Here is a 59981-nt window from a genome sequence, read left to right on the forward strand (position 1 = left end):
TAGTCCTAGGTCTCAAAGATTTTCTTGTATATTCTTTTCTATGAGTTCCCCAGTTTTACATTTAGCTTATGATCCACTTTGAGTGTGCTTTTGCATAAGGTGTGAAGTTTGGGTTGTGTTCTTTTTAAATTTTACTTATTTATTTATTTTGGCTAATGGATGTTTGATTACTCTGACACCACTTATTGAAAAGGCTATGCCTTCTCTGTTGAAATGCTTTTGTTCCTTGGTCAAAAATTAACTGAGTATATTTGCTTTCTGTTTCTGGTTCTCTATTCTGTACTTGATCTATGCGTCTATCTCTTCTTCAACACCATACCAATCTCGTTTACAATGATCAATTTTTACCAGCTATGTTTTCAGCTGTATCTTCTTATTTTTTTTCCTCAAAAATTTCTAAAATTACCTAATAAACAGATGCTATGAAGGTAACAAATTTTCTCTGATTTTTCTCATTCTTATTCTAGTATCAGATTGAGTCAACTGTGATAAAAATCTTTTCATCTCAATCGTGTTTATTTGGGTTTGTGGTTTATTCAGATGGTCAGGAGAGTGTTATATGTAAATGCTATGGCATGTAATATACTCAAAGTCTGGAATTTTTCTCAAGAGGTTATTAAATTCATAGATTCATGAGATCAGACACATACGTACTTAGAATAGTCTGTGACACATGGTATGTGCTCAGTTTATGTCAGTGTAATTGTTCTGGTTATTTTATAATAACTTATATTTATAGTTTGTAGAAGAGAGGGAGCTGGAGTGGGGAAGAGAAAGAGTTGTCATTTCTTGACTTTTAAACTTTGCCGTAATCTTCCTGGTATGAGTTAACAAAGTACAAAGCAAACGTTAGTACTTCCAGTGTATACAGGAAGAAAGTGAGCTTCAGAGAGGATGGATAACTGGCTAGGATCATACAGATGGGGGCAGTTTCTTAATCTCTCTTTTGGAGAGGTTACTTGGGCAAATACGTTCTCTGTTGGTGCTAATTCTGCCATGGCCAAACTCTTCATGGTAAGGTGAGTTGAAAAGAAAAAATATTTATCAAGTACCTGGGTTTCATAATTCGGATATCCTGAATGATGTCCTGTCTTAGCACCTTGGGAAAGCACCCTTGACATTGAGTGGTGCTTTACCAGTTAAGGTTCTACTTGGTCAGTTTGACAGAAAATTATGTTGCTGTCATATACAAACATCTTCTTCTTTTATATTTAAGGAATCCAAGGACACTTATTCACTCTGGAGTATCTATTCTGTTTACCCCTACTTCCTCCTGAAGTTGGACAACCCAGACAACTCAAGAAAATAACCAGTTCATCATAGCTATTGCTAAGCCTTAGTCCTTCTGGAGGGGAGGCTAACAGGTTGTCCCTTTCACCAGTATGGAGAGCAGTTGTTGCTGAAGCATATGGGCAGCTTAATCAAGGGGAATAGATTTTCTGCCTGTCTTCTCTATTGCTGGGATGCTGATGCGTAGTGACCTGTGACTGACATCCTATGGGACTTCAGAGTAGGACTCCCTTTCTTCCAGCTCCAGAATAGGGATGTCTATCCCTTAACAATTAGGCCCCTGACAGACTACTGTTATTCCCTGCTCTTGTCCTCCTACCTCCAACATGGTCTAGAAGGGCTTCTTCTTAGTAGGGCTCTAAGCCTTACTCAGAGAAGGTGCACCAATTGTGGCTATGAGAAAAAAGTCCGAGATCACTCAAAGAAAAGTGAACCATCTTTCAGAAGCTGCTGAAGTTAGAATGGGGTTGACAAAGGAGGGACTATGAAAGAGAGAGACAAGCACTCATAAAGCCTATACTCCAGGGGCACCTGGGTGGCTCAGTGGGTTAAAGCCTCTGCCTTCAGCTCAGGTCATGATCCCAGGGTCCTGGGATTGAGCCCCGCATTGGGCTCTCTGCTTCGCGGAGAGCCTGCTTCCTCCTCTCTCTCTGCCTGCCTCTCTGTGATCTCCGTCTGACAAATAAATAAATAAAATCTAAAATAAATAAATAAATAAATAAAAGCCTATACTCCAGTATCTAACTATGAAAATCTGGAGATGTGTCAGGAGTCCTCACAAGCACTCCAGACTTCCAACTACCAAAGCCTGAAAACTTAGCAGGTGGGCTGGGAGAAACCCCCATGGGCATTCTGGACCTTTATGGAGAGAAAAACAGTTTCCCTCCAAAGGCCAGAGGATGGGCAGTAAGACTGAAGGAGATCTCTAAGCACAGAAGGAAGCTAGACTGAAGAACAAAGAAAGCTCCAAGCAACCCAATAACTGGCAGAGATAACCCTATAGTGCTAACAACTGAACATGGTTATGAAGCCCAGATTGTTCTTTAGGATCTTGTTAGCTTTCAGGTCCCAGGCTCTGCTGAAAATAAAGTCCTGGTCTCACTCTTATAAATTTGAAGCCAGTGATGAGCTGAATCACACGAAAACCATAACACAGCCAGACACAGTTCAGCTACAGATCAAATTAATTTCCAATAGCCTGACAGAGAAGAGGAGATGCATCTGGAAATGGTCCTCAGTGGCCATGACCAGAGGCCAGAAATGAATTTATTTTTTGAATTATAGTTTTATCTCTGGGGGGGGGGTACCTATGTAAAAAAGAAAATCAGTTTGGGTTCATATATTGTAGCATATCACCATATAAAAATCATGCCAAAATGGATCATAGATCTAAAGGTGAAACCTAAAACTGTCTAGAAGAAAACAAAAGAAAATCTTGGACCTTAGATATAAGGTCAAAAGCACAATCCATAAAAAAATTGATAAATTGGACTTCATCAAAATTTAAAAATGTTGTTTTTCAAAGGACCATATTAGGAAGCTAAAAGACAAGCCACAGATCTCAGATGTGGAGATAATATTTACAAAGCAAATATCTGATAAAGGACTTGTATATAGAGTATATAAAGAATGCTCAAAACTCAGCAATAAGAAAACAACCCATTTTTTAAATGGTGCAAAAGAATTCAGCAGACACTACCAAAGAACATGTACTAAAGATGGCAAAGGATCACAAGAAAAAATATTCTCTCTCACTAGTCATTAGGGAAATGCAAATTAAAAGCAAACTGAGATACCACCACATACCTATTAGAATGGCTAAAATTGAGAAGATGGACCATAACATGTATTGACAAGCATGCTAGCAGTGGGAATTTAAAGTGTTAAAACTGTTTTGGAAAACAGTTTGGCAGTTTCTTTAAAAGTTAAACAAAGGGCCATGTGGGTGGCTCAGTAGGTTAAGTGTTGGACTCTTGATTTCAGCTCAGGTCATAATCTCAGAATGCTGGGATCAAGCTGTGCATCAGGCCCCATGCTCAGTAGGAAGTCTGTTTGAAGATTCTTTTATTTTTTTTTCCTTAAAGATTTATTTATTTATTTGACAGAGATCACAAGTAGGCAATGGGGCAGGTGAGGGGTGGGGGAAGGCAGAGAGCCCAATGCAGGGCTAAATCCCAGGACCCTGGGATCATGACCTGAGCCGAAGACAGAGGCTTAACCCACTGAGCCACCCAGATACCCTGTTTGAAGATTCTTTTCCCGCCCTCTCCCTCTGCCCCTTTCCCTGCTTTCTCTCTCAACTAAAAATAAATACATCTTTAAAAAATTAAGAGGTTGGGATGCCTGGGAGGCTCAATTGGTTGAGCGGCTGCCTTTGGCTCAGGTCATGATCCCAGTATCCTGGGATCGAGTCCCACATCAGGCTCCTTGCTCAGCAGGGAGTCTGCTTCTCCCTCTGCCTCTGCTTACCACTCTGCCTGCCACTCTGTCTGCCTGTGTTCACTCTCTCTCTCTCTCTCTCTCTGACAAATAAATAAATAAAATCTTAAAAAAAAAAAAAGAACTACATACAACTACCATTAATCCCAGCTTTTTTTTTTTTTTTTTAAAGATTTTATTTATTTGACAGACAGAGATCACAAGTAGGCAGAGAGGCAGGCAGAGACAGTGAGAGGGGGAAGCGGACTCTCTGCTGAACAGAGAGCCCAATGTGGTGCTCAATCCCAGAACCCTGGGATCATGACCTGAGCCCCCCAGGTGCTCCTATTTCTGGCTTTCTAATCCTAGGTATTTACCAAGAGAAAGAAAACAGATATTCATACAAGGACTAGACAAGAGTGTTCATAACAGCTTTTTTTTTTTGTAATAACCCCAATTTGGAAATAACCCAAATGTCCATTAACAGATGAATGGAATAGCACATTGCGATATAGCCATATGATGGAACAGTGCTCAGCAATGAAAATAATGCACTATTGATACATGCAATGATAAAGATGGATGTTGAAATAGCTATGTTGACCTAAAGAACTTAGACAACAAAAAGCACGTATTGTGGGTATTCTATTTACCTGAAACTCCAGAAAATGCAAATGTATAGTGACAACAAATTAATTGTTGCTTGGAAAAAGGAAGGTGAGGATGAGGGGAAAGAAATTACAAAGGGGCACAGAAAATGTTTGGAGATGATGGATATGTTCACTGCCTTTGTGGTGATTATTTCATAGGTGTATACATATGCCAAAATTTCAATTTGGACATTAAAAATGTGAAGTTTACTTTATGTGTGTTATACCTCAAAAAAATATGTTTAAAAAAATGAGGGGCTACCCTGGGTGGCTCAGTCTGTTGAGCATCTGGCTCTTGATTTTGGCTCAGGTCATGATCTCAGAGTCGTGGAATCAAGCCCCCTATGGGGCTCCACACTCAGTAGGGAGTCTGCTTCTCTCCTTCTCCCTCTCCCTCTCCCTCTTCCACTCTCCCCATTCACACTCATTCTCTCTCAAATAAATAAGTAAATCTGAAAACAAAACAAGACAAAAAAATGAGATCTACTTCCTACCCACCAGATAGACTAACATAACATGAGAAGTTCTGGTAATATCAAGAGTGTGAGAAATGAAACGTTAATCACTGCTGATAGGTAGCCTGGGGATGCACAGCTATTTTGGAATACTGACAGAACTTACTAAAGCTAAACAAACAGCTGTGCTGGGCACAACAATTTCCTTTCTTGGATGCTCTCAAGAGAACAGAGTGCATATGCCTACCAAAAATATGTACAAGGATGTGCATAGCAACTTTATTCACATTTACACAAAACTGAAAAAATAACCCACCAATAATAGAATGGACAAGTTGTGGTATATTATCCCCCCACCCCTCTGAACTTTATGAAAAAGAAAAACAAAAACAAAAACAAAAACAATGATGGTAAATCCTGAGAATATTGCCAATTTTCTAGAATTCTTCCCTTGAAAATGGGACATTTGATTTCCAAATGCATGCTAAAGCTAAAGCATACAAGGTTCCCAGTCATATTAAGTAGGTGAGAAACTAAAATCTTTCAATGTTCATCTTCCAACTTTCCCCTGTCTGTGGTCTGTCTTTGGATCAGCCATAATTGCCTGCACAGCTACCATGGATGGCTTCATGAATTTTTTGTCAGTAGCTCATCTCTATGCAGCAACTGCAGTATTCAGGCAGCTTCATGAAGAACTGCATCTCCTATGTCAAAACTAAGAAAATGTTTGTCTCAAGCAACAGGCAAGCCTTCCTTTGTTTGATTTGCTTTAGCACCTTCATCCTGGGTCAGGTGCTCCTGGATCAAAACGCGGTTTGCCTTAAGCATTATCAGGTAATTATAATGACAGCTGAATCTGGAGAAGGTTAGCCAAAGCCATTACACCAGCCTTGAAACTGGGATTATTTACATTCAAATGGTCAATGGCTCTGCAGTCTTAGCTGCATTGTCAGCATTTTTTGGTATTATCAGTTACCAACTTGTATTTTTCAGCATTATCTCCATATTCAAGTCTAACAGCTAAACCAAGAAGCCTGTCAGTTGCTTCTTGTTGATCTTGAATCTTGGTTCTTGTCCAAGATGGTGAAGGAATAGGAGACCTTAGTTGTTTCTGGTCCCAGGAATTCAGCTAGAAAGCTATCAAATCATTCTCAACACCTGCAAACTCAACTGGAGAGCAAAGGAAAGAATAGCTGCACCTCTACAAATAGAAAAGTGACCACTTTCTGCAAGAATGACAAAACAGATAAACTCATTAAAAAAGAGAACAAGATGCAGTACTGACTGCCAGGGACCTAATCAGTATGGACTTAAGTAGGATGTCAGAATTAGAATTCAGAATAACGATTATAAAGATACTAGCTGGGCTTGAAAAAGGCATAGAAGACACTAGGGAATACCTTTCTGGAAAAATAAAAGAATAAAATCAAATCAAGTCAAAATCAAAAAGAATATTAATGAGATGCAATAAAAAATGGAGGCTCTAACTGCTAGGATAAATGAGGCAGAAAAGAGAATTAGTGATATAGAAGACCAAACAATGGCAAATAGGGAAGCTGAGAAAAAGAGAGATAAACAACTATTGGACAAAGAGGGGAGAATTTGAAAGATAAGTGATACCATAAAACTAAACGATATTAGAATTGGGTTCTCAGAAGAGGAGGAAAGAGAGAGGGGGGCAAAAGGTATATTGGAGCAAATTATAGAGGAGAACATCCCTAATCTGGGGAAGGAAACAGGCATCAAAATTGAGGAGGCACAGAGAACTCCTCCTTGAAATCAATAAAAATATGTCAACACCCCAACATATAATAGTGAAACTTGCAAATCTCAGAGACAATGATCTTGAATCTTGAGTTAACATCAGTTAACATCAGTTACTCTCAGTTAACTGATGTCTCATTTAACATCTCTGAGATACTCTTCAAAGAACTTGAGCTAGTCATTGCTGTGGATATTTCTTAAATTACCTCTGTCCTCAATCTTGTAGTGTCTGATTCTCTGGTCTTCAAGCCAAACAATAAAGTTCCTAAATTCTCATTCATTTTTGCAGTTGAAGCCAGCAGGGTTGTGGTATTCAAGGGCTGTGAGCTTGTGTCGTAACATGGTCCCCATATCTCACTCTGGTGCCCAGGGCTTCCACCAGGAGAAAAGAGGTGAAGAGGAGCTTGTGATGTGGCAAGAGGGCCAAATTGTGGTATGTTTATACAAAGTAATATTACACAGAGAAAATGAACTACCACAACAAAGAGACTCACATGAATGAATCTCAAAGACATACTGTGAGGTGGAATGAGGTGAGCCACACATGATGAAAACATACTCTCTGATTCAATTTTTATGAAGCTCAGAAAAGGACAAACTAAGAGATCTAAATAGTGGCTAGCTTTGGAGAAATATTGATTAGAAAGAGACATAAATGAACCTTCTGGGTTTCTGGGTCTATCCTATAAGTTGATCTCTGTGTTGGCTACACAGAAATATGTAAAAATGCCTTCAGCTGTACACTTAAAATGTGTGAACTTTGCTAAATGTAAATTATATATCAATAGAGGTATAATAAAAACATTTTAATTGGAATTCCTATTTATTATTTTAAATGAAAGAGAAATCAGACTATAATATGAATGTTTTACTTTCCTAAGTTAGGAACTTATAGCTCCAGCCCAAGACCCTCTTTACTGAACTGAAAGATCCCAGGATCCAGCTGCCTACAAGGCATGTCTACTTGGGATCTCAAACACAACATATTCAGAATTAGACTCATCATCTCCCACCCACCCCATCCTCCTCCAGATTTATCCACTATCCTGCATTCCCCATATTCTGTTCACCAAAAACCAAAAATGTCAAGCTAGCTTTTCCACTCTACCTTGTAACTTCCATCCAAGCAATCAAAAAATTCTGCTGATTTTGAACCTTTGAGATGTCTCATCTGCCATCTCCTCTTTGTACCTCCTACCTTCTTCTATCTTAGACACTTATTTCTCTTAAAGATTGTTAACAGTGGTCTCTCAAAGAATGATCTGGTGTCCATGGTCCCCCTAAGAGTATTAATTGATAAAAACTGAATTTTTTTCTTCATTTTTATGGACTAACAATGCACACTCACAACCTGAATGCTAAAGTAGATGTATATACCATTCCACCAAACTTGTTTTTTTTTAAAAAAAATGACATTTCATCCTAATGACTCCATTCTTTTTCCTCAGGAAAGTGGTAACAGTATGGTAAGTTAAGTTATGGGATCATTTCTTTCTCTTGCGAAGTGGACCATGATCAAAAGTTTTTGAAGATCATTGTCTTTGTTATCATCTTGCCTTTATACCTGCCTTTCTTTTTTTCAAACAGGCACACACCATCACTATAGTCTGTACTACCATAAAGATGATTTTTATGCAAAAAATATAATTGTGTCATTTTTCTTGCTCAGAATATTTCAGAGTATCTACATCAACTTCAACAATGATCATTAACATATTTTAGGTACTTTTCCCCTTAAGAACAAATAAATAATAAATAAAGCTTTTGACTGCCTTCTGAGAAGAACATACATATAGACAACATAATTTCATAAAATTTCAGAGGTTTTGTAATAGTCCTGAAACCTAGCCATAGATTTTCTAGAGATTAGTCACCTAGCCTATACAATTTAGGATTTTCAAGGATTTATACAAATCCTTGAAAAGCATAAAAGATCTTTTACTTACCTACTCAAACTCATCATCTCCACTCCTCACTTTATTTTTTTTTTAAAGATGTTATTTATTTATTTGACAGAGAGAGATCACAAGTAGGCAGAGAGGCAGGTGGGGGGGAGGGTGGCGGGCAGCAGGATCCCCGCTGAGCAGAGAGCCTGATGTGGGTCTCGATCCTGGGACCCTGAGACCACAACCCGAGCCGAAGGCAGAGGCTTAACCCACTGAGCCACCCAGACACCCCTCCACTCCTCACTTTATGAGACTGACGCGCTACCTACTGCGCTAACGAGGCACCTCCACTCCTCACTTTAAAAGGAATTTCCAGAACATACCATGCTCTCTCTTACATCTTCTTATTAAAAAAAAAAAAAAATTAGAATAGTTGTAGATTTAGGTAAAAACTACAAGATAGTACAGATAGTTTTAGTATACTCCATGCCCACTTTCCCCTATTACGAACATCTTACATCAGTATCGTTCATTTTTTATAATTAATGAACTAAGAGTGATAAGTTATATTAACTAAAGTTCATACTTTATTCAGATTTCCTTAGTTTTTACCAAATGTCTTTTTTTCTGTTCCAGGATCCCATGTGGGGTGCTACATTACATATAGTTATGTCTCTTTTGGTTCCTTTTGGCTATAATAATTTCTCAAACTTTCCTTGTTTTTATAAGGCAATTCTTTTTTTTTTTTTTAAAGATTTTTTAATTTATTTATTTGACAGATCACAAGTAGGCAGAGAAGCAGGCAAAGAGAGAGAGAGGAGGAAGCAGGCTCTCCGCAGAGCAGAGAGCCCAATGTGGGGCTCGATCCCAGGACCCTGGGATCATGACCTGAGCCGAAGGCAGAGGCTTTAACCCACTGAGCCACCCAGGTGCCCCAAACTTTCCTTGTTTTTGATGACCTAGACAGTTTTGATGAGTACTGATCATGTATTTGATAGAATGACCCTTAATTGGCAATGACTTATCTGATGTTTTTCTCATAATTGGGCTAGGTTTATGTATTTTGGGGAGGAAGACAGCAGATGGAATGTACCATTTTCACATCGTATCTAAGATGCATGCTATCAATGGAATTTACCATTGTTGATATTAATCTCCATCCACTGGCTGAAGTAGCATTTGTCAGATTTCTCCACTGGGAAATTAATCCTCTGTCACCTCCCCCACCTCCCACTTCTTCTATGCTGCATTCTTTGGAAGGAAGTCACTATGCACAACCCACACTTAAGGAGGGCACTTCCTGGAGGGCACAAAGTCTTTTGGATGGGCAATTTCTCTATTCTTCCTTTCTTTTATTTTTAGCTGTGTTACCTCTATCTGAAATGCTGAAATAACAAAAACAATCCCCAAACTTTAATGGCTTAACATATGATTTATTTTTTTGTCTGTGTCATAATGCCTATCACGGTTCAGCAAATGGCTCTGCTCCACAAAGTCATTCAGGCACCCAGGCTGACCGAGTTTCTGCAATCAGATAACTACACCTTCTGACACATAAAATGTCACTGGTTGTCAAGGCAGATAAGAAGTACTGGAGAGTTTTGCACTAGGAATTAAATGCTTCAGCTTAGAAGTGATAAATGTCATCTCCTCCCATAGCTCACTGATAGAATTAGTTACATAGTTTTGCTTAACTACAAGAGTAGGGAAATATGATCCTCTTCTGGAAGGAGAGAGAACCTGACATGAGTGAGCACTGAAAGTTTCTAGCATGGGGTGCCTGGGTGGATCAGTCAATTAGACGTCTGCCTTGGCTCAGGTCATGATCTCAGAGTCCTGGAATCAAACCCCTCATTGGAGTGGAGCGTGCTTTTCCCTGTCTACTGCTCCCCCTTCTTATGCTCTCTCACTCTATCAAATAAATAAAATCTTAAAACAAACAAAGTTTTTACAAGTCTCCTAATCCAGCTGCCCACCAAACCTAATCCTACTCTTCCTCTAAATCTTATTTAGCTGAAATGCTATAAAGCCATTACTGTCTCTTCCTCACAGACTTCAGGTCCCCTCCACACTCTATTAGTACTTTGTACAGACCAACATTAGAGCAACTATTATAGGGACACCTCAGTGGCTCAGTCAATTAAGTGTCTGCCTTGGGCTCAGTTCATGATCCCAAGGTTGTGGGATGTAGTCCTACATCAGGCTCTTTGCTCAGTGGGGAGCCTCCTTCTTCCTTCACCTGCCACTCCCTCTGCTTGTGCTCTGTCTCTCTGACAAATAAATAAATAAAATCTTTTTTAAAAAGCAACTTTATATTGGATTGTAATTATTGATTTTCATGTCCTGAAGAAGAAAACAATCAGCCTGCTAGCCTCAGTATTGGTACAGTGCCTCTTACATAGAAGATAATGAATCAACCCTTATTAATTATTGAATTAATTGAAGGACAAATTATTAAATTTTATCCTCAAATGTTACATAGGAATTTCTTACATAATTCAATTACTAATATATAATTTTTTGGCAAGTGAAGTGGAGACTTTTTCCCTAACTTTAAGTGTGGAATCATACCTTCAAAAATGTTTTACCTACATTGACATGAGGAATCCTGTATCTCAAATACAGGTCTTATTTCTAATTTATTCCAGCTTTCAATTTTAAAAAAATCCCTCTTTTTAAAATTCCAGCCTTTCTAATTCTTCTCTAGAATGTTCAAGAGGAACATCCTTTCGTAATTTGTGGTTGGCTTTTATTTGTAAGTGTGTGTTACTTGCATGGTTTGTAATGCCAGAAACCTGTTTTAACATGTGGTCAAGAGAGGAGAGTAACACCTTAACTGTAGGTGGAATGCACTTTTTACACGGTGAATTTATCAATCATGTTGAATGTCTATATTGTACATACAAGTGAGCTTCTCACTGAAAAGGCAGAGGAGAAGCCTTGTCAGGTGAGTAAGCTCTTAAAGAGCTCATGATGGTGAGTATATAGACAATTTGACAGTAAACCACAACAAAGTCATAGATAACATGTGATTGACAAGTGTATGTTACAAACACCAAGTCTTATGAGCTCAAGGCTGACATGTTGTGGGTACAGAGTGGGTTGGAGAGGAGAGAATCTGGAGGTTAAGGAGACTACTAAGAAAGGCTTGTCAGTAGTCCCAGCATGACATTTAGGTCTATATTAGATCTCATACACTGCAGTACACAGTGTAACTTGCATTGATTTCATTTATTTTTTTTTTTTTAAGATTTTGTTCATTTATTTGCCAGAGAGGGAGAGGGAGAGATCGAGCACAAGCAGGGAGAGCGGCAGGCAGAGGGAGAAGCAGGCTCCACGCTAAGCAAAGACCCCACCATGTGGGACCTGATCCAGGATCCTGGGATCATGACCTGAGTCAAAGGCAGATGCTTAACCAACTGAGCCACCCAGGTGTCCCACACTGATTTCATTTCTTACATAAGAAAGATATTTTAAGTGCAGTTTTTCTATATTTAGATTTATTTTATTTCCATTGTATTTTCACAAAAGTTAGTAGTCATGTATATGGGTATATGTCAACTTTTTTATTTTAGAAGGTAGTATACTTATATGAGGAAACTTAAAATATCTTAAGTTCCTAGATGTTAAAACATTTACTTTTTGTTCTTTTTCTTTTTCTTTTTTAAAAAGAGAGGGAGCATGCAGGCATGCATAAACAGGCGGGTGGAGGAGCAAAGGGAGAAGGAGAGAGAATCTCAAACATGCTCCACACTCAACATGGAGCTGATGTGGGGGCTTGATCTCATGACCTGGAGATCATGACCCAAGCTGAAATCAAGAGCCAGATGCTTAATGGGCTGAGCCACCCAGGCACCCCTTACTCGTTTTTTAAAGCAGGTTCAGTTTACCATCCTATATTTTTATAACATTTCTAACATTTTTTGTAACATTTACTAAGTTACTCTTTAATTGCAAATTATTTTGAATCAGCAGTCAAGGAAACTATTTTCCAAAATCAATACATAAGACAATAATATAGCCCTCATTATCTTTTCACTCGTCAGGTCATTGTGAGACCCGTGTGTAAATGGCACAATATTTGTGAGCAGTTCCTACTTGACTGTTTCATGCAAGCAACCAGCTACCTGGCGGAGGCAGCTGACCTGGGGGTGGGAATGGAGGGAAGAAAAGATCGTATGGCTGCATCCAAGATATCTTGGAGTGATGCCAAAGGGAAGAAAGAATTGCATTATCTTCCATTACATGTACACACATAAATTATTATCAATTTGTTAAGCATATTACCTTATTTGCTTGCTAAAGGTAGCAATAAAATTTCAGTTTGTCAAGAGGTGAGGAAAGTACAACCCAAGTAGATGACCTCATTCTCCTATTTGCAACAATTTTTTCTCCTTCTCCAATGTTTTGTGATTTTACAGAGCTAATTTACAGGTTGAAATCATTGATTTCTAGTCCAGTGAAAGAAATTTTAATGGCATTGGCACAAATGAAAAATCACACAGAATCTTAACCCCAAAGATTAAGAAAATGAAATCGGAATGCTCTTCTGGAAAGCGGAAATCAAAATGGGAACATGTCTTTGCAAATAAGACTAGATTTTATCACACATTGGAAAGGTCAGTTCAGTATTTCACCATAATTTCTCAATGCTGAGTGCCCAATTATTGTGTAAATTGAGAAAAGATTTTTGTAACTTGACCAAAGTGGGAAGGAAAATAATTGTTTCTAATGTGAAACAAGGAAGTGAGATCCAGCCAAAGTTCTAACTGTATTTGCGCTGGCAGCTTAAAGATAGAAAGAAATAATAGTGTATTCAGAGAGTATTCACAAAGAATCAAAAGCCATCCAGAATTATTCTATTAGTTGTTCACACACCAAACATATTGATTTTTAAAATAGCTTCTAACCGTTCAATGGCATCTAAGAGGTGTTAGACCAACTTCTCAGAGATAACTCATACTTTAAAAATAAATGTATAAAATAGGTTTGCCAAGCTATAAATGGATTTGCAAAACTATTATCAGGAACCAAAGTTAGACAAGGGATAGACAAAGAATTTATGGCTTCGTCAAGGGATGAGAAGTGGGTCTCAATATTTAGTTCCTTCTCTTTCCCCCTCAATTTTTACAAGGTAGAGTGGTACACTGAAAAGGCCATGGAAATGAGTTGAGTCTAACTCCCCGCTCTGTCCTTCACCAGCACTATTTCTCTGGGCAAGGGACTTACTTCTCTGGGACACATACTTTTTTCAACTGTAAAGTGGAAATAATACCTACCTCTACAATCCCTGTAAAAATTACAGGTAGTGTTTATTTCCAGTGATTTTCAAACCTCTGGCCCCCAGTTGTCTCCACCCCCGACCATTGTCTGCCATCGGAATGAACTGGCCATTCTCTAGCAACAGTCCCTGAGTCTAATCTAGAGTGATTTTTATAAAAGATTTTGATCCTGTTATTCTCTAGTTTAATACTCAAAAACAGTCTCCCCTTGTCTTTCAGATTATGAGCTAAATCTCACTGTCTTTGGGATGAAGCACCTATCTGGCCCTGCTCACCCCTCGAGCCTCATTGCTCTTGGCCTTATTTCACCAGACATCCTGGCCCTTCTTTCGGGATCTGCACAGCAGATTGCAGAAATGGTGGCATGGAGGCAGAGCAGAGAGTGAGTGCACAGCAAATACCTAGGACGGCACATTGCCTCTGTAACTGCTGGTAGCATATATGGCAGACCTTCCAAGGCCAGCCCTGTTTATTAGATCTAGGGATGGTTCCATACTCAGTAACTCATGCCTCTGTCTGTGCGAGAGCCCAGGAACTAGAGACTCATGTAGCACAGTATTGGCACTACAGTAGAAATAATTCTCCAGTATATGTTAAACATTATTTCCTCTCAGTATGGATCAGTTACCTCCCTCAAAACACAGCAACAGCAAGGCCATAGAGTAAATTAAGTGCAAAAGTTAAATGATATCCAGAGTTTCGATGGTGTCAGGAGACCCAGGAAAGAAATTATCTTGCTTTTTGATCTTGCAAATTGCAGGAGCTTAAATCACAGGGATACTGAGAACTAAAGGAACAAAAAGTGATCACCAAGCCACAGGGGAATAAATACACTGGTCTAGATTAGGCAAACCCAAATTATTCACCATTTGCCAATGACCCAGGGATTCCGGGGCCAGCAAAATGCCACTTTTGGATTGGGGTCAAGCCCCGCTCCTGAAGCAGGAAATGTTCCCACAGGAAATCACGCTGCCCTGTGGGTAGGCTGCGGAACTTGCAAGGAACAGCTGCTAGGGCTACTGGGCCCATTGCCGAGGGTGCTGTGCAGCTAGATGATGCCCCACTAATTGAATGAGAAAATACTTCACCTTAACCTTTCAGCACTTGCCCCTGGAGCTCCTGATGTGTTCTTCCCCCTCTACCTCCCGCTGCTTCCCTTCCATCTCTCCCATCCCTGCATATTCTCCTTAGAGCCATGCTGCTCCAGCAGAGATGAGACTAGGTCCTCTGACCCCTGGGCCAGACTCTGCAGAGACAGCATCAGCTGAGTAAGGAGGCGAGTACAGCTACTCTGCTCATGGTCCCCCAGGGTCCTTCCCAGCTTCACGGATATGGCGGTGTTTCACTGGCAAGTGTTACCTAACACCCTCTGACCAAACCCAGGCTAATGTCTTCCTCCATTAATATAAACAGGTTTTTTTAAAGTATTAATTAATTTATTTAAGTAATCTCTATCCCTAATGTGGGACTCAAATTCACAACCCTAAGATCAAGAGCTGCACGCTCTTCCAAGTGAGCCAACCTGGTGCCCCAATACAGTTTTGATTTACCAATGTCTGTTGCTTTCTGAGGCTAAATCATTTTTTAAAAACATTTTATTTATTTTTATTAAAAAAAAATTTTTTTTTAAATTTTCCTCCCACCCAACAGGGAGCCTATTGTGGGGCGTGATCCCAGGACCTTGAGGTCATGACCTGAGCCAAAGGCAGATGCTTAGCAGACTGAGCCACCCAGGCACACCTGTGTGTTTATTTATTATTTTGCTAATGGCAAAAGTAACAATTGCTGGAAGAAGAAGAAAACTTAGAATACGCCAAAAAAAAAAACCCAAAAAACAAAAAACAAAGTAAATAAAAATTCTGTAAGGTTTTCATAAATAACCACTGTAAACATTTTGTTGTATGTCTTTTAGTTCTTTTTCTCACACCATATACTTTTTAAATTTCACTTTTTCACCACAAAATATATGTGTTTATTTTTAGAGTAAAATGAAATGTTATAAATTTAATGAAAACCGAATGAAATTAATTGAACTAATTAATCAACTTAAATGAAAAATTGCCCTAATCTTTCTCATCTAATACCCAACACTAGGGTAATCTCTTTTTAACTTCTTTAGCTATTTATTTTTTCTAGTATTTACTGCCATATATCTCAAGAGCATGTTTATTCTACTATTTCTTGATTTTTAATCGTAAACGTTTCTCTTTATCTCCACCGCAGAAGATAAAGATTTAGGTCTCTCTCAACTCTCCCTTCCCTTGTTGTTGTTGTTTTTTAAGATTTTACTTATTTGAGAGAGAGAGAGAGAGAGAGAGAGAGGTAGAAGCAGACTCTTTGCTGAGCAGAGAGCTTGACATGGGGCACCATCCCATGACCCTGAGACCAAAGGCAGTCATTTAACCAACTGAGCCTCCCAGGCACCCCTCTCCCTTCCCTTGTTCTTCTTTACAAGCAAGCACCAACACTTGCAGATGACTATAATATCTACTAACTTGGTTTTGTTTCCATTCTTAAGTGTTTTGTTTTTCTTAGTATTAACAATTGCCTTGTTTTTCTGTTTGCTTGGTTTTTCATGTACTTATACATGTATTAAATCATTACCCAAAGTCTCGGACAAAGTTGCTAAACTCCTTTCAATAGGTTCAGACATTCCAAGCCATCTCTAAGTGTGGATCCCCCCCACCCCCCAAAGTCCACACTCCTAGAGCCATTCACGCTTTTGCTATAATCTGAAATGGCTTCTCTTTAACCAGTCGCAAGGCTGTTGTTGTTGGACTGGACAACACTTCTTTTGTCTTGTATCTTCCTTCATCTCTCTCCTATGAGATCCCTGTTTCCTAGATCCCACATCTTTTTTCTTATTTGCTCTTTCCTAACACATCTGAGAATGTTTGGGGGTCTTTTCCTCCTCTCACGCTGGATGGTTTGACTGCCTGTAGGACTATGGGTTGAAGATCACTGCCCTTAAGTATTAAAATTTATTTTCTCTTTATCCCTGTTGTTCTGAAATTTCATGAGGATGAATTTATACTGGTATAAATTTTATTCCACACCACTGTGTCAAGCACTTGGTTGCCTTTTGATGTGGATATCTGTGTCCCTCATCTTCGCACATTTATTGTGTATACATATATATATATATACACATACATATATATATATATAAAAAGATTTTATTTATTTATTTGACAGAGAGAGAGAGAAATCAAAATAGGCAGAGTAGCAGGCAGACAGAGAGGGGAAGCAGGCTCCCTGCTAAGCAAAGAGCCCAATACTGGGCTCAATCCCAGGAGCTTGAGGCCATGACCTCAGCCGAAGGCAGAGGCTTAACCCACTGAGCCACACAGACGTCCATATATATATACATGTATACATATATACATATATATGGACATATACATATATGTGTATATATATACACATATATGTGGACATATACATCTATGTATATATGTATACATGTATATATATAAATATATAAAATATATATTTATATTTTATATATATTTTATATTTTATATATAAGTGTATAAAATATGTATTTAATATATCTATTAAAATATATATATATTTAAAGATTTTATTTATTTGACAGAGAGAGAGCACACAAGTAGGGGAAGAGGAGGCAGAGGGAAAGGGAGAAGCAGGTTCCCCAAGGAGCAGGGACCCCAATGTGGGACTCAATCACAGGACCCTGGAATCATGACCTGAGCTGAAGGCAGCTACTTAACTGACTGAGCCACCCATGTGCTCTATTTTATATTTTTTTCTTCTGTAATTCCTTTAAAGAATTCCTATTAATTGGATGTTTGATTTCTTCATTCTCTAATTTTCTCATCTTTTCTCTCCTGTTTTTCACCTCAGTCTTTTTATTCTATTTCCAAGAATATTTCTCAAATATATCTCATAATTTTTCTATTAAATGTTTTATTAATATGGTCATATTTTTTAAAGTATTTATCTATTTATTTGAGAGAAAGAGTACACATGCATGGAAGGGGAAGGGAAGAAGGAAGGGGAGAGAATTCTCAAGAAGACTCTGCTGAGCGTTGAGCCCAAGGAGGGGCTCAATCTCACAACCCTGAGATCATGACCTGAGTCAAAATCAAGAGTAGGATACTTAACCTATTGAGTCACCTAGGTGCCCCATGTGGTCATATTTTTTAAATCTCAAGGGCTCCTCTTTTTAAATTATCTGATTATTTCATTACTATATATCCTCTCTTGTTACATAGATATGATATCCCCCCCTTTTTTTAAGATTTTATTTATTTATTTGTCAGAGAGAGAAAGAGAGAGCACAAACAGTGGAGCAGCAGGCAGAGGGAGAAGCAGACTCCCTACTGAGCAAAGAACCCAACATGGACTCGATTCTAAGACCCTAGGATCATGACCTGAGCCAAAGGCAGACACTTAACCGACTGAGCCACCCAGGCATCCCAGAGAACCATTTTTTATTGTACATTTTGTTCTTTGGTTGAATTTATAATTTTATAATCTCAAATAATTAGTACAGATGGTGTAAGCTAATTTAACTAGCCTTAATTTATGTAAGTATATATATACATATTTATTCACTTGTTTGTTTTAGTACTTTTATTTTCTTTAAGGCAATTAATAGAACTCTTCCACAAGTTAGTTTTTAGGACTACCTTCCAGAGGGAGAAAAATACCATATATTATGTGACATGCATACATTGCCACACATAAACATCCAGACAGATGCAGAGACCTTGTAGCTTTCATTTAAAAATTTTAGCCGCATATCAAGTACAATAATACAAAACTCACCTAACTTATAAAAAAATAGTTCGATCTAAACAGTGTTTCTGGCAAATGGAATAAGATATTATGTTCAACTGCTTAGATAGCTAAAGATTTTACCAATATTTGTGGAGAAAACTTTTAAGATTTTTGTTTTTCTCTAGTAGATAATTCTATGGAGGCTGTGGACTAAATTTTGGGCTAGGAGCCTATAGAAATATCAAGTAGCGGATTGTTTTTTAAAAACCTATTTTTCCAGTCTCAGGAGTTGCTTTAACAAATTTTCTCCGTGGATACTTACATTTCAAAGATATGATAACATGAATATTTCCAAGGGACTGAGAAAGGATATGGGGTTTATCTAAGAAGGAAATCAGGGGTATATTTGCCTACTATCAAACCGAGGGTCATTACTATGAAGTTTTTCTTCCTTTATTAGGGGTAGGACAGTCCGATGAATTTTTTTTTTTTTTTCTGCAGTGGAGGCCAGAAATATGGGAAGGCCTAGACCTCGTGGGATCTGCTTACAGAATAAGGAACAATAAATCAAGCCTTCTTGGGCAGAAGGCTTATGTGCTTTTGTCAAATCTAATTCTTGGCTATCAGTATTTTCATGTTTCATACCTGCTTGAGTGTTATTTGCAGTTTTTAACACTTGCTCTGAGTCTGATCTCTATCTCTTAATCTAGTTAAGGAGGTGTATGGGTTTTTCCCCCATCATACTAGCCAAGGTTTTCTTCTGTATCTATTTCTTTCTTTCCTTTTCTTTCTTTCTTTCCATTTTCTTTCTTTCTTTCCATTTTCTTTCTTTCTTTCTTTCCATTTTCTTTCTTTCTTTCTTTCTTTCTTTCTTTCTTTCTTTCTTTCTTTCTTTCTTTCTTTCTTCTTTTCTTTCTTCCTTTCTTTCCTGATCTTCCTATAGGTATTCATGAGACATTTGTTTAGGATGAGACTTCTCTTAAAAATCCTTTTAGAAATAGAAGTCTAAATCTTCAAAGGTATACCTACTTCAACTGTGACTCCAAACCAGTAAGACTTTTATGGCTTAACCGTGGACAGAGAGAGAGTGCAAATGAGGGTGCCCTCTTGAGATGCAAAGCCTCCCAAGATGGCTTAAGAAAGCAAAGATTTTCACTGTCACAGGTGGAAAAGAAAGTTCTGTCTCCTACAAAAGAGACACTATAATTCACAGATCCACTAATTTTTGTTACCAGAAACTGACACCGGAATAGGAATTTTCCCAGCCCAAAAGAGAAAAGGAAAACAGAGATAGCAACAGCCCCCTAGCCTGCTGGCCCACGACCCCTTGTAAGCCTGCCACAGTGGACTCCCCTCAACCCCACTGTGCACTCTTCCACTTGCAGAGTGGAAGAGACCAGAGAATATTCTCATTAGTTACAAAACCAGGTTTCAGTACCTGAAACAAAGACAAATGAAGAGTCTCATCTTACAATTTTCATCCTTATGACAAATAATACCGAAGTCAGACAAAGGAAAACATGACTATTTGGGGGAGGCAAAGAATCAATAACCTGTAGGTACCCAAAGCTAAATTCACGAGTGTCATGATTCGAGACCTGTTTTTAGAAATGTTATTCTCCTCCCGTGATGAATTTGGGAAGGAAGGGACAAGGAGAAAATTTTACACTCTTCTCTTGGCTGGAAACTATAGTCAGAGATATGGGAGGCTCACGTGGTAAGAACTCATACCTTCTGCTGGTCTGTTGTCAGTTACCCTACAAGTCAACTGCAGTCTTTGTGGAGAGAAGAGTTTTCCAGCCTTCTACTTGCCCATCCTCATCACTGGAAATGACAGGAGGAGGAAATTCTTTGTCCTTCTACTCTTTTAGGGTTTCAGCTGGGGCTCTGTAACAAGAGACAGATTAGCAAGAGTAAAATCAGTTTATTAACAGGGGTATCTCATATATATTTGAGAGATATGCAGGCATGAGTAACTCAAAGAGGTGGCTAAAATTTGGGCTTACATACCATCTTAACCAAAAGACAGTATATTTTTAGAAGAATGACAAGATAGAGGAAAAGAGTTTTAGGCTTCCACGGGCCACAAACCGTGGGAAGATAAATAGTGGCCACTGGAAGATAACAGCTAGTGAGTAAAATTTGTTATATGACGTCCTGCAGTGCTATATTGGGGCTGATAAGCCTGTAGGATTGTCAGTGATTAATGACTGTACAAAGCTAGGTTCTGTTTTCAGGTATATAGGGGAAGGGCAGAGAGCTTTCCTGGATCTGCTTCTTCTCATTTGCCTTCAGTTCAAAATAATCCTAACGCCAAAAGGGAAGATTTTCAGGTGGCATATTCTGTTACTCTTCTTAAGGTTTGATTATAAAATTCCCTTGCTTTATAATGACCCCTTATATTCTAAGATTACAATGTAAGACTAGGCACTGTTAAAAAGTTGTCAAAAAGCCATGAGGCTTATCTGAAACAGTAAAACATTGATTTATAAGCAAAATGGATAATAGCAACAAAAAACTTAGAGTGGAAATATGGCTGAGCAATATGGTATGCTATAGCTATACCCATTAAAATCATAGGCAACATGTTATGTGCTTTTGGGGAAAGAGTACAGAAAATAATTTTAAGTGAAAAAGATAAGGACAACGTAGTGAATGCAAAATCAAAAATTGGAGCTCTTTTTCTGTTGTGTGAAATGTTCATTCGGGATTTTTTTTTCTTTGTATTTGTTCAAATTCATAATAAAATAGGAGACAGTTCCTGGTTTGGAAACTGTCCAACTTCCCATTTCTTCCTGAGCCAGGTCTTTAAACAATGCCATTTCATCAGTTTCCTGTAGGTTAATTCTTAGAACATCAGAATAGCTCCTTTCAAATGTTAAAAAAAAAAAGAGAGAGAGCTTTAATGTCAGTGAACCAATAAAGAGTTCCTGTTTTTCACATCTCCCAAAGGGTGGAACCCCCAAACCACCAGGAGAAGAAGGAAGTTAAAAGATGTTAAATACCGAGGACTGCTCTCCCTGGTCAGCCCGGAGGTCTGGCTTCCCAGTCAACATGAAGGCTCTCCTTCTTCTCGGGATTCTCTTCCTCTCCGTCACCGTCCAGGGCAAGATCTTTGAAAGGTGTGAGCTGGCCAGGACTCTGAAAAGACTTGGGCTAGGTGGCTACAGAGGTGTCAGCCTGGCCAACTGTAAGTTAACTTTTTCCTACTTGCAAATGATTAGCCAGGTGTGGGACAGATAGAGGATGAATAGTAGTAAAGAGGCTTTGAGTATATGGGCTTCTTTTATTTCTTCTGAGGGTCTGTATACTTACAGTGGTGAAAAATATCAACTTGTTTCTTTAGAATCAGATATGCCAGATGAAGGGATGAAAGCAGGGGAGGGCAAAAGCCTCTGCCATTCCAAGTAAGTACAACAGGACCCCTTGTGCTCTTCTAGTGCCACAAAATTTGTCAGTTGCCTCAGACTCCGTGGCCCATGTAGGCTGACTGGAAGGTTTGTCTGAGCTCCTGGAATATCTATCAAGTCCTTGGTACTTGATGACGGGCCTTTCCTTTTTTTTTTTTTTTTTTTTAAGATTTTATTTATTTATTTGACAGACAGAGATCACAACGAGGCAGAGAGGCAGGCAGAGAGAGAGGAAGGGAAGCAGGATCCCTGCTGAGCAGAGAGCCCGATGCGGGCCTCGAACCCAGAACCCTGGGATCATGACCTGAGCCAAAGGCAGAGGCTTTAACCCACTGAGCAACCTGGGCGCCCCGATGACAGGCATATCCTGTGTGGAACTTGGTTCCTCGGGTAATGAGTCTAGAGCAATGAATATTTTTCTCTGCCGTGACATTGGATTTTTAGCAGCAACCCTACCTTGAACTCTCAGTGCAAGGGCAGTCGGAAACTATTTCCCCTCGATTACTGTTTATATAAGAATCCCTGAAATGCAGCTTGTTATGGTCTTTTATTATTCTTTTTTTTTTTTGATGATTTTATTTATTTATTTGGCAGAGAGCACAAGCAGGGGGAGCGGCAGGCAGAGGGAGAAGCAGGCTCCCTGCTGAGCAAGCTGAGCCCGATGTGGACTCCATCCCAGGACCCTGGGATCGTGACTTGAGCCAAAGGCAGATGATTAACCAACTGAGTCACTCAGGTGTCCCTATTATTCTTACTCAGTATAGTTTATTAACTATTTTTCACTCTCTTCCACATAATTCAAGATATGTCTGAGCAAAAGTTACTGTATATTTTAGTTCATATTTGTCAGTGTGATCACTTGTATTTTCCAGGTTGAATTCAAAAATTTCTTCTCAATAACTACTTTTGAATGAACGAGTGGATGGATGGATGAAATAGTCTTTCCTATTGATATCTCTTTTTTTTAGATTCTTGATTTGATAACCAAATTCACCTTTAGATATCTTAAGAAAATTTATTTCTCCCAGAAAATTCTTCTTTTTCCTAATACAAAGCAGGTTTCCATCAGCATATGTATGTATCTGCTATTAATTATATAAATCCACTCAACAACTCTGTTGCTTTTTCCATTCTAGGCTAAATCTTGCCTGAGGGATGGGAGCAGAGGAAGGGTAATAGCAATGGAAGAAACAGCTATTTTAATTTTTTAAAAAAGATTTTACTTATTTATTTGAGAAAGAGAGAGAGCAGGAGTGCAGTAAAGGGCAGAGGGAGAAGAAGACTCCCTGCTGAGCAGGGAGCCTGACGTGGGGCGCAAACCCAGGACCCCAGGATCATGACCTGAGCCGAAAGCAGACCCTTATCTGACGGAGTCATCCAGGTGCCCCTATTTTAATATTTTAAAAGTATGTTATCTAGTTCATCAGTATTACAAAATGATCTGCTAACAAAAGGATTCTCCCTAGAGGGTTAAAATATATTGGGGGGCACCTGGCTGGCTCAGTTAGTGGGGCATGCAACTCTTGATCTCAGGGTTGTTAAGTTCAAACCCCAGGTTGGGTGTAGAAATTACTTTAAAAAATAAAACCTTAGGGGCACCTGGGTGGCTCAGTGGGTTAAGCCGCTGCCTTCGGCTCAGGTCATGATCCCAGCCAGGGTCCTGGGATCGAGCCCCGCATCGGGCTCTCTGCTCAGTGGGGAGCCTGCTTCCTCCTCTCTCTCTGCCTGCTTCCCTGCCTACTTGTGATCTCTGTCTGTCAAATAAATAAATAAAATCTTTAAAATAAAAATAAAAACTTAAATATAGATATATTTTTTTTTACAAAGAAAACACACCTTTCTACTTACAAAATAAGTCATTAATGAAATAGAATAGCAAAATAGAACAGATTATGGTCTGTGAAATACATAATGTGGTGTTGATGTTTCTTACTAAAAATACATTTTTTTCAGGGATGTGTTTGGCCAAATGGGAAAGTAATTATAACACAAAGGCTACAAACTACAATCCCGGAAGCCGAAGCACCGATTATGGGATATTTCAGATCAATAGCCGCTACTGGTGTAATGATGGCAAAACGCCCGGAGCTGTGAACGCCTGTGGCATACCCTGCAGTGGTAAGAGACACTATGTCTGAGTCACGGCACAGGAATCATCTAGTCACACGTATGAGAACAGAGGTTCAGTGCAAATGAACAAGTCTTAAAAGATTCATCAGGGTCCAAGAAAAACTTTATTTTAGTGCCTAGAAACTCTTTAAAATTCCTTTCCTAATTCCTTAAGAAATTAAATAGCTGATGATGTCATAAAAGTTCGTGTTTTCTAATGTACACCAGCTTCTAAAATGATCTATTAATTTACCGTAAATGAACACATTGATGCTTTGTTGAAAACAATGCCGCTTCTCCCACTTTCTTTGGGGAGGTTTAGGGATAATTTGGATGTGTGGCTCTTTTCTAAAAATTGTTTTTACTTTTTATTTTGAGATGTCCTAAATATATAGAAATTTGGGGACTTTAGTATAAAAAACAGTCATATGCTCATCACATACTTGAACAGTTGTTAACACTTTGTCATTTTTACCTTTTTTATATGTATGGTGGTGGTGATTTTTTTGTTTTTGTCGAATGATTTTTTTTTTAAAGATTTTATTTATTTATTTGACAGAGACACAGTGAGTGTCTGTGTCTGGTGCCCCATTGCTATGAAATGTCTTGTGCATACATCTTTGGGTACATTTTAAAATCATTTCTTTCGGCTAGATTTCTGAAAGTAGGACTCTGATTTAAAAATTACTAGTCTGTGTTTGGTTTTTTTGTTTATTCTTTTGTTTTTACAGTGCCTGGTGAACAGAGAACCTTCTGTCACATTAGTTAACAATTCCAGAGCTTCCCATGACTTTGGTAAATGAGAAACAAAATGTTTTGTTCCATGCCAAATGGGATAGAATGAAGAAAAAATTTCCCCCAACATCTCCAGATAAATGGACTCTTGGAAAATAATTTTAATGTTCTTTCCTCCTCCTAAGAGAATAAAGCTGACTAAATCTTAACTTACAATGAAATTTCTATGGCAGTTGTTTTCATTCCTCACCACCTCTTTTTCAGATTTGCTGAAAGATGACATCACTCAAGCTGTAGCATGTGCCAAGAGAGTTGTCAGGGATCCAAATGGTATTCGTGCATGGTATGTTTAAGCATTAAGGTCCGGGGGTGGAGAAGGGGGTGGTGTAGAGAGGGAGGGTGACTGGGTGGCTCAGCTGGTTGAGCTTCTGAATCTTGATTTCGCTCAGGTCATGATCTCGGGGTCCTGGGGTGGAGCTCCGTGTTGGGCTCTGCACTGGGCATGAGCCTGCTTAAGATTCTCTCTCTCTCTCTGCCCTTCCTCTTCCCTCACTCCACTCTCTCTTTCAAAAGATTAAATAAATAAATAAGGACAGCTATTTTGCCCTAGTGGTAAGAGAGAAGTGAGAGAAGATTTTCAAAGACTGAAGTATGGTAATGAGAACTGAACGTTGCAACTTTAGACTTGACCCTAAGCAATGAATTAGGTAGAAAAAACTGTTTCATCTGATTTAGAATCTTAACTCTTTTCCTCTTCGATTTATTTTAGAGGATTTCTGGAGTTTTTAAGATTCTCAACATTCTACCAGTTCGTTGTCTTATCTTGAAATTACTTTCGGAGTTAAGTAAATGTGGAAAGCACTTTGCAGTTGCTATTATAGAATGCGTAGATCAACGTTCATGTTCAGCATCCTGTTCTCTAGTGAGGGCTTTGAGGGGAAGCAACATACTTGGTGTACATACCTCCCTTTAATAAATAACAATACTTGAATCTTTCTGTAGCCTGTTGTCCCTTTACCGGTAAAACACTCTGTTCTCCGAGAGGATTTGAAGTGTATCTATTACAAGGAAGGTATGTTCTAACCTTACCAGCGTTTATTTCACTTTTCTCCACAGGGTGGCATGGAAAGCACACTGCGAAAACCGAGATGTCTCTCAGTATGTTCGGAATTGTAGAGTGTAACTGTGGAGTTTTCCTTCTGCAGCTCATTCTGTCTCTTTTTCATATTAAGGGAGTAGTAGTAGTTGAGTAAAAGGTCACATTACCATCCTGTCAAACAATAACACTTCTACAGAAGCAGTAACAAAATATAGTCTTTCTTCTAAAAGGCTTCATGTTTAAGAAATGTGTTTATTATTATTTGATAGCCTGTAACATTTTTCAGTTTGCTAATAGAAATAATGCTGGTGAAAACTTACCTAAAGTCTTGCCTATCAAATACATCTCCAGTATATTCAGTTCTTAAAGAAATAAACCCAACTTAATCTTTAGTACTCCCCAATAGTTCATAAAAATGTAACAAAAGATTATCTTAAAAATAAACTGATCTTAGGCAAAACTCTAGCTAAATAGGCATCTGTTCAGTCATCTCCAAAAGCAGGAAAAAACAAAATGAAACAAAACAAAACAAAAAAACCACAACAAAGCAAACTGAAAAACTACAAAACAAACAAAAAACACACTCTCTGTTGGGCAATATAAAGTTTGAAAAGGAGCAGAATGCCAAATGGCTAAAAGTGAAGAGAGCCTGAATTAAGAATTTTGTTTTTCTAAAGAGTGACCTTGGATTAAATATTTTCTCAGAAGTGTTGCTTTCATACTGCTTTAAAAATAAGTTGACAGTTTATAAGTCAATCTATTTTGGCTCTTTAAAGAACTCTTCTATGCATCTTTCTGATCATGAAGGAATATAAAGAAGGATTAGAGGAGCTGTTGCTGTTCTCTGATTTTATTAACTTAGATTTGTGCATTATGACTAAATGCTGAGGCAAATGACTTTGCAAGTATTGAAATAATTGCTGATTAACCACTGGTGTGAAATTATGCATTTTATGTTATAAAAATAATACAAACATCATTAAAAGTTTTGCAACTCATAACTTGTCTGTCTTTGTTTAGACCCAACTAGTGTCTATGAAGAAAAAATATGTGTATTCAAAAAAGAATTATTTGGTACTCTTAATATACCTTATATCTTTACCTATACCCAAACAGCTGGATATTGCTGGGGGAAAATTCTACACGCATTCTGAGGGATCTCACTTTACTTTTTTAAAGATTTTATTTATTTATTTGAGTGAGTGAGAGAGAGCAAACATGAGCAGGGGCGGAGGGGTGGCCAAGGGAGAGGGAGAAGCAAACTCCCCGCTGTGTTAGGAGCCCCCCGTGGGGCTCGACGCTGGGCTCGACCCCAGGACTCTGGGATCATGACCTGAGCCAAAGGCAGATCTCACTTTGATAACCACAAATCTTACATGGGCCCTCTGTCTGCAAGGTCACCTGAGTCACTCCTCTGCACTCCTGTGTTGGTGTCCCCACTCTCCAAAGGGGAGAGTTTTACTTCTCTTCCTCTCTCTTCAAAGCCCTGGCACACACATCCAACTGCTTACCTTCCACCCTCTCTGTTCTCAGTAGATGACCTGGCCTCATACTACGCTGAGAAAATAGAAGCAAACTCATACGAAATTCTCCCCTCCTTCCCACTGTGACAGCGGTCACACTTCCCCTGGGCCCACCCTCTCTTCCTTTGCTTTGGCCAATGGCAGAGTCTCCACATGCAATCTTGGATTGCATCCCTTTCACAGCTCCTTTAGTGGAGTGTTTCCTGCACCCTGAGTTTCTCTTTGCTGGATATCCCCTGCCATTGTACAAAACGTGCTGGAAAACTTGCATCTTAAAAAACCTCCATTACCCCCACACAAGCGTCTAACTACATCACTCTGACTTCTGGGATGACAGATCCATGCCACACTGACTGCATATCCTCATCTCTCATTCTCTCTTCGAACCTTCTTAACCTGGCTGCTGTCCTCAGTCAGTTGAAACCTCTCCCTTCAGCGCTCCTCCTGTGGCTCCCTGGGGCCAATTCTAGTGATCTCTGTTCATCTCACATGATCTTAGAGCAGCACTTGGCTAAGTGAACCACTTCATCCTTCTAGAAAGCTTTTTCTCCCTCACCTTCTCCTCCTTCTGGTTCACATCTCGTCTCACAGATTCCGCCTTCTCAATCCTTGGCTGGCCTTCCTTCTGCTATTTAGATTCTAACTGAGGTAGTGCTCTAGCATTCAAGACTATAGCCGTTTGATAGACTACATGTCTTACTCATTTATTTACTTGTCATCTTTTTTTTTTAAAGATTTTATTTATTTATTTGACAGACAGAGATCACAACGAGGCAGAGAGGCAGGCAGAGAGAGAGGAAGGGAAGCAGGCTCCCTGCCTAGCAGAGAGCCCGATTCGGGGATTGATCCCAGAACCCTGAGATCATGACCTGAGCCGAAGGCAGAGGCTTTAACCCACTGAGCCACCCAGCCACCCCTATTTATTTGTCTTCTTGCTACAATATCACTTCTAAAATAAGAGATGTTTCTCACTTTTTAAGGACATTGAAATAACTCAATTTTCCTTAGGACTTATAAGTACAATACAAAGGCCTTAATTTTCCCAAGCAGTTTGAGGGTAAATTCATGCCCATGTGACCCTGAGTCCTTCAATGTGTGATTCCTACATAACCTCAAAACAGCACCCAAATCTGGAAGTGAACATCGATACATTATTACACCTAATCTTTAGATTCCATTCAGTTTCATCCACTGTTCCCTAAGTTCTTCACAATAGAAAGATCTAATTCAGAATTATGTGTTATAGGGGCACGTGGGTAGCTCAGTTGGTTAAGCGGCTGCCTTGGGCTGGGGTTGTGATCCTACTATGGGCCTAGGATAGAGTCCTGCATCGGGCTCCTTGCTCAGCAGGGATCCGGCTTCTCCCTCTGGCTGCCCCTCCCCTTGCTCTCTCCCCACTCTGTGTCAAATAAATGAAATCTTTTTAAAAATTATACGTTGCTTGCCATTTTTTTTTTCACTTTCTTCATTCTGGATCATTTCTTCAGTTTTTTTCCTTGACTTTGATGACTAACAATTTTGAAGACCGCAGAACAGTTACGATGCAAAATGTCTTAAAATTGTTTTGATGTTCTCTTGGTTAGGTTAAGTTGTGCATCTTTGGCAAAAATACACAGAGGTGATCTGTGCTGTTCCCATTGTATCCTCTCAGGTACCACGCACTTTTGAAATGTTCTATTACTTGATGGTGTTTACTTTGGTCATTTGATTATGTGACCCCCTCCGTGAAGTACGTGGGAAGGGGTAAGTTACTTTGAGATTGTTCCTTATCAGGTTTTCAGTTCATGCATTTATTTATTGTATCAATATGGGCCCATGGCTTCCTATTTTATTCAAATTATAGTGAACAATCATCTATTATTATCATTTATTTTGATGTTCATATTGTTCATAATTTGGCTTGTAGAGCCTCTCTGCAAGCTAGCTTCTGCGTCATTTCGCCATGTCCCCATCATTCTTGAGCACTTTCTTGTTTTGCAGTACAGGATGTTCTAAGACTCTTCCTGTTCTTTACCTGCTCCAGCCCTGGAATCAGCCATTTCTCCACAGAGCACTAATTCCTCATAGTGGATAACGGTATTTATTTGTTTATTTATTTATTTATTTTTAAAAATTTAAGAGAGGGTATGTGGAGGGGCAGAGGGAGAAGGAGAGGGAGAGAAATCTCCAACAGTTTCCCTGCTGAGCGTAGAGCCAGATGCAAGATTTGATCTCATAACCGAGATCATAACCTGAGCTGAATCAAGAGTCCAGTGCTCGACTAACTGAGCCACCCAGGCACCCCTGGACAATGGTATTTGAAAAACAAGATCTAGACACTAGAGTGTCTCTGTTTCCAGGCCACACCTGTGGATGGAACTAGAGGATATATGTATTTACACAATTGATCACTTTATCTATTTATATTGAATTCATATCAGTATCTCCAATTCCAGTCCCACACCACAAGGTTCATTCTAGTTTTCTCTTTCTCCACGCTTCTCTGATAGTGAGAAACCTGGCTTCCATTGTTCTTAATGGCTTTCAAATGTATCCTTAGGACATGTGTGTATTTGATCAATTTGTCTGTATGTAATCAATCTCCCAACACTGCCATGCCATGGAATAGACCCTCTCTACTCAGGCTGTGATATCCTTCTTGGCTACCCCTTCCTCCACATCTGTACACTCTCTTAATCATGTTACCTCTCTGACACACCATACTGGGTCACTGTCCTAATAGGAAGGAGGGCAGAGTTTTTTACTCTTGTTTATACCCATATTCCAAACACCTGGAACATAATACGTGCTCCATAAACAGTTGAACCCATGATCCTCTTTCTGAGGTTCCATGATGACCCTCTCAGGATTTTTCTTACTCTTCAGGCCTACACGATTCCAGTAAAACAGCTTTTGGGATCCCAAGGGTCAAGTCTCAAGACTGTGTGGATGTAATGGGTAGATCAGCCATGGGAGGGCAGTAGAGGTCCCCAACACAGGCGCAGCCTTTGGCTTTCAGATTCTGGAGCCATTCTAATATGATGAAACTCAGAAAAAATACGGGTTTGTTCAGATCAGGTCACCCAAAGGTGTATAAAGAATGGGCCAAGGTAGGGGAGAGAGACTTGAGAGTGACAGCTCAGATGCAGAGATGGGTTATATCCAGGAAGCACGAGATAGCTCGGATAACAACACAGGATAACCACTGGATAACAAAAGAGGCTGATTGAAGAAACAAACACAGATTAGCAAAAAAGTTGGCTGAAGAGGGAAAGCAATGCTTGTTGGAGATGTTGCTTAATGTTTGTGATAACTGTCATTTCTTATTTACACCTGTTATTTTCATACAATCAAGTTCTCGAACTAAATTTCTAATTTGGGAATGGAATAAAAATCAATATTAATGTTTGATTTTTTTTTAAGATTTTATTTATTTATTTATTTATTTGACAGAAAGAGAGATCACAAGTAGGCAGAGAGGCAGGCGGGGGTGGGGGGCGGGAAGTGGGCACCCCGCTGAGCAGAGAGCCAGATGTGAGGCTCCATCCCAGGACCCCGAGACCACGACCCCAGCCAAAGGCAGAGGCCAACCCATGGAGTCTTCCAGGCGCGCAAATGTTTGATCATTTTTAAGAGAAACTCATTTTGTATTTACTTAGTTTTACCACAGGGTATTATTTGAAATGCAGAATGATGCTCCAGATGATAACTTAGCTCTTTATGTGGCACTAATTATAACTAAGCCCTGAACACATTTCTTGTACTTCTATTTAGTGGACTCATTTATTCTTTTTTAAGACTTACCTATTTTAGAGAGAGAGAGCACAAGCAGGAGGGGCAGAGGGAAAGGGAGAGGGATTTCAAGCAGACGCCCTGCTGAATGCAGAGCCTGACTTAGGGCTCAACCAGTGGGGGTCGGGGGGTGGGGGGGTGTCAGTCTCACAACCCTGATATCAGGACACCAGCTGAAACCAAAGTCAGGCACCCAACTGATTGTGTCACCCAGGCGCCCATAGTGGACTCATTTAAAAAATATTTACTTAGAAGTTGTGAAAAGAGGGCACCTGGGCGGCTTAGTTGTTAAGCCACTGCCTTCAGCTCAAGTCATGATCCTGGAGTCTCCAGATCAAGTCCCACATCAAGCTCCCAGCTCCATGGGACATCTGCTTCTCCCTTTGACCTTCTCCCCTCTCATGCTCTCTCACTTTCTCTCTCTCTCAAATAAATAAATAAATAAATAGAATCTTTTAAAAAAGGTCGTGAAAGTTGTGAAAGGAAATTAATAAAAATTGTAATTAAGAGTGATTGTCATTCATAGTTTTCCAATTAAATGCATGTCTATTATGCAATTGTATTTTTTCAATCATTTTTAAATTTTTTTAGCTTTTCTTTTTAAAGATTTTATTTATTTATTTGACAGACAGACATCACAATTAGGTAGAGAGACAGGCAGAGAGAGAGGAAGGGAAGCAGGCTCCCTGCTGAGCAGAGAGCCCTATGAGGGGCTTGATCCCAGGACCCTGGGATCATGACCTGAGCCGAAGGCAGAGGCTTTAACCCACTGAGCCACCCAGGTGCTCCTCATTTTTAATTTTAATAAGGTTATAAATCCTCAATATTTAGAGTCAGCTCCACAAAATTTATGAAAGATGTACCTCCTCATTTCTTCCCCCTTACATGCAACTGCTTTCTGCTCTTTTAATGTTTGTTTTTTTTTTAATATTTACCATCATGCTTTTAAGTGTTAGGTTTATATTGCTTTTTCTTGGACTATTAGGATGCTGACTTTCCTGGACTATTAGGATGCTGACTTTCCACTATGGAAGTTAAGGATTAGGCTCTATTTCCTCCTCCTCAATCTCCATCATACATGGCACCCTTCCCCAATGCTCATCCTTCCAATGTAATTATACATTTTTGTTAGGCAAATACTCAGTATTTACATAGTCACAAATACAATTATTTTCTTATCTAGTGAAAGATTGTATTTTCCCTAGAGCTAATAAGTGCATGGCTCTTAAATTTGCTCAGTATTCTGTGTATCTCATTGGTTTACTTCCCAAACTCTAGATCTAATATTTAAACGTTAAGTATTAAGTATTTTTTTTTAAGATTTTATTTATTTATTTGAGAGAGAGAGCAGGAGAGAGGAGAAGGTCAGAGGGAGAAGCAGACTCCCCATGGAGCTGAGCCTGATGTGGGGCTCAATCCCAGGACTCCGGGATCATGACCTGAGCTGAAGGCAGTGGCTTAACCAACTAAGCCACCCAGGTGCCCAAATATTAAGTATTTAAATATTCTCTGAAGCTTCAGAGCAGCTGGAATTTTGTCAATTTTATCCTTTTCTTCTTGTTTATTAATTTATTGAAGGTATCTCTACACCCAATGTGGCCTTGAACTTATGACCCCGAGCTGGAGAGTCACATCCTCTTCTGACTGAGCCAGCCAGAAACCCCAATTTCATCTTTCTGAAGCAGTAATTCCCAAAGATTTCCCACCAAATCTAACTGGAACTGGTTTCTGTCTTTGCTATCATCCTGGCCTTGCTCTTTCAGCATCATCTTGGGACTCTCTTATCTCCGTATTTGATATTTATTGTGTTTCCTGTATTTCACAATTGCCTCCTTAGTTTGTTTCTTCCTTCTGGTGGGTCATACCTCCAGAGTCTTCCTGAGAAAGGGTTCATGAAAGGTATTTTTTTGGAGACTTAGCATGTCTGAAATTATCTTTGTTCTATTCACACACTTGGTTGATAGTTGGCTGGACATGGAGTATTAAGCTGGAATTAATTCTCTTTAGAATTTTGAAGGTGGTCTATTGAAATGGGACTACTTGCAGAACTGAGTCTAGGGAAATCCGTTGCTCCCTTAGATTACAGGGTTGCTACTGAGCCATCTGAAGCCATTCTGAATCTATAACCTGGAAGTATCTATGATCTCTTTCTCTCCAGTGTTGTGAAGTTCGAGATGATGTGCCTTGATGTGGATCTGTTTTCATTTTTTGTTCTGGGTGTTTGGAGGATCTTTCAGCTTAGAACCTCGTAACAGGAAATGTACAAGAAAAACTTTCTTGAATCATATATTTATTATTTCTTTCCTTCCAGTTTCTTCATTCTTTTTGGAATTCCTAGCCCGGTCATCTGATGTAGTTATACGGAATGAATCGTATCCCTCTAAAATTCGTATGTTGAACGCCTAAACTCCCTGTGACTGTATATAAAGATTAGGCCTTTGAAGAGGTAATTAAGGTAATTAAATGAGGTCATAAGGCTGAGGTCCCAATCTAGTAGTCCTTTATAAGAAAAGGAGGAGACATTAATTATGTGTATGCACAGATAAAAGGCCATATGAGGACATATCAAGAAGGTCACTGTCTGCAAGCCAAGGAGAACAGCCTCAGGAGAAACCCCATCTGACAATGACTTGATCTTAGATGTCTAGCTTCTACAACTGTTAGAACATAAATTTCCATTGTTTAAGCCACCGAGCTGGTGGTATTTTGTTATGGCAGCCCTAGCAAACTAATACAGATGTTCTTGTGTTTTCTTCCCTCTTTTCCATTTCTTGTTTTTTTGTTCTACTTTCTGAGAGATTTCTTTGATTTTATCATCTGACCTTTTTTTTTTTTTTAATTTTATTTGTTATTTGTTTTTGGAGAGAGAGAAAGCAAGCACCTGTGGGGGGTGGGAGGGGCAGTGGGGATGACAGAGGGAGAAGCAGACTCTCCGCTAAACAGAGAGCCCAATGCAGAACTCAATTCCAGGACCCCAGAATCATGATCTGAGCCAAAGGCAAACACCTAACTGACTGAGCCACCTAGGCACCCTACCATCTGAACTTTTAACTGATTTTTTTTTTCATTTCTATCATATTTTAAATTTCCAATAGCTCTCTTTTGTTCTCTAAATGTTTTGTGTCATATTTACTATTTTTTATTTTATCTGAATATAGTAATAATAATGGTTCTGTTCTGTTTGTTTTTACGTTACTTCCCTATGTTTCCTCTAATACACCATTTTGTTTATTTTGAATTGTATCTTTCATATTAGAGGCATTTCTCAGTAATTTGGTAATCCTTGGTTGTCTGCTTATTAGGAGTGGAAAACTAAAAGTTTAATTTTGAGTTCTAAGAGCCTATATGGATTTGACTGTGCATACTTTGCTGAAGGATGATCAAGCTGTGTTGAGTTAGTTTCATCGGGATCCTTAGATCTCATCTCGTAGGCTGTCAGATTCCCCAGAAAAACCTCTTCCTATTGCCTGCTACAAAACAAAGGCCTGGTTGCTAGCATTTTAAAAGTTAAGTGAAGGACAGAGGTCCTGGCCTGGCAAGCCTATGTTTCATTAGTCTACCTATTTTCTGTATGGTATTCCTCCTTCAACTCTACCTAGTGTTCTCCAAAACAGAGACCATGTTTTTCCTGTTTTATTCCTTGGTGGTAAGTAAATAACAGGTAACTGCTTAATTATATTAATATTTCTTTTTAAAAGATTTATTTATTTATTTTAGAGAGAGAGGGAGAGACAGAGCACACGTGGGAGGGGAAGAGGGAGAGGGAGAGAGAATCTCATCTAAAGCAGACTCCACCCTAAGTGTGGAGTCCAAAGGGGGGCTTGACCTCAAGACCCTGAGATCTCCACCTGAGCTGAGACTAAAAGCCTGAGGCTTAACCAACTGTACCACCCAGGAAACAGACTCTCAATCCGTCTTTGTTAGCTTCTATCTTCCATCTCCTTCCCCTCATGTCCAGAGATTCCCCACAACTACAAATTCTTGAGACCTGGCGGGGAGGAGGAATGGTAATTAGCTTTGACTGCTCAGCTCTCAGAACTGCCCTATACCACCATTTGTAGTCCAGATTTCAAGATTTTGTGTTGCCTTCTCTCTCATTCTTCTTTTTTTTTTTCCCCCTTCATTCCTCTTATCCTTACAGGTTTATGCATTTTTGAAAATTTCTTCACTTGCTTTAAAGGAGTTTTGGGAGAAGGCAAAAGTTGTGTAGTCAGTTCATTATCTTTTCACCAAATTTCCCAGTATGTTTTATGTATTTGCTTAATTTTGCTTTGTTAAATGTTATCTTACTTCAAACATACTTAGGGTAAGATTTTAAGCAAAGAATAAAAAATCCTCTGAGAAACAAGAGAAAAGCAGAAAGAAGAAAGCTAGAGTAATAAATTTAAAGGGCAAATTTGGTTTCCAGAGATCATTCTGATAGCCACAGTTTGAAAAAGATGAAATTTAGGTGAGGGTACAGGGAACAAAATATCCTGTATTGTGACATGAAGGATTTTGTAGGACAGTGTGCTTTAACAAATCTCACTGGTTTCAACCACCTTTGGAAAGTAGCCTCAAGTCTTCTTGACTTCTCCATTTTTCAGTTATTTACTATTCAACAAACTGATTATTAGGCACAAGAAATATTCACTAGGGCATACAAATACTAAGGTGAATAAGATACAATTATAGTCTTCAAAAATTATTAATATAGAACATGGTAAGTGTTACAATCCCTTAGCCACTATGGGAACATGGAGAAGAGAGTGACTAGCTATCTGTAAATCAGCTGGCAGAGAAACAACAGAAAAGCCACAAAATGGTTATCACAAAGGGAAACAGTGGATAGCGGAGTCAAATCCTGCCAGGAAGTCAAAGGAATTAAGGGAAAGTGGTTGATTTACTAATAGAGAGGTTTCAGTGAGGATGAAATTCAGAAGGTGATGGACTGAGGAACATATGGAAACAAATAGGAACTATCGAGAGCCTTTTCAAGGTTGACTTTTAAGGATAATACAAAAATAGAGATAGGCAGGATTAAAAATGGTTGGTAGGTTTGTGGGGTTTTTAAAAGATTTTATTTATTTATTTATTTAACAGGCAGAGATTACATACAAGTAGGCAGAGAGGCAGGCAGAGAGAGAGGAGGAAGCTCCCTGTTGAGCAGAGAGCCCAATGTGGGGCTCGATCCCAGGACCCTGGGATCATGACCTGAGCCGAAGGCAGAGGCTTTAACCCACTGAGCCACCCAGGCGCCCCGGTTGGTAGGTTTTTAATAAGAAAAGTTTTTTTCAAGTTTTTATTTAAATTCCATTAGTTAACATACAGTGTAATATTTAGAATTTAGTGATTCATCATACATACATATATCATACATACATACAATACCCAGTGTTCATCACAAGTGCCCTCTTTAATACCAATCATCTATTTAACCCATCCCCTGCCCACCTCCCCTCCAGTAAGTTTTTTCTCTAGTTAAGACTCTGTTTCCTGGCTTGCCTCTTCCCCCCATGCTCATCTGTTTTGTGTCTTAAATTCCACTTATGAGTGAGATCATATGGTATTTGTCTTTCTTTGACTGACTGAGAGGGAACGAGAGTGAGCGTGTGCACACAAGCGGAAGGAAGAGCACAGGGCAAGGGAGAATGAAAATCCTGAATCAGACTCCTTGCTGAGCATGGAGCCCAACAAGGGCTTGATCCCCGGACCCTAAGATCATGACCTGAGCTGAAATCAAGAGTTGGAGGCTTAAAGGACTGAGCCACCTAGGCACCCCTAGTTGATGGGAGATTTGGGCTCTTTCCATAATTTGGGCTATTATTGATAATGCTACTGTACACATCAGGGTGCATGTATCCCTTTGAATCCATATTTTTGTATCCTTTGGGTAATACCTGGTAGTGCAATTGCTGGATTTGGATATTTTTTTTTTCTTTTCAGCGTAACAGTGTTCATTGTTTTTGCACCACACCCAGTGCTCCATGCAATACGTGCCCTCCTTAATACCCACTGCCTGGCTCCCCCAATCTCCCACCCCTCGCCCCTTCAAAACCCTCAGGTTGTTTTTCAGAGTCCATAGTCTCTTATGGTTCACCTCCTCTTCCAATTTCCCTCAATTCCCTTCTCTCCATCTCCCCATGTCCTCCATATTATTTGTTATGCTCCACAAATAAGTGAAACCATATGATAATTGACTCTCTCTGCTTGACTTATTTCACTCAGCAGGATCTTTTCCAGTCCCGTCCATGTTGATACAAAAGTTGGGTATTCATCCTTTCTGATGGAGGCATAATACTCCATAGTGTGTATGGGACCACATTTTCCTTATCCATTCGTCCGTTGAAGGGCATCTTGGTTCTTTCCACAGTTTGGCGACCATGGCCATTGCTCCTTTAAACATTGGAGTACAGATGGCCCTTCTTTTCACTATATCTGTATCTTTGGGGTAAATAACCAGTAGTGCAATTGCAGGGTGATAGGGAAGCTCTATTTTTAATTTCTTGAGGAATCTCCACACTGTTCTCTAAAGAGGCTGCACCAACTTGCATTTCCACCAACAGTGTAAGAGGGTTCCCCTTTCTCCACATCCTCTCAATGTGGTTTTAATTTGAATCTCCCTAATGGATAGTGATGATAAACATTTTTTCATGTATCTGATAGCCATTTGTATGTCGTCATTAGAGAAGTGTCTGTTCATATCTTCTGCCCATTTTTTGTTATGATTATCTGTTTTGTGTGTGTTGAGTTTGAGTTCTTTATAAATCCTGGATATCAACCTTTTGTCTGTACTGTCATTTGCAAATATCCTCTCCCATTCCCTGGGTTGCCTCTTTGTTTTGTTGACTGTTTCCTTTGCTGTGCAGAAACTTTTGATCTTGATGAAGTCCCAAAAGTTCATTTTCGCTTTTGTTTCCTTTGCCTTTGGAGACATATCTTGAAAGAAGTTGCTGTGGAAGGGTAGTTCTATTTTTAACTTTTAAAGTAACCTCCATACTGTTTTTTTTATTTTTATTTTTCAAGATTTGATTATTTTAGAGGGAGGAGGAGAGGAAGAGACATCTCCATCAGACTCCCAGCTGAGCATGGAGCCCAACACTGCAGCTGGATTCCACAACCCTAAGATCATGACCTGAGCCTAAACCAAGAGTCAGATGCTTAACCCACCGAGCCAGCCAGCCCCCCTTCCCCCATACTGTATTCAATGAGAAACATTTAAACCTAACTTTTATGGGAAAAACCCAAAGTAGAGGAAAAGCTGAAGATACAGGTGGAGTGGGTGTGATTGATGGAGACAAATCCTTGAAGAAGCAAAAAAGACTGAAGAACTGTTTTTAAACTGAAAGAAGATTCTCTCTTAAACAGAAGAAAAGGGATGGAAGATACTGAGCAAACCAAAGCTTATGTTTAGGTCTTTGGGTGTGGAGGTTTGTTTTCTCTATGAGATTACATGCAGTCATCTGATAAGAATGAGCGGGTTGATGCCAGAGTTGGAGGTTTGAGACTGGGTAAAATTTTAAAGTAACTAGGGGATAAAAAAGAGCGAGAACTTCTGGCAAGCATCTAAGGCTTCAACTGATTTGATTTCATTAATTTAGTGTATGTAATCTGCGCAGTTATGGGTGCCACTGAACAGGCAATAGGGGAAGGTTTGTGTCAAGTTATGGACCTTGGACTATAAATTCAAGAGTGTCAAAGAAAGCAAAGATAGGGGCGCCTGGGTGGCTCAGTGGGTTAAAGCCTCTGCTTTCGGCTCAGGTCATGATCCCAGGGTCCTGGGATGGAGCCCCGCATTGGGCTCTCTGCTCAGCGGGGAACATGCTTCCTCCTCTCTTTCTGCCTGCCTCTCTGCCTACTTGTGATCTCTGTCTGTCAAATAAATAAATAAAATCTTAAAAAAAAAAAAAAAAAGAAAAGAAAGAAAAAGAAAAAAAAAAAAAAGAAAGCAAAGATAAAGGGATTAAATAAGAAATAAGCCATTCAACCCCGGAGGTCTGGATGAATACAATGAAAAGCTGTGGGCAGGCGAATAGAGTTGAACTTCATTTCAAAATACTTTTTTTTTTTTTTTTTAATTTATTCAGAGAGAGAGCACAAGCAGGGGGAGAAGCACAGCGAGGGCAGAAGCAGACCCCCGCTGAGCTGGGAACTCAACTTGGCGCCAGATCCCAGAATCTGAAGATCATGATCCAACCAAAAGGCAGACGCTAAACCATCTGAGCCACCTAGGCGCTCCCTAAAATCCTCACTCTTTAGGGATGATGAGGTATTGGCTCCAAAAGCCGACTTCTCGGTTGTTCCGTATCCAAGTTATCCAGCGGGTCCTCAGGGTAACAGCACCACTAGGCCTCCAGCGGTTTCCCACCACCGAGGCCCGCCCTCTGCAGAGCCCCGGCCGGGCGCCTGCGCCCTCGGCGCGCCACCTCTTCGCGCCTGCGCACGGCGCCGCCACCGCTCCTTCCGTTGGGCTCTTCACCGCGCGGGACTAAACGCGCTTCCGGGACGCTACCCGCCGCGAGGAGTTGGCCGTTCCTCAGCGCCCCGAGCCCCGGAGACTCGCCCTCACTCCGCCAGAGGCCATCCGCCTGGGCCCGCACAGGAGGAGCGGGGCCTCTGAGGGGAGCGGCGACCCCGCCGGCCCCGGTCTCTTTCCCTGGCGGCGGCGGCTTCTTCCGTAGGACAATATGTTCAAGAGAATGGCCGAATTTGGGCCTGACTCCGGCGGGAGAGTGAAGGTCAGTGCCCGGCACGCGCCTCCCCTCCGGGAGTGGCTCTCAGGTCCTGGCTCCGCCCTGCGCTGCGTGGGGAGGGCGCGGTGGCTTCCCTCCTCGCGCCTTCTCAGCCCGGGTTCCAAACAGTGGTTTCTAGACTGAGAGCCTGTCAGAGCCGCTGCGGGGAAAATCAGTGTGACTTTTGGCCGCGATTTGACCGCCTCTCAACCCCTTTCCCTCCCCCGCCCCAAAAGCCGGTGGTGGCTCGGACGCTGTTGCCGAGGAAAAGAGCTACGTTGATTGAGGGCTTGGTGCTCCTTCTGCCAACCCAGGTCACCGGTAAACTGGGGGTGCCATCCCCCGATGGTGAGGGTAGTAACAGCAGACACTGGATGCTGCGCGTAACCGTGCCAAGCACAGTAGCCAAGCGCCTTACCCGATTCTGTGACTCTGTCCTTGCAGCCGCTTTAGAAAGGCTTGCACACGTAACACGTGCAAGTGCGAGAACTGAAGAACTGCGGGGGGGGCGGGGGTAGAAAAGTTCAGAAAACTTGCCGGAGTCCATGATGTCCACAACGCCCCAAAGCTTCGGCCAAGATACTAAGCAAGGCACGCAGAGAACAGAACACTGGCCCGCACATAGAGAACATTCAGTCAGTGTGAGGTTTTTGTTGTGAAAGTTGTTAACGTAATGTTTGACACTGACACATTTCCCTCCCACTTTCCTACATCCCCTGGCACATGAGTTTTTAAGGCAGGGCTTTCGAGTTCTTGATAGAACACCTATTTTTACGCCTTCTGATTTTATATTTACTGCAGAAAGGAAATTTTAAAAAATCACGCGCATTTGCACCAATCTAGTTACTCTTATCAGTGTCCTTATCAGTGTCACACTGTTTTTACATAATTTTGACTCTCTGTGTATACAGCTGTTATGCACAGTGCTTTAATACCACATGCAAAGTAGAAGTTTTTGGAAAATTTCAGAAACTATACCAAAATTTAATAGAATGGAAAAGATGTCAGGTAAAAATTTATACTACCAGAAACTTAATAAATATGTATCTTGCCCAAGCTTTGGGCAAGGTTTTGGACTGATAGGAAAGGGGTTGGGACGTTAGCTTTTGGAGAACTTGCGGAACTTTCTCTACTTGTAATTGTGTAAGGTTCAAAAAGTTAAGTCCACAGTGATTTGAGAAAATTAGGCTTGTAATCTTCAAATGCTTTTCCACCAAAAACGTGTGCGAGTTAGTCATGTAAAGCTTTAAAGTTCGGGATTTCTCATTCTTTTTTTTCTTTAAAGATTTTACTTATTTATTTGAGAGAGAATGAGAGAGAGAGAGCATTAACTGGAGAAGGTCAGTGGGACAAAGAGACTTCCTGTCAAGCAGGGAGCCCAATGCGGGACTCGATCCCACTCCAGGATCATGACCTGAGCCGAAGGCAGTCGCTTAACCAACTGAGCCATCCAGGCGCCCCCGGGATTTCTCATTCTTGATTGTTATGTGGTTTTGTAGGCATCTTTTTCCATTTAGATTAATTTCCTTCAGCGAGAAAGGCTTTTGACAGATGAACCCCGTTTGCATCATGTGAGGAAATCCACTCAGCAACACGTCATAGCTGCAGGATCTCTTATCCATTCCCCACACCAGTGCTTTTTATGCTCATTTATTCCTTCTTTCCTCATTATCCTTATGCCTTGAACGTGATGCCCCTTCTGTTGTTGCCACAAGTGTGAAGTAGCACTTACTGTGATTATTTAAATTCTCATACAAACTGCTTGCTTTCTTCTGAACTAACTTGAGGCTAATAGGGATTGGATTTGTTAATTTTCCAACCAAAATGGAAAGTTTTTCCATTTGTTCACTGCTTTTCCTCTCTTATAAGTTGTTGAATACATTGGCACAGCACTTCTAATATGTGGTATGTATATCTTGCTCTTTGATGTTCAGATACATTTTTACTGTTGAACAATTAGTCTCAAATTTCATGTGCAATATTCAGCATTTTCTCCTCAACTTGAAATTTTTTGTCTCCTTTTCATGATAATCAGGCAACAGTCACCACATCTATACTTACCAGATGTGATGTGAAACATGAACTTACATCTCAGAACTTAATGCATGAGTAATCAATTGAAAAATGTTTGCCCTAATTCTACCTAAAATCCTCTCCCAGACTGCCTTTAATATTTGTACTTTGTTTTGGAAAGCACTGCCGTAAGCTGATAAATCAGGACATTATTAACATCAGGTGATGGCAGTCAATTGGCAGTCTTAATTTAATTCCCAAGGCTTGATTTAAAGTTTGTAAATAAAGAGCCTTTCTTCAAAACAAACAAACAAAAAATCAAAGTATTTTACATAATTTAAATAGACATTTAAAAAATGGGGACATTGGGGCGCCTGGGTGGCTCAGTGGGTTAAGCCGCTGCCTTCTGCTCAGGTCATGATCTCAGGGTCCTGGGATTGAGCCCCACGTCGGGCTCTCTGCTCATCGGGGAGCCTGCTTCCTCCTCTCTCTCTGCCTGCCTCTCTGCCTACTTGTGATCTCTCTCTGTCAAATAAATAAATAAAATCTTAAAAATAAATAAATAAAAATAAATTAAAAATAAAAAAATAAATTAAAAATGGGGACACTGTAATTAATCTGGTGTTTAGTTGTGTTAATATGAAGGTAATTGTCTGATACTGATTTGTTGAGAGAAATCCATGTTATAAGCAAACTAGTTATTTAGATTGCTTGCCATTCCTTAAAACAAGTTTTCAGAGCTCTTATTCTGTATATTTGGGTAATGATGCAGTATTAATTTGTGTTGAAATTATTTTTCTTTTAGGGGGTTACTATCGTTAAACCAATAGTTTATGGTAATGTTGCTCGGTATTTTGGAAAGAAAAGAGAAGAGGATGGGCACACGCATCAGTGGACAGTGTATGTAAAACCATATAGAAATGAGGTAGGCACTTGTTTCTCCTGTAACTTTTTTGAAGCTACCGTTTGTTTTTGATTGAAGATAAATTGTAATATTACAGATAACTTTCTGGTTATAAAATTGTCACATTGTAGAAATGTCATCCCCCAGATGTTGAAAGAATAAAGTGAGAGTTGTCTTCACATAACTATTAGTAGAAATCAATTTTCCAATAATGTTTTCTAACTTAAGTTATGACAACAAGAACCATGCTATAAACACAGCACATCTTCCAATCATTATGTCTTAAGTTAGCTTCCTATTTAATCAGGTGTTTCAGGAAGGGTAGTTCATACTTTTTAGGAACAATTTGGTAATAAGACCATCAGGAAGGTGAAAGACATGAAACTATAATCTGGCTGCTAGTAATTTTGTTTGGCTGCTGAATCTCTAATGCCTGGAATACAGTCAGTACATAGTAGGTATTCGACATTATGCTCTCTCTCACTGTCTTTCTCTCAAATAAATAAAGAAAATCTTTAAAAATAAAATAAAATGTCCAGAATAGGCAAATCCACAGACACAGAAAATAGATAAGTGGTTGCCAGTGCATGGGTGGAAGAGGGATTTCGGAGTGAGTGCTAATGGGTATAGGGTTTCTTTATGTATGATAAGTACATTATAAAATTGATTGTGGGGATGGTTGTTCAATTCTGAATGTACTGAAAACCATTGAAGAATTACTATAAATGGATGAATTGTGTGGCATATGAATATCTTGATAAAGCTGTTATTTAGAAAGACAAAACAGAAAACCTTCATTGACTGTTGCCCTTAGGATAAAGTTAAAACTATTGTGTTTCACCTAGGTGGCTCAGTCAGTAGAGTAGACTCTTGATCTGGGGTTGTGAGTTTGAGCCCCATGTTGGGAATAGAGATTACATAAAAATAAAATGTTAAAAATAAATAAATAAAATGGTTTTAAAAGGCCTTTCCCAGTTCTGTGCTTGCAGCCCTTGCTGTGTTTGCTTCATCGTATACCCTACATTCCATCAATACTAGATTACTCTCAGTTTCCCAAAGGGACACTCTTAATTAAAATGTCTTCATTTACTCCTTCCCATCTACTCCATTCTTATTGTTCCCTTGGGTCCAAGTTTAAGTGTATTTTCTTCTGAACTACTCTCAGTCTCCAAAAATTAAATTAGATGCCGTTCCTACGAACTTATACCTATTGCTCTCCTAACACAGATTACATTGAAATGGCTGATTTTCCTGTCTTCTCCCTCCCCATGAGGGCAAGAGTCTATTATTTACCTTTGTAGTATCTGGTACCCAGTATTGGTCATTTGTAGAAAAAAACGAAAGAAAATATTGCCCAAAGAATCTTCAAATATGCTTATGAAAAGCTGCCTCAAAAAATGATGACAATATAATGTTACATGGTCAAAGCAGATGTTAGTTAGTATATCATTATGACCCCAATTTTTAAAAATGTAGATAATCATATGAAAAAAATTCGCAAAAGCAACTAAAAAGATTAATGAACACTAGTGTCAAGTGTGACTGATTCAGTTTTGCACTTTCCTATTTTTCTGCAATGAAAATTTTTTTTGAAAAAGTCACTTTCCCTAGGAGAATCCCTTTATGTGTCAGAACTACTGAATATGCTTCTGTGCTTCAAAATAAGATTAGGAAAAGGAGTCTTATATCTGATGGTTTTAGGTTACTTAGTTTAGTTGACCTTAGCTTTACATAATATAATTTTATTCTTTAAAGTTGCTTAGTTCTTAGATGTGCTTTAGTTTATATTCTTATTTCTATAAAATATGTTGGAAATGTACTATTATATAAATTTTATATAAAATTTTAAATATTTATATGAATTTTGTTATGTATAATGTATCATATATAATATATATCTTATATATAAATCATATATAAAATTATTTTAAGTTTATATAAATATAAATTATGTTTATCTTTTAAAACATTAATATTTATATTTAATATATAAATAAATATAACTTTATTTATATTTATATATAATTTATGTAATATAATAATACATATTATATTTTAATTACACATATAGTTTATATAATACTAATTTTATATGATTTATAAAATAAATATAAATATTTATATATTTAAAATTTTTTTAGAGCATTGTCTGTAGAAATATATAAAAATGGGATTCGCAAAACAGGTAAATTAGGGATATGTATGTTCCTGTGTATTACGTTATGAAAGAATTCAACTCAGGCCTCCTTTGTTTAAAATAAAAACCGAACCTAGGTATAATTCACATTTTTTAGAAAATTATAGATTCCAGTAGGGATTAAGGGATACACTTGTCGTGTTGACCGCTGGTTGATATATGGAATTGTTCAATCACTATATTATACACCTGAAACTAATAAAATACTGTATGTTAACTATACTGGAATTAAAAGAAAAAAAAATTAGATTCCATAATATTTGAGGGGAAGTATATTTTATGAAATCAGGTACAATGCTCAGTGTATTTTCCTTGTAGTTTTTATATGTAGATAACAGAACTAATTCCTCTATTTTAGGATATGTCAGCATATGTGAAGAAAATCCAATTTAAATTACATGAAAGCTATGGCAATCCTTTAAGAGGTACAGTACAGCTTTTTGATTCATAATATAAAATTTATTTAACAAATTTAAAAAGATGTAGGAGACTGTACCAGTAATTTATAATTTGTAATTTTTTTTTTCTCTTCAGTTGTTACTAAACCTCCCTATGAAATTACTGAAACAGGATGGGGTGAATTTGAAATAATCATCAAAATATTTTTCATTGATCCTAATGAGAGACCTGTGAGTAATGATAATCTTTGTAAACATAAAATAGATTTTTATAATTGTGAAAATGTAACATACTTAATGAATAGTTTGTTATATGTTGACATTTTTATCCAGATACACTTTATGTAAGCTTATAGCATGGTGATTTTGCCATGAGTTAAGGTTTTTATGGGAAGTACCTTTCAAAACTTATTTTTCAGTTATAGAAAGAAGGGATATAATGCGAACATTTCTCAGAAAGAAACCATGGAATCATCTGATTACCACAGCAGAAGTTTAAAATTCAGGGCACCTGGGTAGCTCAGTTGTTAAGCATCTGCCTTCGGCTCAGGTCATGATCCCAGGGTCCTGGGATTGAGCCCACATTGGGCTCCCTGCTCAGAGGGAAGCCTTTTTCTCTCTGTGTCTCCCCCCACCCCCCTGCTTGTGTTCCCTTTCTTGCTGTGTCTATCAAATAAGTAAAATCTTAAAAAAAAAGGTTTAAAACTCATTAACATTATTTGGTTATTAGTAATAAACGAGATGAGTCCATCTGCTGTTCAGAATGAGAGTATCTGTTTTTTTATAGTTAAAACACCTAGCAACAGTGTTTTTTGCTTTTTTAAGTTGCTGTCACTACTAGCAGCTTCATTTTATGCTTGAATTTTAATTTACAACCACTGATTTTTTTTCTTTTGTTCTCTTCTTACCAGATTGTTGCTTGATAATGTAAAAAGTCCCTCAAAACGTTCACTTTGATCCCTCAGCAGTTTTGTGAGGTTGAGGATATCATCATTTTAGAGATGAGGATACTAAGGTTCAGGGATCAAGTCATATACTCAGAAACACAGTTAACTGTGGCAGTTAGTTTTTGAACCTAGTTTATTTGCATTCAGACCTCACATTCTTTGCATTATCTTTCCTTTGAACTAAAACTACTCAGCTTGTTTTGTTTGTAAACCCATAGGGTTACAACTCAGTTATAGCTCCCTCATTCCACTTGTGTGGTTGGTGTTTAACTCCAATTTCAGATCATCATCATTAATTTTCATCTTGATAGATTCAGTGCATTCCTTTAGCACCAAACGTTTACACTTTAATAATCAGATTATTTATAAAAGTGCTTCTAATAGAGCTATGACCTGGGCCTGTAGTCAGAGAATTAGTTGTTTTTCAGTTGTTGTTGTTTTTCAGAAATTCAAACTCCTAGGCCCCATCCCCTGGAGAGTCTGATTTAGTAGGTTTGGAGAGGGGCCAGTACCCCTCAAAATAACCCATGTGATTTTGGTGCACAGTAAGACTTAGGACCCATAGGGGCGCCTGGGTGGCTCAGTGGGTTAAGCCGCTGCCTTCGGCTCAGGTCATGATCTCAGAGTCCTGGGATCGAGTCCCGCATCGGGCTCTCTGCTCAGCGAGAGCCTGCTTCCCTCTCTCTCTCTCTGCCTGCCTCTCCATCTACTTGTGATTTCTCTCTGTCAAATAAATAAATAAAATCTTTAAAAAAAAAAAAAAAAAAAAAGACTTAGGACCCATAGGTATAGGCCATACTTCTGCTATGCAGGAAGTCCTTTAGGCAGTCTTTCAAATGAGTCTTGTTTGGGCTTGCTGTCCCCAATAGAGAGACTGTTGACTTTGTTATTAAGTGAAAGATCCTGTTCAGTCTGGGGTAGTTATGGTGGTAAGAAAGCTCTAGTTTAGGGCCTCCTGGGTGGCTCAGTGGGTTAAGTAAGCCTCTGCCTTCAGCTCAGGTCATGATCTCAGGGTCCTGGGATTGAGCCCCGCATTGGGCTCTGCTCAGCAGGGAGCCTCCCTCTCCCTCTGCCTGCCTCTCTGCCTACTTGTGATCTCTCTCTCTGTCAAATAAATAAAATCTTTTAAAAAAAGAAAAAAAGCTCCACCTTGGACTTTTTACCAATAACTAACTATTCATATATTCATTTTCTTTTCTCCTGAATAACATCTATAGCTCATTTAAATGTTTTCCATGTGATAAGGTTTTCAGATGTCCTATCATTCTTTTGTTCTTTTAGAATACTCGCAACAGACACTATATTCTAACTGGCAAGAAATTATTAAATATCCATTACTTGCCAAGATACTGTTCAAGGGGTAGGATACAAAGATGAGATTCTGCTCCTGTCCTTAATGAAAATAGTCTATTAGGAAGGATAGAACCCAGAAATACAGCAGATGTTGAGAGAAGGAAAAGAAATCAGTAATGCTACTAGTGCAGAAACTCTTTTTAACTTTGTAAGATTACTTGAATTCATTTTTACTTTGAGAATGTGTTGCCTTACTTGTCTGTTCTTCATCTGTCCTATCCATCACTCCCAATAGGAAAATACACCTCTGAAAGACATCATTATATCATATAACATTGTTACGAGACAACTCTCAAAACTCTTGGAAAGAGTTTATTGTACTTCCGCAGTGATTAATTTATTGAATAGGTTTCCATATAGATCAACACAGGCCTGAATTTTATCACCCAAAAACTGTCTCATGTTCTTTTAGTATAATGAAACCATTATACTTTTTTAATTGTTGGCTCTTTTTTTTGTTTGTTTGTTTTTGTTTTAAAGATTTTATTCATTTATAACTGAGAGAGGGAGCACAAGCACAGGGGAGCAGGAGCGGGAGAAGCATGACTCGGGGCTTGATCCCAGGATCCTGGGACTGTGACCTGAGCCAAAGGCAGATGCCTAATGACTGAGCCACCCAGGCATCCCTTTCATTGTCAGCTCTTTTAAAATAAGTCAATGATGTTTTATTTAAAATAATAAAGAAAGACACAGGTAACATGTGATTTATTCCTGTTACCCGGTTATAGATTAAAAATCTATAGATCAAACCATTATATGCAGTCAAATGCTCTACCACTGAGCTATACCCCCTAGATCAAACCATTATAGATTATAGACCAAATCATTATAAAAGGAATGATTGTTCCTAAAACCAAAATGCTGAACTTGTGTTTTTATTCCTAGAAATATCTTTGTGTCTAGTTTAGGCATTTTCATTGATCTAAGAATCTTCAAACACCCCTTAAAATTAGAGACACCTGTCTTGGCATTTTTCATTGTCCACATCTACATGAATGCCTCTAAGTGTCTTAATAATAAATTCAAGGAAGGATAGTTTTATGATGCAGTTTTAAATTATTCATAAACTATAAACAGTATGTACATGGTTTAAAAAAAGATTTTAAAAATAAAAAATACAGGGCGCCTGGGTGGCTCAGTGGGTTAAAGCCTCTGCTTTGGCTTGGGTCATGATCCCAGGGTCCTGGGATCGAGCCCTGCATCAGGCTCTCTGCTCTTCGGGGAGCCTGCTTCTTCCTCTCTCTCTGACTGCCTCTCTGCCTACTTGTGATCTGTCAAATAAATAAATAAAATCTTTAAAAAAATAAATAGGGGCGCCTGGGTGGTTTAGTGGGTTAAAGCCTCTGCCTTCGGCTCAGGTCATGATCCCAGGTCCTGGGGTTGAGCCGCACATTGGGCTCTCTGCTCAGCCAGAAGCCTGCTTCCTCCTCTCTCTCTGCTGCCTCTCTGCCTACTTGTGATCTCTGTCTGTCAAATAAATAAATAAAATATTTAAATAAATATATAAAAAAATAATGCAAGTCTCCTGCATGAGTTTCTTAGGGCTGCCATAACAAAGCACCCCAAACTGAGTAGCTAAAAACAACAGGTATTCTCACAGTTCTGGAGGCAAGGTATTGGGCCATTTTCTCTCCAAAACCTCTAGGAAAGGATCCTTTCTGGCATTTTCTAGTTCCTGTAGCCCAGAGGTTTTCTTGGCTCTGGTGGCATAACTAAAATCTTTGCCTCCATTGTCGCCTGGCTCCTCTCCTTCCTTGTCTCTGTGTCTCTTATGAGGACACCAGTCATATTGGGTTAGGGTCTTAGCTAAACTTTATTACATCTGCAAAGACCTATTTCAAAATAAGGTCACATTTACTAGTACTGAGGCTTAGGACTTCGGCATATCTTTTTAGAGGACACAGTTCAACCCATAACCTCTTTCTCCCACCTCTGGCCCCTTCCCTAGGAAAACCACAATGATTGTTTTCTGTTTCTCTAGAAATTAGTCCCATGCATCTCACATATTTGAATCGCCAAGTTTGGATTTTTCAGTTTTCAGCAGTACCTGTCCACCTCGTTATGTGATGACAAATGATCCCTTTTCTTTATTGTTTCAGGCATTTTTCATTTCTCTAGAGGAATTTCTTCAGAAATAATGCCTGAGAAACCTTCAGAGCCATTGCTACTGAAAATATCTTTATTTTGACCTCATACTTGATTGTTTGCGTAAAAACGTCTAAATTTCACAGGAGGATGTGCTGTCTCATGTCTGAGTGATGGGAGAAGGAACGTTAATGGGCCCTGCCACCACACAGCATTCTTGATTTCTGTACTTGTCAACTTTGGGCTTGGAGCCCCCCCGTTTCCGCTGGTGCCAACCTGTAATGCTGCTTTCTGCCTTGAGTTTTCATGTTGTGAATTTCTCTATTACAGTTTGTCCACTTGTGTAGTCTCATCTCCTTTCTGTCTACTTGAGTAACTTGTCAAATTGTCTGCTTTAAATATAGCAATAATGCATGCTTCTTAGAATTATTTAAGCTAACCTTTTGGAAAATTATTTGAGGCCTCTGGATTGGTTTCTGCAACTTTAATATCAACTGTCCTGTTTATTAGCTAGGTTTTATTTTGCTCAAGTAATCACACATTGTGCTGCAAAGCTTTTCCTTTGATGTCTTATTATACCTGTTTTTGTGTCTTTTGAAGACATGTTGGTTCTACCAAAGTGAATTATCATTGACAAACTTGTTTATTATGTTATTTGTTTAATAATATTATAGGTCACCAGAGAAAATATCTTGCCCTCACTGAGCATTTTAGTATTGGTTATTTATTTTGAAAGTGCCAAATCTTTCCTCCCCCTGTAAATTTATAAACTTTAATCTTGGGCAGAATAACTGTAAAATTAATCCCATTTCATTTGTGTAAGTAAAAAAGTTAGTATCTCAGTGAACTTCCAGCTTAATTTCTATAGCTGTATTTCATGTTATTTTTCTACATAGTTACTCTGTAGAGATATTTTCAGACATCCATACCTACCCTCTTTAAAACATTCATGTTTGGTAGATGTGGATGGGTAATAATACCTAATAGGAAAATAAAAGTACAGAATTTGAGTAATTTGCCACACAGTAACTTGTAGTTGAGATAAGATCTTGAATTTGACATGTTAACTAATTCTACTTTCTAATTCAGTTACAGAAATCATGATGTCTCACGATGATGAAAACCATTGCACAGATGTGACATCTATTTTTATTTCACAGGTAACCCTCTATCATTTATTAAAGCTGTTTCAGTCAGACACCAATGCAATGCTGGGAAAAAAGACAGTGGTTTCAGAGTTCTATGATGAAATGGTAAGAGGATTTTATAATGAGAATTTTAAAAGCATTTTAAGTTGTAGAACTTTGAAGTTATTGGGCTTTTTTTTCATTTTATCCCATTAGATATTTCAAGACCCAACAGCAATGATGCAGCAATTATTAACAACATCTCGCCAGCTAACATTAGGAGCCTATAAGCATGAAACAGAATGTAAGTGCCATGAATTCATAATTAATCCTGAAATATAATGTATTCTATAATGGTGAAAGGATTATGGTTAGTGACTATTAAATTTTTTCTAAGGATATATAAAGATAAATTTTTTATGAGTTAAAAAAATATATATATTACTATAGAACCTCTAAGAAGGATGCTTTAAATTGTTCACAAAGTAGCGTCTCACATTCTCTGAAATACTGTCTTTTATTCCCTAATCACATTTTAGCATAGCTTTCAATTAGTTTTGCTTAACCTGTCAGTCATTTTCTGTTTACTAGTGCTTGCTAATAAAATCTATGAAGAACCTTGCAGAACATAATTATAGTTGACCCTTGAACAACACCGGGTTTAGAGCTGCTGACCACCCTCCTCTACCCAACCCACAGATGGTCAAAAATCTCTGTAACTGTTCACTTCCCAAACACTGAACTACTAATAGCCTACTCCTGACTGGAAGCCTTATTGATAAACAGTTAACACATATTTTGTATATTATATATTTTTAGTCTTAAAATAAAATAAGATAGAGAAAAAATGTTAGTCATAAGGGAAATACATTTATAGTACCGTACTGCATTTACTGACCATAAAAAAAAAAATCCATGTATAAGTAGACCCATGCAATTCAAACCCATGTTGTTCAAGGGTCAACTGTATACTTTTGTATATAGTAGTATCCCCTATCCATGATTTTACTTTTCGAGGTTTCAATTACTTATGGTCAACATTGGTGCAGAAGCAGGTGATCCTCTTCCTGACACATTGTCAAATGGTCAGTGGTAGCTTAATGCTGTGTCACAGGGCTTGCGTCGTTCACCTCACTTCATCTTACCACTTAGGTATTTTATCATCTCCTATCATTACAAGAAGGGAGAGTACAGTACAATCAGATACTTAGACCACATCTATGTAACTTTTTATGACAGTATGCTGTTAAAATGATTACATTTTATTAGTCATTGTTAATTTCTTACTGTGCTTAATTGATAAATTAAACTTTATCATAGGTCTGTATGCAAAGGAAAAAGCATAATGGATATAGAAATCAGTATTATCCCATGGTTTCAGGCATCTACTGGGGGTCGTGGAATATGTTCCTCATGGATAAGGGGGGACTTCTGTACTGTGAACTAGTTTATCTCTCTTTGTTTACCCTATGCCATTTCACATAGTTTCAGATTAATGCTGAGGTGGTGAATACTAGAATGACACATTGATAATTAGTCATGTTATATTTTCCCTCTAAGCTGACATGGTGTCAGAATCCCTTACACATCTCTCCATACAGCTACTGCCAGTCATTTGCAGTTGGTACTCAAGATGATACCTATTTGCCATTCTTGTGTTAAATTAACATTTATGTCACCATTCATTCAGTTCTTTGATCTTCCATTAATTTGCTTACAGTATATATTGAGCACCAGTTACATACCAGGCATTATTCTAGGTTCTGAAGATAGAGCCGTGTCCAGAGCAGATAAAAATCCCTCCTTCCTAAAGCTTACACGCTACTGAGAGAAAGGCAAACACTAAATTAACAAAACAGTAAAGTGTAAGTTAGTAATTAGGTGATGGGGAGAAAAACAGGAGGGTAGGGAACACCGTTGGTGGAGGTTATAGATCAGGTCAGAGAATACATTTATGAAGCATATTGAAAGTTTATAAAACATTACTGCTAATAAATTCATGGAGATTTGCTCAAGCACAGTGATCTAGCTATTCATAATAATAATTGCTTCTACAAGGAATAGTTATAACAATAGTACACACTTAATGAGAATTGACTGTATAGTAGATAAGTGTTTTACATTTCTGAACTTCTTGAATTATGGGTATAACAACCCTAGGAAGAAGATGCTACTATTAGCCCTGTTCTGTGGGATAAAGGCCCTAGTGCATAGTGAGACTTAATGACTTGTTTCAAATCACCCAACAGAGCCAGGATTTAACCTGAATCCATGCTGTTCTGTTTGTTCTATCAATAAGTTATTTTATCTCTGTGTAAAAGCCTTACAATCTGTGCTTCTAACCAGTAAGTTATATTAGCTTTGTAAAAATAATAGTCCTCTTTAGATTGGTTTACTCTAAATTGAGGCTTAATTTAGAAGTTTAAAACAAATTATTCTTATAAATTTATAAATTTTTATAAGCATTTAATATATAGGAAATAGAAAACTGAAATAAACTAAAAGAAGTTTTTAAATGTTTTTCCTTACAATCCTCATTGCGAATTAGGTCTTCCTCCAGATACATCGTGCCCTTCGCAGTCTTACAATTGGTCAGAAAATAAAGTGTAATGACTAAACCAAACAACAAGAATCTCTGTCTATAGTGTATGCTGTCCTTTTGACAAATAAGTAGGATCAGGTCTTCCTGGCTAGATTTAAAACTACCTGTTAACTGTTGTAATGACTGCTTGTTGTTTCCCAGATTTGTATGTGCTGTTTTCAGGGCCTGAGATGTCTATTTCATCCATCTAATTCCTTTCTCATTCTTTAAAACTTAGCTCGATTTTACTGCTGCCAAGAAGTCTTCCTTGATACACACACCCTTTCACACTGGTATGAATCCAGTCTGCTCTCATAGCTCCCTCTGACACTGTACAGCATTTTCCTTTCTTATCTATTGTCTACCTCACCCCAGCATCTAACAAAGTGCCTTTCACTCAGAATATGTTTTTTGTTTGATGTGGAGAAAGAGGGAGCAAGGGAATAAAAGTTGTTGTGTAATAAAAAAGCACTCTAAACAAAGTCTAAGGACAGATAAGCCATGAAAAAGTAATGTGTTCCTATCACAAATGACTAGTTTCTTTAATATATGAAGAGCTCCTGCACATCAGTAAGAAGGGCCAATAATTAAAAAGCTTGTGCCCAGCAGAAGAATCCACCAACAAAATGAAAAGGCAACATACTGAATGGAAGAAGATATTTACAAAGTATGTATCTGTTAAAGGGATAATATTCAAAATGTGTAAAGAGGGACGCCTGGGTGGCTCAGTTGGTTAAGCAGCTGCCTTCGGCTCAGGTCATGATCCCAGCGTCCTGGGATCGAGTCCCACATCGGGCTCCTTGCTCAGCGGGGAGCCTGCTTCTCCCTCTGCCTCTGCCTGCCATTCTGTCTGCCTGTGTTCGCTCTCTCCCCCTCTCTCTCTCTGATAAATAAATAAAATCTTTAAAAAAAAAAAAAAAAAAAAAAACCAAAATGTGTAAAGAACTCCTACAACTCAATAGCAAAAAAAGGAAACAATGCAGTTTAAAAATGAGCAGGATCTGAATTGATATTTTTCCAAAGAAGACATACAGGTGGCCAACAGGTACATGAAAAGGTGCCCAATGTGACTAATCTTTGGAAAATGCAGCTTAAAATTGCAATGAGGTATGACTTCACACCTGTTAGAATGGCTATTTGCTAAAGGACAAGAACTAACAAATGTTGGCATGTGGAGGAAATGGAACCCTGATGCACTGTTGGTGGGCATGTAAATTGCTGCAGCTACTCCAGAACACAGCATAGAGGTTCCTAAAAAAATTAAAAATAGAACTGCCATATGATCCAGCAGTTTCACTTCTGGATATTTATCTGAAGAAAACAGAAATGCTAAGTAGAGATGGATACTTCTATGTTCATTACAGTGTTATTTACAATAGCCAAGAAACGAAAACAACCTAAGTGTCTATTGATGAACAAACAAAAAAATGTGATACATATATGCAATGGAATATTATTATTCAGCCATTAAAAAGAAGGAAATCATGCCATGTATGACAACATGGATGGACCTTGAGGCACTATGCTAATAAGTCAGAGAAAGACAAATGCTAAATGATCTTATTTAACATGGGGAATCTTAAAAACAAAAACAACTGGGGCACTTGAGTGGCTCAGTTGATGAAGCGTTGACAGGATTTTGGCACAGGTCATGATCTCAAGAGTCTTGAGCTTTGCACCCAGCAGGAGTCTGCTTCTCTGCCTCTCCCTCTGCCCCTCCTCCTGCTCACACATGCACACGCTCTCTCTAAAATAAATCTTAAAAAAAAAAAAAAAAAGCTCATAGATAGAGAACAGCTTGGTGGTTGTCAGAGGTGGGGGTGGGAGGGTGGTGAAAAAGCTGAAGGGGGTCAAAAAGCACAAACTTTCAGTTCTAAATAAGTCATGGGGATGTAATGTACAGCATGGAGACTGTAGTTAGCAATACTGATTGCATATTTGAAAGTTGCTAAGAGATCTTAAAAGTTCTCATCACAGGAAAAAAATTCGTAACTATGATGACAGAGGGGGGCAGAGGTAGAAAGAGACATTTTTTCATTATCTACATTTACAGTCTTTTAATCTTGTATCATATATAGGTACTCCTATTTTCAAAAATAATTTTCAAAGTTAAAAGCAGTGAAAAATTACAAAGAAAAATAAGAATTGTTTTGGCAATATAAAATTTTACCTGTATTATAAAATATATCATAAAAAGAAAGTCACTGACCATAAACAAAATAAATATTATTGAATGTTTTTAATGTTCTAGATGCTTTAAATTTATTACTTAATCCTCAGATATTCTCTGAAAAATACAGTTTGAACTGTACCAAATAGAAACTAGATTGAGGGAGACTTAGGAAGTATCAGCACTTAGCTAATAAGGGGCCAAGGTTGTATTTGAACTGAAGTCTTTCTGATTTCAAAGGGTTACCCCCCACACACACCAAACCATACTGCTTCCAAATAGTGATCTTATCAAAAGTACAGCTGTGGGGACGCCTGGGTGGTTCAGTGGGTTAAAGCCTCTGCCTTCAGCTCAGGTCATGATCTCAGGGTCCTTCGATCAAGCCCCACACAGGCTCTCTGCTCAGCGGGGAGCCTGCTTCCCCCCTCTCTCTGCCTGCCTCTCTGCCCACTTGTGATCTCTGTCTGTCAAATAAATAAATAAAACCTTTAAAAAAAAAAAAGTACAACTGTGCTTTCATAGTCATCAGCAGCAATTACCTGAAATGTCCACAAGAGGGAAATGCTGGACAAAAAAGTAGGCATTTTTCTTTGTAAAACATAATAATACGCTATCCAAATGGAATATTTAAGTAGTTGTGTCCTATTTTGCAGTAATGATATTTTCTTTAGTAATTTGTTATGTGACCAGCTAGAATGTTTTAAATATCATTTAGTGTTTCTCTGTCATAATTGGAGTTCGGAAGGCATTTTATGTACCTGACAGTATTCTAGATACTTTATGTACATTAATTCATTTAAAAAAATTTTTTTTTCATTTAAAATTTTTGAATAAAGTATTCATATGAACTAAAAATGAAAGTTTACAGGTCTGCTTACTAAGATGCTAAGTCCTCTTTACTTGCTGGTCATTAATACCAGTAGGAGTCATTCCACAAGCACCAAGAAAATAGAAAACTCAACTAAGAGCACATTATCTCCAGAACTTCTGTAAAACCATTAAGACTAGTTTGGTGGGAAAGAAATAGGTCATAATATATACTAAATGAGACAATTAAAACTAGAAGTTAAAAAAATATTAAAAATCCTTTTCAAATAATATGAGGTATTTGTTGTAGTCTCATTATAATATATCTCATCATAATGTAATGAGAAATGATCATAGAAATAATAAACTTAGAGTGGCACAGCTAGTAAATAGTACAGCTGGAATTTAGACCTAAGTAGTTATTGCTATTAAAAATAATAATAATAATAATAAAATATATATATATATGGGGTTAGGGTGCCTGGGTGGCTCAATTGGTTGGGTGACTGCCTTCAGCTCAGGTCATGATCTTGGGGTCCCAGGATCAAGTCCCACTTTGGGCTCCCTGCTCAGCGGGGAACCTGCTTCTCCCTCTGACCCTCCCCCCTTTCGTTCTCTCTCTCATTCAAATAAGTAAATATAACCTTTTTTTTTTTAATAGGGGTTTGTTTTACCAGCATGATTTTATGTAAGCTTTACTGTACATACATTTAAGAACACTGTATTTAGTTATCTCTTCTTATTGGCTGGATGTCTCTTGGATTATATCCCACCTTATTTCCAAATTAATATGTATGTGGAGAGAAAAACAAGGACATTGTCTTAACATCTTAATTGTGAAATAAAATGTGAATGATCAGAATTTCATTCTCAGTTGTAGAAAGTGTCTCAGATTCTCTTGTGAGAGTTTAAGACTTTCTACTCCCCTCCCTATATTTAGTGTATCTTATCATGGAAACTGACCTAAGGAAATGCCATATTTATTACTCTCTGACATACCTTAGACATGTGAGAAAAATGAAAATGTTCAATAAAAATGTGTTTTCCTCAGTTGCAGAACTTGAAGTGAAAACCAGAGAAAAATTAGAAGCTGCGAAAAAAAAAACAAGCTTTGAAATTGCAGAGCTTAAGGAGAGATTAAAGGCAAGTCGTGAAACTATAAATTGTTTAAAAAATGAAATCAGGAAACTTGAAGAAGATGATCAAACAAAAGACATATAAATAGTTCTAAGAGAACTTGCTAGTAAGCTAAGCTGAAAATATGATGGACTTTAAGGGAGAGATGGACTGCAAATGCCATGGTGTTTCTTAGAGAAACGACACATGTAGGTGTTGACCACAGATTTCCCAGCAATGGGGTCAAAGGATTTGTACTTTTCAAGCAATCTTTAAGGTGAAATAGATGTGGGTAATAAGAATGAATGCTGGATAGGCATTTATCAACCCATTTTGGGGTAACTCTAATGATGTTAAGCACAATTTTAAAAAAATTTTTGCATTGTATATATAGTTTATCCTTTTGACAGGCATCACAATTTCATAATAAAGTATAAGTTGTACAAATTTTGTACTTTCCTGGTAGAAATAGATGGTAAATTAACATGTGTATTTAATTTTTTAAGTTCTTACCTGTCCCCATCCTAACTCTTTTGTATCGGTTGTACCCACTGCCCAGTAAGTACTCAATAAATGTAGTTTACAGATCTTGTGTCTGCCTCTGGTTGTGTTTCCTCCTCTTTGATGAACCACCTGTATGTAGCTCTCATTACAATTAATGTATCTCCCATTATACTGTAACCGCACATCTCTTACTGGCACTCACTGTAGCATAGACATGGCAAAGATCATATTTTGAGTATTGTTCTACCTCAGTACCACAGTATCATTTGTTTTCATGTAGAAAAATGTTTAATCCCTCATATATTTTCCAAAGCTGCTATGTATCAGCTTCATATATGACCCATAATTTCTCTACTTTCTCCTTAGCCTCCTGTTCAAATCCACATAGTGAGCCCTATACTTTTGGACTCATCTGATTGGAACCTGTAGTAGTGCTTGAGGCCACATAGGCTGATCTTTCTAGGCAACCCAGGGACAACAATAGGTAGAAAAGTAATTTGGGAAACCTGTAACAATATTAGTTAATGGCAACCATGCCTTTACCTAATATAAGGATTCTGTATTCTCTGTATTTATCTCCTCTAGCACTTGATGCTTTTTATCTGCCCGTAGGTTAGTTACTTTGAGTATTTACTTTGTTGCTTTATTTTTTAAGTTGGGGCACTTTTTAACAAGCATTATGAGGTTGTGGTCTTAAAATTTCTGCCAGGCCCTGTGGGATTGGAAGTGGCACTTCTTGTGACAGACCTCGTTATCTTTCCTCTACCTCCAATCCAATGCCTACAGTATAGGGTGGGGCCTGGGGGTTGACCAGAAAAACTGCAATAGGGAAAAGTCCCATTCTACTTGAGGGACCCTGACAGAGGGGAGATTACCTCTCCATCATTCTAGTCAGATTAGCCCCCAAGAATGTGTTGGTTCATGGAGGCAGTTCTGACTTTAGACATGAATGAGTACAGAGTCCAAAATAGGTCATTATGGCTCAGTCTTACCCTCCAACAGTTCTTTAAACTAAGTAGGATCTCTCCAGAGTATGCATAGAGCTCTTATAACTCAGGGTCATCCAATTTTAAAATGGTCAAAGGATTGAATAGACATTTCTTCAAGGAAATACAAATAGCCACCAAGCAAATGAGATGCTCAACATCATTAGTTATTAGAAAAATGCAAATCATGGGTTCCTGGGTGGTTCAGTCATAAATGTCTGCCTTTGACTCAGGTCATGATCATGGGGTCCTGGGATCGATTCCCATGTCAGGCTCTCTGCTAAGTGGGAGGGATTTGCGTGTTTTCTCTCTCCCACTCCCCCTGCTTGTGTTTCCTCTCGCTGTGTCTCTCTGTCAAATAAATAATTAAAAAATTAAATTTAAAAAATGCAAATCAGAATCACAATGAGATACCATTTTTATACCAACCAGGCATCTATAATTGTGAACAAAACAAGACAAAAAAGTTGGTGAGGATGTGGAGAAATTGGAATTCTCATACATTGCTAATGGGAATATAAAAAAGTGTAGCCACTTAAGAAAACAATTTGGCGAGTGCCTGGGTGGCTCAGTGGGTTAAGCCGCTGCCTTCGGCTCAGGTCATGATCCCAGGGTCCTGGGATCGAGTCCCACATCAGGCTCTCTGCTCAGCGGGGAGCCTGCTTCCCTCTCTCTCTCTCTCTGCCTGCCTCTCTGTCTACTTGTGATCTCTCTCTGTAAAATAAATAAATAAAATCTTTAAAAAAAAAAAAAAAGAAAACAATTTGATTCCTCAAAAAGTTAAGCTTGGTTATGCTAATGATCCAGTAATTCTGCTAGGTGTGTACCCAAGAGAAATGAAAACTTGTTCATATAGAAACTTGTACTTGAATGTTCATGGCACAATTGTGTATAATGGCCAAAAAAGGAAACAAGCCAAATACCCAAATATCCATCAACTGATG

The 59981-nt window shown here is 38.6% G+C and overlaps 2 protein-coding genes and 1 pseudogene across 2 annotated transcripts; 2 read left to right on the top strand and 1 right to left on the bottom strand.

The window, feature by feature from the left end:
- Positions 1–5363: 5363 nt before the first annotated feature.
- Positions 5364–6919, bottom strand: LOC131839142 (RNA transcription, translation and transport factor protein-like; annotated as a pseudogene).
- Positions 6920–21493: 14574 nt separating this feature from the next.
- LYZ (lysozyme) lies at positions 21494–26845 on the top strand. Its single transcript, XM_059186294.1, has 4 exons — positions 21494–21681; positions 23855–24019; positions 25010–25088; positions 25862–26845. Exons 1-4 carry the CDS (start codon positions 21546–21548, stop codon positions 25926–25928), a joined length of 447 nt encoding a protein of 148 aa, XP_059042277.1. The 5' UTR covers positions 21494–21545; the 3' UTR covers positions 25929–26845.
- Positions 26846–39235: 12390 nt separating this feature from the next.
- YEATS4 (YEATS domain containing 4) lies at positions 39236–58135 on the top strand. Its single transcript, XM_059186295.1, has 7 exons — positions 39236–39855; positions 42668–42787; positions 45322–45388; positions 45498–45592; positions 50907–50999; positions 51090–51177; positions 57483–58135. Exons 1-7 carry the CDS (start codon positions 39805–39807, stop codon positions 57650–57652), a joined length of 684 nt encoding a protein of 227 aa, XP_059042278.1. The 5' UTR covers positions 39236–39804; the 3' UTR covers positions 57653–58135.
- The last annotated feature ends 1846 nt before the right edge of the window (positions 58136–59981 follow it).

This window comes from Mustela lutreola, chromosome 8, assembly GCF_030435805.1.
Source record: "Mustela lutreola isolate mMusLut2 chromosome 8, mMusLut2.pri, whole genome shotgun sequence".
NCBI lineage: Eukaryota > Metazoa > Chordata > Mammalia > Carnivora > Mustelidae > Mustela > Mustela lutreola.

Coding starts and splice junctions, on each gene's coding strand:
- LYZ (XM_059186294.1), top strand. CDS start 21,546: ATGAAGGCTCTCCTTCTTCTCGGGATTCTCTTCCTCTCCGTCACCGTC. Junction 24,020..25,009: donor CTGTGGCATACCCTGCAGTG/GTAAGAGACACT, acceptor CCTCTTTTTCAG/ATTTGCTGAAAGATGACATC. Junction 25,089..25,861: donor CCAAATGGTATTCGTGCATG/GTATGTTTAAGC, acceptor TTTTCTCCACAG/GGTGGCATGGAAAGCACACT.
- YEATS4 (XM_059186295.1), top strand. CDS start 39,805: ATGTTCAAGAGAATGGCCGAATTTGGGCCTGACTCCGGCGGGAGAGTG. Junction 45,389..45,497: donor CTATGGCAATCCTTTAAGAG/GTACAGTACAGC, acceptor TTTTCTCTTCAG/TTGTTACTAAACCTCCCTAT. Junction 45,593..50,906: donor TTGATCCTAATGAGAGACCT/GTGAGTAATGAT, acceptor TTTATTTCACAG/GTAACCCTCTATCATTTATT.